Genomic DNA, 72,089 nt, shown 5'->3' on the forward strand with positions numbered 1-72,089 from the left:
GAGAGAGAGAACACATGAGAGGGGGGAAGGTCAGAGGGAGAAGCAGACTCCCCGCTGAGCAGGGAGCCCGAAAGAGGACTCGATCCCGGGACTCCAGGATCATGACCTGAGCCAAAGGCAGTCGCTTAACCAACTGAGCCACCCAGGCGCCCTACCTTTAACCTTTAAACTAAATATTAATTTGATATTTTACTCTTCTGAAATTACACAAACCTTAAGTTGTCTCTAATAGCTGTGTTCATTTCAATTATTTTAAGTTAACACATAAAGTAAGTCCAGTTATTTCACCAGTTCTACCTGCTATGCCTTATTCTTGATTTCATTTGCCAGGTCCAGAGAAGAAGGGGTGGCCTGATCCAGGGACAATGAGGATGTAATGTTGAAGAATCAGCTGGAGGAAAGAAGCAACAGGCACCATGGAAAAGACCAAAACAAAGCAAGGTTAGATTTTTTCCTATGTCTTGCTTTAGATCTCGGGATTTAAGAAATGTAGGTTTCAGTCTTCTCTTGCCGTTGTATCAAAACATGAGAATATGTCACCTTGACTATTCCCATCTCCTTATCATCATATAATGACCATGAAAAGCACAGACTTGGTGCTGGAGAAACAGGAAATGCTATATGTATAATTTGGTCTGAGTAGTTATCTTATTTTTCTTAGCAATAACTTTAGGACTTGCTTCAGAACAACCTGCTGAATAAGGCCAAGATACAGATTCAACTAATAAACATCCAACATCTTCTAGAAACATAAGTGCTCTCTCTTTTCATCTTTACCATATCGAATCAACCATATAGAAATAGTTCTGTTATCACCTCCAATTTACAGATAAGAAACATTCATAGAGGAGTCATGCTACAATCACAAAATGTCAAAGTTTGATCTGGGAGCCTGGTTTCTGTTCTCATGTTCTGGTTCTTGCCATGATACCAGGCTGTTGGGACACAGTATAAAACGGGCTAAGTAATCTTTACCTAAGCTTGTGTGAGGAGTTTTGGAGGTCAAACCACCTGGATTTTATAGGAACAGCCTTCTGTCTGTATAAGTTCTAGGCTGAGGTCATGTATTATTTATGAACTTAATACACTGAGGCCGGTTCCTCTAAGGAAGGGTTTTCTATACCAGTATGTCTTAAGAGAACAGTATACATATCCACACAACCAAATATTTGCAACTGGTGCTTTCATCTATAAACTGCTTGATTCATACGACGTGACACAATGGAAATATAACTAAGTGGATGAGCAATGAGCTGCATGTTTTAAATGGATTGTCCTGTCTTCATGGCCAACCAATGTGGTTCTGAAAAGTACTAAGCCAACCTTTTCTTCTCCCCAGTTTGTAAGTGGTTTTTATAACCTACTACTTCCTTTGTATTTGCCCTGTGTTTCACAGTCTCTAGTGTTGCCAGTATTCTTTTCTTTCTGCCTGCATCCTTCCCAGAATCTTTCCACTGACAATTCCCTTTACTGACCCTCTTGCCCAGGAACACAGTAAGATTATCTTAGCTGATCTGGGCAGTGACAGGAGGGGAGAGCTTAGAAGTTTGGCAAGGACATTTTATGCACGCTTCCTGAAAACAACAGAGTGACAACTGGACAGGTGTCTGGTGTGGCCTTCCTGAGTATAAAACTACCCCCTCAAGTAAACTCCTGTCAGCCCCAAGAACATGAGGGAAACCCTTCACGGGTATTCCCTTCTGGTTGATTAATGATCACTAATCATTCAGTTTGGTTGAGAAACTTCCCCACTGTGGTAGAACATGTTTTGTTTTGTTTTTTACTACAAGAGTTGTATCGGGTAGATATGGTTAGGTTATTAGGATGTGAATATAGAAACCACTTACACCAGCTTATGTTTTGTTCTTGTATCATTGGTTTCTTGTCATGCAGCCACAGATTCAAGGTCCTATGAGTCCCCTTATTCCCTGCATGTGTGTGAAGAGGATAGGGACAGAATGAGTCACATTCATTGAACAAAGCTCTTTCTTCCTACAGGAGAGAATGAACATATGCCGATGAATAACCCTTCCACACAGATTTACCAGGTAAAGACAATTAGATTGTTTTGAACACTCCTGTGTGTGATGGTGATGACTGTCGCTTACGTATAAAGTTTTCTAGCACTCACAAGTGCCTACACATCCGTTATTGCGTTTGTTCCCTTACCAGGACCATGAGGTAGGCAGGGCAGAGAGTGCCGCTCATGTTGCACCTTTGAGAAAGCTGTTCAGTGAAGGACAGCTTATCCAGGTTCTAAATTACAGCACGACCACTCCCACGTCCACTCCAGTTTCCTTGCCTGTCGCCATCATCACTCTGGCCATGACACAGTGCGATGCCATCTCCATGAGAGAGGAGGAGAGAGCAAGCTCTGTTTTTCTTGGTTTACTATTTCAGCAGGGAGAATTGAGAATTGAAAGCAGGTTAACATTGCAGATGTTCACATAGGGTGATCGAAAAAAATGTTAAGCTCCCTTTAAACAATGGAAATAATTTAATTTCCAAGGAAGATAAAAATTCTGCAAAACATTTTATAATATGTTTGCAACAGGGGTCACTTGGGGCTGTTTTGGCTTTCTACACAGTATTTATTTGGCGTCTGTCTTTTAAATGTAAATTTAAAGTAAAATTCTGTCCTTAAAAATCATGGATGTTTTATTCTGATGTAATTTGTAATATAAAAGAAGCTTGGGCTAGGAAACTCCATGCTCCTCTCTAGAGTTAAGGCACTGTTACCTGGAATGCAGGAGAGGGAAGAAAGAACTAGCAGGGCTTGGTGGGGGCTGGGAGAAAGGTTGATTTCAAAGTTGGCTGTAAAGTTTTAAGCGTTGGTAAGGATAAAGAGTGGTTTTCTGAAAAGAGCAATAGGAATCCAGAAGAGTGGAGAGTTTTAGGGGAAATGTTATTTAGATTTGTTGAGTTTAAGTGACAGTAAAGTTAAAATAACAACTAGTGCCCAGAAATCTCATGCAAGAGATCATTGCTGTGGGCCAATCAGGGCGAGCCAACACAGGATTATGAAAACATTTTTGTAGTCGTGCTGCTCCTAGACCAAGACCAGCAGTGGGAAGGGGTAGAAGAAACAGCTTCATTTCAATTTACTACATATTTATTGAGCAGTTACTATGTGTAAAATCAACTGCTTGGTCTAATAAGAAATAAAACAGATGCAACAGGCATTTGCTATTGATTTTTAAGTGTCCGCCACCTGGAAAACATATACAATAATTAGCTCAAACAGGCTGTTGGAAGGATTACAACAGAGGCATTGATGTGGCGGAGGGATGAATGAATATTGGCTGAAAGATTTGAACCAGGCATTTAAGGACAGATTGGTCATTTGGTAAGTGGATATGGGGAAGAGTGTTTCAAGCAGGGGGACCAGCTTGAACAAAGGCCTGGAAGCAGGAGTGAGGCTTCACTCAGTGCTGATTTGATGCCTCATTCGTCCACGACCTCCAAATGCCTTCCCTGCCCACCTCCCCTCTGTTCACATCTGACCTGTGTAGGGCATTGGAATGACTGTGAGTATGTCTTTAAACTTAGGTATGATTTAAAGTCTATTATAGATTTTATGTAGGTCACTCCCTGAATGTTGGCTAAATATAGCGGCAGTAGGGGGGGTGGCCTCATTCTCTTACTGTATCACAAATCCAAGTACATCTGTTCGCAGTGGAACAAATGAAACAGATGAAGCAGTGGAAGCGAAGTTGGTCTATATGACCTCTGTGACAATGTGGTTATAACCCCATCCTTGTTTTAAAAGAATGCTTCCTAAACCCCAGTCTGTTTACTCCAAGCAACATTTAACCAAAAGAAGATGAGGAGAAGTAAAGAAAGAAGAAGAGGAAGAGGAAGGAGGGAAGCAGGGAGAGGTTAACTATAATAGAACACAATCCATACCAAAAATGGAGAGCAAAATATGAAATTTGAAGCAAAATATGATGTTTTAGCCATTTTCTATCTACTTTATTTTCTTGATAAACCCCCATCCCTACCTGAAATTACATTAAATATTATCTTGTTTATTTACTTTTTTAAATTGTCTGTTTCCTTCTCTAGAGTGTAAGCTCCAAGGGCAGGGATTTAGTACATTTTGCTCTCTGTTGTATCCTCAGCATAAAGTACAGTGCCTGGAATATAATACATATTCAATAAATATTAGTTGAATGAATGAATGAGTATCTGCAAGATGTGTATATTGCTTTGAGCCAAGAGATCTGATGCAGTCACTTAGTCTGGTGTCAAATGATGTTTGGAAAATTGTCTGGTTCTTCTTTGGGACAAAAAAGAAGAGATTCTTACTTCATACATTAATCAAAATAAACTCAAAAATGGATTAAAGGGCTAGAAATAAAAAAATCAAACTATAAAATTTAGAATTAGTGAGTATTTATCTTGTCTCTGGATGTGAAATGTCTAAGTAAAAAAGCACTGGAAGAAATCACAAAGGAAAGGGCTAGAGATTTCACCCACATCACAACAATTAAAAAATTTCCCAATGTAAATATATTTTCAACCAATTCAAAGGCAAATAAAAACATGGGGAAAATTCTTACAAAAAAATACCACAAGGGTTTAATGATACATAAATAGTTAATACAAGTCAGTAAAAAAAGAAACTTGAGACCTCAGTAGAATATGGGCAAAGGATACAGATAATTTACCAAAGTAGAATTACAGATAGCTAATAAGTAGGAGAGAAGATGAGGCTTTTGAAGCTTATGACAATCTGATTAGCGAATAATAAAATAATTAATAATATTTAGTTCTGATGAGTGTGTGTAAATTGGAAACTTTTACAAAAATTCTTAAACTACAGTAAAAGTGTTAAAATGTTCATAACCCTAATCAGCTCCCTGCTCTTTAGATGGATTTGACCTCCTTGGTGAGTAAGGTACATTGACCCAAATCAGATCATGGCAGCCAACAGGAGAATGAGCACTACCATCTCCCAGTTCATTCCAGTATTATTATCAGAACCGGTACACTGGATACACTGATTGCTCCTTAGCTCATACTCCCTTTTATTTGAATCCAACTCTATTCCAATTTTCTCTCATCCTTTGTTCACTGTACACAGGCCTCTGAGATTTCACCCAATCTCTTCTCCAGAGTCAGATTGTGTTGCTGCGGACCACTTCCTTTTGCACATGGATTTTTAAAATAAGATTCCATTAACGTGAGAAGTGGGGGTGGGGTCCCGCAATCAAGGCCACAGATGTGGTAACTGCACCATTTGGTCCTAGCCCAACTCCCGCCTAATGATGTGAATTCCAACTGTGTTTCTGGCTCACCTGTAACATGTAAACATTGCAGCCTCCTCCATTTATATTACTTATGTTTTATAGATTTTGTCCAAGACATGTTTTTCTAAATACACTAATTTAGCCCTTTGAGTCAAATATTACCCAACGTCCTTAAACTCATAGTAATTTCATATTTAGGAATTTATCCTAAGGAAATAATCTGAAATACATACCAAGCTTTAAATAAAAAGCACTATATGCCAGCATTATTTATAATGTTGAAAAATTACAAACAACATAAATTTCCAAGAAAACTGAATGGGTGGATAAACTGGCACATCCATAGGATGGAATATTGAGTAACCATTAAAAATAGACACTTAGAAAAAAAATCGAAGGCTATAGGAAAGGGTTTATAACAGTGTTTGGCAGAAAAGGCAGGGGGTAGGATCAAAATATATCTATAGTATGATTTCAAACATATAAATGTATGCACTTATATCCATAGAACAAAACAGAAGGAAATGTGCCAAAACATTTGCGGTTGTATTAAAGTAAGGAGATGTGAAGTGTTTTTTTTTCTTTTTTCTTTTTCTCTGTAATGAAAATAATTTAAGAAAACGAGTTATGTGCCAAAAGGACCCCTAACTGAAAAACTATGGGAACCAGTCCTACAGCAATAGGTTTCATCATTAAAATTGCCATTGAAAGTTTTCTACGATTTGTAAGTCCCGTTTGGGCCTCAGTCTCTTTTTGCCCTTAAGGAATATTTTCCAACATCAGAGAAATTAATTCTACTAGGCCAGTGGTGCATCCAGGAATCGATAAGATAAATTTCTGGCACACCATGCTTCATAGCAGTTTCAGCAGTGGCCTGTAAGAATGACATTAAGGGTCAACTTTTGCAGGGAGTGTAGAGGAGTAGATTTGCGAAATTTACTCTTGACTATTCAAACAACTTGCTGCCCACTTTTTGTTTTAAATTATCATATTTCTGGGGATTAATAAAAAGGCCTAAAATGAAGACGATGAAAACTGGCAGAAAGACCATGTTTCTTCTGTACGAACCCTGGTTTGGGGGAAAACCAAAGCAATCACGTTGGCATCGTTGCCATCATGTGCTGCTTCTTACAGCCTGTAGTCAGGTGTTGTAGGAATTTGGCCTGCCTTATGGAGCTTTCTCAAATCTTGACATTTATGACTTAGCCGGGATCTCAAGGCCCAGGCCCAGTCCCCTGAGTTGACTTTGACCTTGATAATGGAACAGAATGAAGGACAAATCTGTGTGAAAAACAAGTTGGAACAACTTGCATAATTTATGAAAATTTAGTTTGAGGGAACTTTGGTGGAAAGTGATGGGAAGACATTGATTAAAATTCACCTTGAGAAGAGTTAAGAAGCCAAGAAAGTAAAGAAAATTGAGAAACAGAAATTAAGACCAGGAAATAGGAAGAATTCGGACTCCTCTCCCCTATTTCTTTGAGCCTAAGATGCCCTCTGTGGTACCCTAGGCTTCGAAGTACAAGTCTTCCCTGAACCTGCCTCCGGTGGGAGCCCGCCTTCAGCGGCAGGATGGAGGGATCATAACCTCTCTAGAGCAGCTTCATGAAAAAATCAACGAGATGAGGAACGTGTTCAACTCGCTGGAGAACAAGGTAGACACCCATTTCTAATCCTTGGGGTGGGCTGTGGGCTGTCAAATGAGAGAGTTGAAGAGAGAGCAGAGAAAAGATGTTAAGTCCATGTCCTCAGGATATTTTTTATTCACAAGGAATGGCCAGTTGGTACTAGAAAACCAGTCAGTAGCAGCTAAAGATACTGAACCCCATGCTATCTTCAAAGCAACATGTTCGAAGCGATTATGCTCACATATGGCATCCTCTCCCTGGCTGATTAGTGGATGTAAAGCTGTTTATCAGGCAGTAGTGTTACTTCGATGGTAGGTACCAGGAAATGGGCTCATAGCTTAAAATGGTTTCAAAATTCCCAAAGTCCCTATATAACCTGGCTATTAGGGAAAACTCAATTTTTTTTTTTTTTTTTTTTTTTTGAGAGCTGGGGTTCTACAGGTGAGGAAAAGTCCTTTCCCCTAGGCTCCTACTGCTGTCTTTTGGTTCCTGGGAAAAACTCCACACATCCAGTGAGCATTGATAATGAAACCTATTTCTGTTGGATAATGGTTCCCTTTTTTTTTCAAACAGGAAACCTGAGTTTACAGGTTTTCAGAGTACCTGAATGAACGTCAGGTTTCCTTCCTTCAATTTTAAAACTTGCACAGATTTTGCTTTGATATTATATTGTTGTCGATTTTGTTTATTTTGTTCACTGAAGATGAATTTATGTAATGACAACTACCAGATCAAAAGTAATTGACCTGGTGATTTAAGCCATTACGATGACTAGGTTAGGACATGTGCTAAAATCCATCACAAAGATTAATTAACATTAAAAATGATTGGAGCGAAATACAGACTGCTCATGGTGTTTCTCAGGCTTCTAGCCCTGAACACTTGGCAGGTCCTGCTTTTTTCCTCAGAATGATCTCTTTGGTTCCTCTTATTTCTCCCTATTCCCGGCCCTTGAAAGAAACCTTTGAGGCACAGTGAACCACAAAACCCCATATTTTAAAAATGTGGTGTAGGAGACCAAGTCATTTTATAGTGGGGGGTGTCGTTGTGAGTTGGAGTCATTTTGGATGACCAGATTCTGAAAATGTTTAGAAGTACACATTTGAAGGAATTTTGTTAATTTTGTCAAAAGTTCTGCTTTAAAGAGAGAACTGGGGCTAAGAGTTCCTCTCTTTAGCAGAGGGTACGATCATGAATTTCAAGAAAGTGTTATTATCTGATTGTACTATTATTGTATTATTATTTGTTCAATAAAAAAAAAACCCTGAACTTTAGAAGCGCTCTATTTTCTCCACATTTCTGTTTGTGCTCAACTTTTTGATGTGCCACTGAAAGGGGGAGAAGAATTAAAATTTCTTGAACACCTTCTATGAACCAAGCATGCACTGTGGCAGGAAACTTGCCTATCTGTATTCACTTAATTCTCCAGACAGCCCTGTGACATAGGTGTCACAGTAGTTATTTTACGTAGGAGGAGACTGCTACAAAGAGGTTAACCAGCTTGCCTGAGGTCTGACTTCTCATAGGAGAGAGCTAGGGTTCGTACCCTGTCGGACTCCAAAATTGATACTTTTTTCATGGTGTGGAAGTTGACAACAGAAGTCCAATGTGTGCACTCCTACACTACCAGGCTTGACTCTTGAAGATAATTCAACATCACTATCAACAGTGTGCTGAGCTCCTAACATTGTAGTTATTTCCTGCCACTCAAATGCAAATGCCATTTTCTCCTTTTCCATGACATCATCCAACATCCATATATATATATATGAATCCTGTTCCCTTTCAAAGAAATTCTCAGATATGCTTAGTTATTACTCTTTTTATCATTTAATTTTTAAGGGAAAAATAACTGAATTTCTTCATCTTCTATAACACCAGGGATAATATGACCCATCCTTTCTTTCATGGGATTCAAAGAGTTACTGGATCAAGATTGTCTTTCACAAGCATATGTTGGTTTTCAAGTGAATCTCATTTTAAGCGAAGGTGTTAGAATAAACATAGCTCACAGGAAGACCTGTCAACCTAATTGTTTGCTTGCTTGTCACTATCCAGCTTCGGCATGTGCTATATAAAAAAGACCCTCTTTTCCCTAAAAGAATGGGACCAAGGTTGCCTTATGTTGTCTAAACTTTAGTCTACCAGTATATGAGGTCTGTAGATTTTCAGGAGCTTGGTTTCTCAAACAAAATGAAAATTCAAGGGGCCAGTGGCAGTATTTATAGTAGTTTATAGCAAATTGAATTCATTCTTGGTGATTATCTTTAGTTGCAGGCCTTGGCCTCTGAACTCAAAACTGGTTTCACGGAAGCAATGCAAGAACTGTCAAGAATTCAACATGGAGAATATGCTTTGGAAGAGAAGGTTAAGAGCTGCCGATGTTCCATGGAAGAAAAAGTTACCGAGATGAAGAATTCGTTAAACTATTTCAAGGTAGGCTCCTTTTCTTTCTTTCTTTCTAAGATTTTATTTATTTATTTGAGAGAGAGAATGAGATAGAGAGAGAGAATGAGAGGGGGGAGGGTCAGAAGGAGAAGCAGACTCCCTGTTAAGCAGGGAGCCCAATGAGGGACTCGATGCTGGGACTCCAGGATCATGACCTGAGCCGAAGGCAGTCGCTTAACCAACTGAGCCACCCAGGTGCCCCCTAGGCTCCTTTTCTACTCCCCTGCTAAACAGAGAGGTTCTTGATCTTAGCCACAGAAGTAGAAAACACCTTTTCATGTAGCAGTCAAATAAAAGAATTTTCCCTCTGGCCCATTTGCTAATTATCACGAAAAAAAAAATCTATTTCATGTTTTTCTTTCTTGGATCTCTGTGTTAAAATTACAGACTGCAATAGAAATAAGATGTTCATTTCTCAGTCATTCATTCAACAAATGTATATTAAAAGCTTACTGTGTACTAGATATCATCTTATATCCTTTCACCCCTTTTACCAGATTCATTATGTATCAATTCCTATTTTTCAGGAAGAGCTGAGCAATGCCATGGCAATGATTCAGGCCATCACTTCCAAGCAAGAAGAAATGCAACAGAAAATTGAACAGCTTCAGCAGGAAAAGCGAAGGGAATCTCGAAAGGTTAAAGCCAAGTGAGTGTCTTACACAAAATTAGCCAACGGCAAACCCATAAGCAGAGGCTTGGATACTTACACCGAGAACACCTTCCCCCCATCGGCAGATAGATAGCTGGCTACATACTGCTGGAATCTGTGGGTCAGCATGTGATGGAAGTTATAGGATCATAAAAATCGGTTACGTTTAAAAATGGATGGTAATAATTACACGGAAAATGCACTCAGTACAATAGGAAGTGAAATGAAAATGATATAAGATGACATGTAGAATTTTATTTCAACTGTAAAAACATGTAAAATAAAAACTAGAAAGATATATTTTAAAATGGTGATTGTTGTGTTAAGATAGTGGGGTCACTCATGATTTTCTTTTTTAATTAGTTTTCTAAAATTTCTCTAATGCTACTACTAGTTTACTTCCACCATTGAAAATACATTTATGTTAATATCTCAACCAGGTTGAGCCAATTAAGTTTCACCATTAAACATATATAATCATTATTGTTATAGGTTTTTAAATTATCAAATTTAAAATAGAAATATGGCAATAATATTTGTGTGACTCCAAAGAATGGCTTGTTGTTTGTAGTTGAAGACCTGCTGCTTCCCGGTACCTTTGTGTTGCTTTGTTAAGTGAATGTAAATCACCCCAAGCAAATTGTCATCATTGCAAACTCTGTACAGATCCTGATGACAAGGAAGCCAGGAACAGAAAAACAAAAATATAGGTATTACCATTAGGATGTGATTTGTACGTATTTGAAATTTTTTCTCCAGTTTTGGCAATGAATTAAGTTGAGCCCTAAGAATTGCTAGTATCTAACTATTTTTAATTTACAAAAACAGCACTTTTTTGGTTCAACCTAATGTTTCAGAATTTTTCTGGAATCATTCTGAACTGATTCTCTTCTTAACCCATCAGGCATTAAGACCCTTTGTTTTCCTTCCCCAGGAAAACTCAAAAAGAAGAACATGGCTCACAGGCTGGGCCTGCTCAAGCACAAGGAAGTCCTTTCCGTTCAATCAATATCCCTGAGCCTGTTCTTCCAAGTGAAGACTTTACAAACCTCTTGCCTTCTCAGGCCTATGAAAAAGGTACAGTTTGCAAACCATATTGAATTAACCAAGCCTTTCCCCTTGATTCCTAGAGCTTAAGTAATAGTGAGAATGGGTTTATGTCTTCCATCCTTATAGGAAAATGATGTATTGCTCAGAATTTTTCCTCCTATAATTGGAATTTATAAGAATCCAGAGAGAGGATCCTGGGGTGCCTGGGTGGCTCAGTCAGTTAAGTATCTGCCTTCAGCTCAGGTCATGATCCCAGGGTCCTGGGATGGGGCCCCACATCGGGCTCTCTGCTCAGCAGGGAGCCTGCTTCTCCCTCTCCCTCTACCTGCAGTTCCCTCTGCTTGTACTCTCTCTCTGTGTCAAATAAATAAATAAAATCTTAAAAAAAAAAAAAAGAATCCAGGGGATCCTAAGAGATCAGGAGAATCTGCCCAATTTTAAAAGATTTTTTTGGGGGGGAAAATACTTATCTGGGTTTTCTAAATTTCAAATACTAACCCTAGGAGAAAAATGTTAAAAAAAAAAATTATTCATTCTAATAACTCGTTTTCTCTTCCACATTACTGCTCACGCCTTGTCTCTCTGCATAGACATTTTAAAGATAGGCGTATTCTTACCAGAAAATTGTGTGTTCTGCGCTTTTTTCAGTGAGGTTTCACTGATCAGAGAAAATCATATCTGCCTTAACTGGCAGGCAGTGACGTCAGTGGTGCCCCTCTTTCTCTGGGTAACCAGAGCTGGTGCTGTCTGTGGGCTCGGGTTACTAGCCACACCCCTGATCTGAGGGATGAGACAGCAGATGCTAGAAAACTGTCCCTGGGCAGTGCTGATGAAACTGGCTTTCCATCCAGTTACATCGTCTGTAACCGTGTCTGGTTACACGTTTGCTACATCTGTGCATGCTCAGCAATGTCTAGCAAAGCACCTATGCTGGAGAGTGACATTAATGTTAGTTAGAGTAATTGTCCTCTTTTTTTTTTTTTTTTTAATTTTTTTGGGTCACATATAGAAAGTCTCCAAAAGAGGCTCAAGGACTTCTCAACCAATTGTAAGCTCCTCTGGGGCAGAGCTGGTGGTTTTCTACCCTTCTGCCTTAAGGCACCATATATTCCTAAACGATAAATGTGTTTTGAATCACTAAATTTAAAAATCTAAATCAGATGGCTTTTAATCGGTATAACTTCAAAGTATGGATCTGCTTTTTTTCTTTGTAGTTTTTTTTTACCCCCTTGAGTAGTTACTTGAGAGACTGATAGATGCAGCCTGGGAGAACTCACTGATCCATCTGGGGACTGAGTGGGTTCATCACAGGTGGTTCTATTTTCTTTGCTCCATGTCATGATGAACAGAACATAAAAGGATGGTCTTACTAGGAAAGAATACAGGATGGCCTTGGAAAGTAGAGGTCAGATCAGTGCCAGGTCTGGGGAAGTTGAACATTTTCACAAGATAAAAGATTAAAAATTATATTTGCAAAGTGCTCAGACGGAGTTCAATGAGCTGTGTGGTGGCAACTCCTCCCTCCTTCCCTGTTATAATAGACGTGGCTTATATAATACAGTTTGTTCAACCGAGTTACTGCAGAATTTGGGAACAATGTGCCATAATAAGACATTTTGGATATGATTGATGGTAGGTTATGTTAAAACGCAGGATCTAAGGGCCAGACTTTAGAAAGGGTTGGCTTACCCACTGTTAATTATAAAATGGTGCAATTGTTGCTTATTACTCCCAAATTCAGTAGCTTACAATAATAAACATTCATTATGTTATAGTTTCTCTGAATCAGGAATCTGTGGGTGCCTCTGGCTCAAGGTCTTTCGGGAGATTGCAGTTAAGGTGTTGACTGTCCCACTACGCGTTCATCTTTCCTGCTATCTATCCATCACCCCAGACGCTGACTTAGATGGTGGGAGACAGTAATGAACAAAACAACAAACATTCCTGCCCTCATGGAAGCAGACAACGAACAAGATAGATAAAATATGTAGTACGTTAGTGATAGGGAGAAAAATAAGGAAACACAGGTGTAATTTTAGAGAGGGTGCCAGGTAAAACCTGAAGGAAGTGAGGATGTGAGCTTATGCATTCGGAAGGGAAGAAAGGAACAGCCCATGCCAAGGTCCTAGCGGGAACATCATTGAATGTTCATTCAAGTTGGAGCGGGAGCAGGGGGGCTAAAGCAGAGGGAACAAGAGGGACAACAGGAGACGAAGTTTTCAGAAAAGAAGGAAACAGGAGGGGCGGGAGGGGGCAGATATTTTACGGCTTTATGGTCATTATAAAGCCTTTGGCTTTTACGCTGACCTGGGAAGCCATTGGAGGGCTGAGCGGAGGAGTGACAGGGTCTGACTTACATTTGAACAGCATCATTCTGGCTCCTCTCACCCTCACCATCATAGTTAGACAATAATTTAGCTCTTATTGTGTATAGTTTACACATATTAACTGATTTAATTCTTGTGGTAGTCTAGGAGGTAAGCACCACTTATTATATATTCTTACAAATGGGAAAATAGCGCTTGCCACTATATTGAAATTTTATTTTATTTTTGGCTCTTCTGTCTCCCTCAGTAAGCTGTCAACAGTGAGTCTGTCCCCAGTGTCTGGCTCATAGAAGGTGTCAGCCCCTGTTAGTGGAGTGAATACTGACTGAAAGCTTTCCTTTCTCTAGCCCAAGAATCCAGATCCATGCATGTAGCAGACAGTAATGTGAAGGGAATGATGGGTCCTGGTAAGTAGCTCTGTGTTTAGTTCTCTTCTCTTCTAGCAACTCTACATTTTCCCTGCTTCCACCTTCCCTGCTTCTAGGCCCTCAGTCCCAAACCAGGCTTGAAAGAACTCAGGCAAGGTAAAGCACTGTGGTTACTAAGACCCCAAGATGTGTAATAGAGTAAGTCAGTGACTCAGTTAAACCAAGGAGAGAGAAGGGAAGGGGTGGAGATGTTTAAGACAAAGCCAGTATTCTTGGTTCTTTCTGGCTCACATCAATTGGTTCTTTCTGGCTCATGTCAATTACTGAAATAATATTTGCTGAGAAACTCACAGGTATACGTAGCATAAGTTTTCTATGGACACAGTTTATAGTTTATTTAATTTAAAAGTTGTTTACTTAATAGACAACCCACCAGTATTTTTTAAATTATTTCATCTTCCCTTCCCTCCATTCCTTCCTCCTTTTTGCAACTTACCATTATTGCGGCCAAGGAAAACAAATTCCAAAAGAAAACATTGTTTTGGCATCTTTCTTCCTCTGTATTTTTTCCCCTGGTGTGCTTGCCTAAAAGGAAGGAGATACAGGGAGTCAATGCATACTTACTACAAATTAATTATATTATTTTATAAATTTATTTTTTTAAAACACCTTATTTAGTAGCGACTACATACAAAGAGTAGAGGATGTATAGGCCAGAAACAGAGGTGATCCTTTGCAAGTGTAGAAACTTTTAATCTTCAGTTGATTTATTTAATCCTCGAGGGACAGTTTGTACCCAAACAGGGGCATAATATTTCAGAGTTAATAACAAATATAATTTTTTTTGAAAAAGTCAAATCTTGACGGCAGGTGTTATTTTTCAGGAATGAACCCAACAACTCCAGAAGCAGAAGAAAACCTTAAGTCTTGCCTCTCGGCTGATATCCAGCCCAAGAGCCATCTCTCATCTGGTGTGTGGAGGCAGCCTAAGGATGGTAAAGAATGGGGCGAGGAGTATGTCACGAAAGACCACCCAGATAAACTCAAGGACGCTGGCCAGGGCAGACACAGCTCCCTGGAAAATGTTTTATGTGAAACCTCTTTAGCTGGTAAGTCCCAAGGGAAAATACAGGCTGAAATTTTGAAGAACAGGAAACCTACAGGCTAGAATCCTTGCAATATAGGTTCAGGGGACATATGAGACCACCTGCTCTCTGGTTTCCTTTTCTGATGAAGGCTAAAGCCTATAGAGATGAGGGGACTCACCTGAGGTCACATGGCCAGCTTGGGACCAGCACCTCAATTCTGGGTATCCATGACATTTAGTAATGCAGTGCTTTGGGGGAAAAAAGGGATAAAGTTGGTGGGGAAGAGGGCAGCATTTTGTGAACTATGTAGTTAGTGATGCGAAATCTTCAAAAAAATGTGCGTCTTGGATCAGTAGTCTGCCACCAAGATATCAAACACTGCAACAGGGTCCATCCTCCCTCCCTCCTTCCTCCTTCCCTCCTTTTTCCCTTCCTTCCTCTCCTTGTGTCACAAATTGCTATTCCACACTTACTATATGTCGCATAACAGCATTTCCCTCCAACCACTTTGTGGAAGGCAGTTTTTAAAAATTAATTTTTACTATCAAACACATGAAAAATTAAATAGTACTAAAAGGTTTATTATGAAGAAAAGAGCAACCACTTTAAATTGTTGGCACAGTTTCTTGTGGTACTTGCTTCCATGTTTTAAAACAAGTTTATGCTGCTGTTTTGTTTTGTTTTTTTTAATCAGTACTTTACTGGGGGATAATTTACGTACAGCAAAGTTAACAAAGCTTAAGTTTAAGCTCATTGACTTTTTATGTATGTATAGTCCCTTGTGATCATTACCTGCATCAAGATATACGATATTTCTGTTACCCCAGAGAGTCCTCTCATGCACCTTACCACCTGAAGAACCACTATTCTGACTTCTGTCACTGTAAATTAGTTTCCTCTGTTCCCGAACTTCATACAGACGGAATAATACAATGTGTACTCTTTTGAGTCAGGCTTCTTTCTCTCAATATAATGTGCTGTGTGTAATTCATTCAGTAGTTCATTCCTTTTTTCAGTCATTGAATAAATTTACCACAATTTGCTTATCTGTTCTCCTGTTGATGGACATTTGGCTTGTTACCAGTTTAGGGCTATTACAAGCAAAACTGATATGAATATTCTTGAATGAGTCTTTTTTGGATGTCTGCCCTCATTACTCTTGGATGTACACGTAGGAGTAATATCTCTAGTTTAGGGGAGAGGATTATGCTAAACTTTGAAAGAAAACATCAAACAGTTTTCCAAAGTGATTGGGATGTTTTATATTCCATCCAGTAATGTCCGTGAGTTCTGGTTGCTTCACATCCTTCCCAATATTTAGTATGGTTAGTCTTTTTAATTTTAGCCATTCTCATGGCGGGGGGGGGGTGTACTGGTATTGTAGTTTTAATTTGCACTTGCCTGATGACTAATGATGTTGAGCATCTTTTCATGTGCTTATTAGTTATTTGTACATCTTCTTTTATGAAGTGCCTGTTTAAGTCCTTTGTCCAACTTTTAAAGTGCATTATCTTCTTATTATCAATTAGTAGAATTTAATATATTTTGGATATGAGTTATTAGATATATGTGTGGAGAATATTTTATTCCAGTATGTGGCTTGCCTTTTCATATTCTTAATAGTCTTTTGATGAATAGATGTTCTTAATTTTGGTGAAGTTAATCAATTTTAAACTTTTTATATAGATTGTGACTTATGAGTCCTTCCAAGAGATCTTTGCCTATCCCAAAGTTGTGGAGATACTCTAGTATGTTTTCTTCTAAAATCTTTATAGCTTTAGCTTTCACATTTAGATCTATTACTTATCTTTTTTTAAAGATTTTTTTAAGTAAACTCTATGCCCAATGTGGGGCTCCAACTCATGACCCCAAGATCTAGAGTTGCATGCTCTACAGACTGAGTCAGCCAGGAGCTCCAATCTATTACTTACCTTGAATAGATTTTGATGTATGGTGTGAGGAAGGAGTCTAGGTTCATTTTTTTCCCATACGGCTGTCCAGTTGCTTCAGCACCATTTATCGAAAATATCTTTCTTTCCATATTGAATTGTGCAAAGAACGTCAGGTGATTCACATATGGGTGGTTCTAATTCTAGACTCTGTATTCTTTTTATTCTTTTTATTCCAATTAGCATAGAATTTACAACTTGGCAGTATTTAGTGTTCCAATCAAAGAACATGGTTTATGTCTCCCTTTATATAGGTCTTCTTCAATTTTTCTTAGCAATGTAATGGAAAATCTCTCATTTACATGCTTCTTCTTCTCCCCTCTCCACCTGCCAAAGCCTTTGCCCTAGAGTCCTCTGTCATCCTACTCCATTCTGGCCCATTGCACCGCTGCTATCCTGGGACTTCCCACTCTTCTTAGGAATTCCTTTCATAGTTCCCCTACATTAGATTCCCTTTTGTTTGTTTTTATCTTGTGTGCCTGTTGGTTTCTTGGTTTACTCCTTGTTTGATGGAACCCATCGTCCAGTAGCTTCCACGTGCTTTGGTGATAATTTAGGTGAATATAAAATAATTTTCCCTCATCATTTTGAAGCAATTGTTTCATTGTCCTCTAGTTTCTAATGTTACTTTTGGAAAGTCCAATACCATTCTGATCCCCAGTCCTTTGTATGTTACCTGATTGTTCTATCTGGTAACTTTTAGGATCTTCTCTTTACCTTTGGTGTGCTAATGTGTCACAGTGTTGTGAGAGTCTTCTTCATTAATTATGCTGAGCACAGTGGGCCCTTTCCTCTAGAAATGTGTCTCCTGGTATTTTTTTTTCTATTATTAATTTGATAATATCCTCTCATCCATTTTCTTTCTTTTCTCTGAAATTTCTACTAATTTGATATTGGGTCTCCTGGATTGATCTCCACTACCATCATTTCCTAGTCTCTTTTTCTTCAAAATGTCTCTTTCTTATTTTGTGGGGGGAGTGGGGAAGAAGGCAGGAGATCTCCTTGACTTTATCTGCCACCCTTTTATCTTTGAAAAAATTCCAAAAATTCCTCCTCCTCCTCCTTCTTTTTCTTCTTCTTTTTTTTCTTTTTGAAATGTTCTCTTTTCTTTAAAAAAAAAAAATAGCATCCTGTAACTATTAAATGGGCGGAATGTTTTTCTCATATATCTTTGAGGATATTAATCATAGGATTTTTAAAAAAGATTTACTTATTTATTTTTTATATATAGAGAGAATGTGTGAGCAACTGGACAGCCTGTGGAAAGACCTGGAGAGAGAAAGAGTCCTTTTTTTTTAAAACATTTTATTTCTTTATTTGACAGAGAGAGACACAGCAAGAGTGGGAACACAAGCAGGGGGAACGGAAGAGGGAGAAGCGGGCTTCCCGCTGAGCAGAGAGCCCGATGCGGGGCTCGATCCCAGGACCCTGAGATCATGACCTGAGCCGAAGGCAGACGCTTAACGACTGAGCCACCCAGGTGCCCCGAGAGAAAGAGTCCTTAAGCAGACTCCCCACTGAGCAGGGAGACCAATGCAGGGCTCTATCCTAGGACCAGATCACGACCTGACCTGAAATCCAGAATCAGTGCTTCACCGGGGTGCCTGGGTGGCTCAGTCGGTTAAGCGTCTGCCTTCAGCTCAGGTCATGATCCCTGGGATGGAGGCCCACATTGGGCTCCCTGCTCAATGGGGAGCCTGCTTCTCCCTCTCCTTCTGCCTGCCACTCTCCCTGCTTGTGCTCTCTCTCTCTGTGTCAAATAAATACATAAAGTATTAAAAAAAAAAAGTCAGTGCTTCGCCAATTGAGCCACCCAGGAGCCCCTTAATTATAGGATTTTTAAAAAAGTTTTGTTTCTGCATTGTCTTTTTTTTATTAATGTAAAATTGACACATAATGTTATATTAGTTTCAGATGTACAACATAATGATTTGATATTTGTATATATTGTGAAATGATCACCACAATAAGTCTAGTTAACTTCATCACCATACATAGCTACAATTTTTTTTCTTTGAGAACTTTTATGTCTACTCTTTCAGCAAATGTCAATTATGCAAAATAATATTATTAACCATGTTGTACATTACATCCCCTGCATTGTCTCTATTTTTTCAAAATGTGTATATACCTTTTTCTTCTCTTTATTTTATGATGTCAGGTTGATTCAAATGTCTGAGGATCCTTAGCTGATATATATATATATATATATATATAAGAGAGAGGCCCTAAATAAAAAGAAACCATGATTCTATGTTGGCCAAGCTTATCAGTAAATGGACTTCACTATAGGCTAATCAGGTGGCAAATTAACTTTTTAGTAGCTGACCTCTTTATGTCAGTGTCTGTAGGTCTTTTTCCCTTGGGTAGCTCAGTTTCTTCAGTGGAAGATCCTCCAGTCTCCTGCCTGGAGAGTATAAGTCTGGCTACTGGCACTGTGGAAAGACCTGCAGGGGGAGGGGCTGAGGGGAGTCTCCCCATTCAGTATGCAAGCCTTCTCTGAGTCCCCTTGTTTTCATGTTGGAATCTCAATCCTTCCCTCTGTCTTTAGTCCAGACCCCAGAGATATGGGCCCCTCTAGTTTAATTTTTCCCATTTTCCCATGGGTGGGGGTGGGGAATGAGGAAGCCATCTGGCATGGGGGGAGGAGCCTGGAAGTTCAAAAGCACTATATATAGACTAAGGCTCCTGTTTTCAGCATTGCTCCTTATTTGTACTTTCTGTGGTGCCCGGTGCCTCCACTCCTTGAGCCTTTCTGCTTCTCAGCAGATTTTCCATGTGCGGATGAGAACACCAAGGTTTTGTGTCCTTACTCTGCTGAATTAATTACCATGCTTCCATTCTGTTTTCCATCCTCCGAAAACTTGCCAATGTCCCTTTTTATTGCTTTCAATGTCTTTTTATTGCTTTCTATCATTTAATCGAGTTTTGGGAAGGAATGGTTGACGAAAATTCCCTCTTTGATTTGTTTTTTAAAGCTAAAAGACAGACCGTGGCTCTAGAACTGCTTGAGTCAGAGAGAAAATATGTCATTAACATCTCTCTGATCCTGAAGATCAAGGCAACATTCCAAGGGTCAGATGGAAAGAGGAATTCCAAAGAGAGAAGGTATCCATGTGTTCATTGCCTTTGCTTTTCAGATTGATTAAAATTTAAGGTAAGTCGTTTATTGTTTCCAGTTGGGGAATTCTGCGACCTCTGACGAGTTCCAGAAATAGTCTTTGGAGAGAGTGTAGGCCGTGACAGCGGGTAACGCCTGGCAAGTCTCAGATTTAGACTTACCACAGATAACAAAATGAAGATAGTCCCTGAGAACTTCAGTGTCCCTGGCATGTCTGTAAAGAACATAAAGGGGGAGTTAATGCTACGGTGAGGGAGACATTGCTCTCTGTTGCCATCTGCACGTCCTCCTGGGATCACAGGTCTCATGGACATAGGAGGGAATGGATGCAATGGAGGTCTGAAGCATTAAGCGGCCATTAGATAAATGGTATGGGGCTGATTAACTCTGGACTTGGACCTTTCTTATTTGTCCTGGTGATCCCATAGTACTAGACAGTGTGCAAGTGGTGTGTGTGTGTGTGTGTTGGTGCTTCCACAGGGTCTGCAGTATATTATAACAGCATGCTAGCTCCAAGATTACAACACTCCTGGATTGCTTCTGTTCATCATCTTTATATCTTCTCTGCTTCTTCTCCATTAAGAAAAGCAGGAAGGAGGAAACTCTGATTTAGTGGAAAGGACTAACCTCATGAAGACGTAATAATCCAGATTAGTTGAGGAAAAGGCCAATCGAGAAGAATGGAAAGTCTGGATTATGACTATTACAGATAAATGTAGCATTGATAGTTTAAATAGTCTATCAGGTAATAGACACTGGTGGTCCATAAATCTATCATGAATCTATCTCAGGAAGCCCCTGATTGTATTTTCCTGCTCTCTACCTCCCCCCCCCCCCCCCGCCCTGCCCCATTTTACTTGGCTTTGTGGCTGCTGGCAAAATACCTAGTCACCAGAACACGGTGCTCCCCCTATCTCATGGCTGAGGTGAGGGAATATTCCCTGACAGACTCGGAAGTGGCTTGACTATTTTCAAGAATCATTTTACTGCAAAGTTGAGGTAAGCAAAGTATAGAAAACAACAAGGAACAGAAAGGGTGAAGTGACAGGGCTAAAGCTCTCACCCCTAGAGGCCTCTCTCAGGGGCCACCCAGATTCTCGCTGGTCATTCCTTCCCCATCTGGAATCCGACTCGTCCCACCCTCCCCCATTGCCCCTTCAGCCTCTGAGATGCCTCTCCGGCCTCCAGCTATCTTGCCAGAGACCTGCTCCATTTGCATTAATCAAATCTAAAGGCAAGTCTACCTTTTGGTGTAGTATTGCTTCCACATGCGAGATTCTAAGCCAGCAGCATCTCCTCGTCGTCTCTGAAAATTTGGGGATGGGGCAAGGAGAGAGAGAGAGAGAACTGTTTACTCTGGAACACGGTAACCAGGCACTTCATTGGTAAATTCATGAAATCTTCACAAGAACCCTATGAAGCTTACCGTATAGCTGAAGAAACTAAGGCCCAGAGGGCTTTAAAACCACACAGTCAGTTAGTGCCAGGATCCGGATCCAGGCTTGTCTGCCCCTGTCCTTGTGACCTTTCCACATCACACCACTTCTCTGAGGACCTTGTCGTTTCAAAGACATCATCTGACTAACAGCAATATGTCGGGTTTCTCAGCCAGAAGCAGACCTTCTGTCTGTTCCTATTTTACAGCGTAGGCTTCCCTCTTAACAGCCCTTACGTTCTTACTTCAGATCTCAACTGATGTGTCAGGCAGGGATGCTGGAAATGTCCTCGGCTTACTGAAGCTCTCTTCTACTTGCCGTCACTTCCTGCTTGTCCAGGATGTTCTCCCATGACTCATGACTGAGGAAGGACCGATCATCCCCAAATCCCAAGATTTAAAAAAATTTAAAACTATCACACAATCCCCCATGAAAGTTAGAAACCAGTTATTTCTCATATCCGCGATAATGCTATTCATGTTAGTTATTTACTAAGCTAACCTTCTTTTTTCTTTTCATGGATGGAGATGAGAAAAGCTTTAAGTCAGTACTCTTAGGACTAATATAAAGACTTGAGTTCTGAGCTTTGCAGTGTTGCCATTTTTCCACCCTAGGCTTAGATTTCCATTATCCTCCTTCACTCACTACATTTCTTCTTTTTTCCCAAACTTTTCTTTTTTAAGGATTTTATTTATTTATATGACACAGAGAGAGAGAGAGCACACAAGCAGGGAGAACAGCAGAGGGAGAGGGAGAAGCAGGTTTCCTGCTGAGCAGGGAGCCCCATGCGGGGCTCGATCCCGGGACCCTGGGATCATGACCTGAGCCGAAGGCAAACGCTTAACTGACTGAGCCACCCAGGTGCCCCTTTTCTAAGCTTTTCTGAAGCCTCCGTGGGTTTTAAATAGGCCCACTGAACAAAATACACAACAGAACGAGATTATTCCTTTTCTCTACTGGCATTTTCCCCATGCAAAGATGAAAATAAGTTAGTAACATGTCCCATCTTTCCCATCATACATTGCAAGCCTCCAGCACTTTCCACCCCTGCTGCAAAGTAACCTGGGGGTGAAAATAAAACCCACCGGAACTACAACTGGACACTCAAAACTGAGGTTGCCACATCTTCTCAAACCTCTACAATAAAACTTTAGTTTTTCCCTGGAGAAAAGTAAAGCCCTCAAGAGCCTCCTTAGCATGTTTCAAGCCAGCCCTGCGCCTGGCTGAACGAAAGGGCTGGAAACTGCAGAGGCACGAACGGCCCGCTGAGGTCTGAGAGGAGCTTGTGGGCGGCTGTTCATCTGTTGGAGGATCACAGGAGTTGCAGTTCTTGGCTTTCTCTGGTCTGATTCACCTAGATAGAGTTCCAAGCTCAGGATCAAACAGTCCTGTCTGTCGGGATACTTGCGGGGAGGGACAACGTCAGCCCCACAGGATTGCCAGTCAGCCTACTCCGCATCCACCAAAAATGCTGTGTGCTACGGATCACCACCAGGTGGCATATGCTTCGTCATCGGCACCCCTGAAATTTGGTTGCGTCCTGCTGCTGAAGCTCAGGAGATAGTCTGGCCTAAAATTAGACCGGCAAGAGCTAAGTTATTAATTTGAAACTCTAACTGGGTTTTCCTTGATGGCTTTTAGTTTAGTGCCCTTGTTGTTTAAGTACTGTATTGTGGGAGTTGAAATAACTTTGAAGATTTTAAAAAGAATAAACTACTCATGTAGTTGCTATAATTTCACCCCTAGTAAGGAATAGATAGGAAGATGAATACTTAATACTTTCATCTTCATGAAAAAGTTGCTTCTGGGAGTCGGGTGTGGCTCTAGGCAAAAAGGGAAACAGGTTACGTGTGTGTCTGTCCTGCTTGCTTCTTTCTCCCTCTCCTCTCCATCTCCTGGCTTACCTCCTCCACATTCCTCTCTGATTTCAAATAATATCTTTTTTAAATAAAATTTTCTTCAATATTTGGTACAGAACCCACTGGCAGGCCATTGCTCTTTGTGGAACTTTTATGTTTCCATGATACTTGATGGGAGCATTAACCTTTTGTGACCCTCACCCTGAAATCTCAAACTATTACCCCAGTGGACAGTCCAGGGGGTACCTGGACTCCAACCAAGTTACCAGCTCTCCAATTCTGCAAGGACACTGGTCACCATGTAGCAGAAGGCAGCTTTCTCTAAAGAAAGAGAAAGAAGGTCAGGCCAGGTGAGACCAGGCAAGGCCAGGAGAAGGGTAAAGAAAGAGAAAAAGAAAAGAGATCATCCAAGAGATATTACATAACCTATATGGACAACCATCTCAAAGTCAGAACTCACCATGGCATGACATCTTTCAGTGTCACACCAGGAATATTACCCAAAGTCATGATAGCCTTGGGTGGGGAGAAATCTTTCACATCTAGACCTTTCACGGGCATAGTGTTTTACTCTTTCAGTTCAATCAGTTGTGCTTTTCTCCATCAGCTTGATGGTCTCCTCCACAGTCAGCCTGTCTCCTAGCCACCCCTCCAAATTCCCTCTGATCTGGACAGGGATTACTTAGATCTTCTGAGCCCACTGTGCCAGCCATAAGGGCTTAGATCGGGAAGTCCCTCCACTTGTGCTTATGGACCAGCTGGCTTCACAAATTCGGAGACTAGTGGCACAGGAAGGGGAGGGGCAGAAGTCCGGAGTGAAGGAATCCTTGTGTCTTCTCACAGGGGCTGGATACTCGCTCTGTTATCTGCGTCTTCTCTGAGCTATAGCCTCAGGGGAGTCTGCTTTACTTGCAGATGGGTTGAAGAAGCTTTTTTTTTTTTTTTTTTTTAATTTATTTTTTTGGAGGGGAGGTTGAAAAAACTTCTTACCAAACTGGGGTTCTTCCTACTGAACTCAACAAAGGTCTGCTTGTTCAGGGTTGGCAAAGCACCCCAATTGTCCACTGATTCATTCTTGTTGGACCCTGGGGGAATGAATATCCAAGTAATTCAGCTCTCAGTGACACTTCCATCTTCATTAAACTTGTGGTCTTGAAAGCCCAAGGGAACCTAGTATCAATTCCCATAAGTCACCAAGTTAGAGCTCGAGTCCTTGCTGTAGCCCAGCAAAACTCTACTTCATTCTGGCTTCCATCCTCATTCCTATAGGCCCCTGGTTGCCCCACCCTTCTCCATGCACCCCCTTCCTCTGCCCGTGATTCTCTCTCTCTCTCTCCTCTCCACCACATCCTTCTCTGACACCTCTCTTCCTCCCTTCATTTCCTCTAGGAAAAAACAAACAAACAAACCGAGGCACACTGAGGAATGAGGGAGACGGGTGTGAAAGGAGGAAGGGGCTCTGTGACGCTCCAGGGAGTTAGCAGGCCAGGCCTGGTCCGCAGCCTCCCCAGGCAAGACTGTGTCCTTGCCCAGTAGTCCTCTTGGAAAATGAAGGGAAAGGAGCACTTTCATATGCCCATCTCCTGAGCATTTAGGTGCCAGCTTTAAACAAGTTTTCCTTTTTACCTCAATCGGAGTCTCTTACTCAGTAACTAAGAATGATCAAGTGCCACCTTCGTGCTGTCATCTACAGCACTAATTAGAGTAGTCTCTTTTGCATATCAAGTGGGAATAACTTTAAAATTTTGGAAAAGAGTTCCCTTAGAACACATAAATGAGACAGTAACAGTTTGGCTTTAAAAAGGCCATTCTGGCTGGCTCAGTTGGAAGAGTGTGTGATTCTTGATCTCAGGTTTGTGAGTTTGAGCCCCACGTTGGGTGTAGAGATTACTAAGAAAAATAAATAAACTTAAAAAAAAAAAGAAGCCATTCAAGTGATGTGCTCTTTGTTAGTGTAATACACATTTGTGTAGGAGTCATTGGTAAAGGGGTCTTTTTATTTTATTTAATTTTTTAAAAGATTTATTTATTTGAGAGAGAGAAAGAGAGTGTGAAAGAGAGAGAGAGAAAGAGTGCATGAGTCGGAGGAGGGGCAGAGGGAGAGAATCTTCAAGCAGACTCCCCTGCTGAGCGCGGAGCCCAACATGGGGCTCCATCCCAGAAACCTGAGATCATGACCTGAGCCAAAATCAAGAGTCTGACGCTTAACCGACTGAGCCACCCAGGCACCCCTAAAGGGGTCTTTTTACATCTTGAGGATATTTGCTATTAGGTCTACAATATCAAACTCAAAAAAAAAAAATTCCTGAATGCAGAGCTGTGACTCAGAATATTTTGAATGACTGGGAAAATGGAACCTCCTTCATATGTTCTTATAGGGTCTTTCCTCTGTACACCTGGTTTGTGTGATCCTATCTCTATTCTGTTTCAAGCCTCTTCCCTGGCTCTTTACGGTACCTTGTCCAGCAGCACCTCGATTTGCTTCATGCTCTGCAGGAAAGGGTCCTGAAGTGGCCACGCCAAGGAGTTCTTGGAGATTTATTCCTTAAGTTAACAAATGATGAGGTAAGTTTTTAAAAAATCCTTTATAAACTAGAATTACATGCATCTGTGTCTCTCTTGTCTACTTCTCTGAATGGAGAACTTCAAATCGGTGAGTTTCAGAGTTAGGAAAACTGCTGAGATCTAGCCTAACCTCCTCACTCTACAGATAATGAAATAAAGTTCAGAGACATTAAAAGACTTTGCTGAAATCACTCGGCTAGCTAGGTAGTTGTGGATCTGTGACCCAAGTCTCCTAACGTCCAGCCCATCGCTTCCCACTGTACTATGTTTAACTGCCTCATTGAATATGCATGTAAATGTGTGTGTGCACTTGTGTATAAATATCTGTATCTCTGTAATGTTCTGCAAAGAAAATATGACCCAGGCCAGAGGTTGTAAACCCAAATGCCTACAGGGCCAGACGGTGATATAAATGAGTGGAAGTAAGCGGAATGTCATACAATATTGGCTGTTGGGAGGTGAACTTAAGGGGAGCACATATGCTTGTCTACAGGAAATATTGTCCAATTATTATTCAGGAAGAAGGGACTAGAGTTGCCAGATCTTCTGGTATTTTACGAGACACTGGCAATCCAGAATTTTATGTGAAAATTTATTTTAAAAATATTGTTTGGGCTAATTAAAATTGGTCTGCAAGCCAGAGTCAGCCTGCAGTCAAACTCTGTATATCAATGATGTAGTAAACAAAGTTTACAGATTATTTACTTATATGGGTGTAATGCAATCCCTCTAATACCATTTTTACTCATTTGTATTCAGTATGCTTTCTTGGGCTGAGAATTGTTGTATCCATGGGAATATAACTTTGGAAGCTGAGAATTGTTTTCCTAAAAGCATATTGCATAGATGAATAAGCAATGGGTGGAAATACACAATTAGTGGAAAAAGCTGAGAATCACTGGTCTAGACACTAGAAGATGGGTTGGACGAAGTTCCTTATTGGATGGAGATGACAAATGAAAAGTAACTTAAAAACAAAATAGGCATTTTAATCATTTAACAGTTTAAAAATACTTTTTCAACATACGTGACCCCTCTCTGCTGTGTTGGTTTTTCACTTTCTCTCATTGAAACAGGACTATTGAGTTTTGGTTCCCAAGTCCATAGGGATATTTACCTTAAAACCAAAAAGATTTAAAAAATGAATTAAAAAACAAAAAAACATAGTAATGAACACATTACATAAATGATTAAGATAATCTCTGCAAAGTACTCCTTTTTGATATACATGACTCTATAAAAATATTAGCTGTTATTCCTGTTTCCAGGTACTTACCATGCATTTTTGTGTTTGTTTTCAAGAATAATTTCTTGGATTATTACGTTGCCTACCTAAGGGACCTGCCTGAATGTATCTCCTTGGTTCATGTTGTTGTTCTGAAGGAGGTAAGGTAACTCTATGTGTGTGCACTGCCCTTTGGTTACATGTGTATCTATAGGTCCTTGCTCATCCACCTCGGGGAATACAATGCACTCAGCTTGTCTTCCAGGCTGGGGAATGGCTCGAGGAGAGCCACTGACACTCCTACTTGGGGTTAAAGGAGCCCACCTGAGGATGAGTGCCTGTGCTTTGGTCCTTGCCCTACTTTACTGACTCTCTTTTCTATTCCATTGGAAGTCTGCACAAAGTAAACAGGTGTTCTAAGCAGAGATCCTCAGGCTACAGCTTGTGTGCTGTATGAGGGTTTTTTCCCCCCAGGCTCAGACAATTTGAATCTGAATATTAAACTCATCCTGTGTCTGTCAGTTTATAAGATCATAAAGTGGTTCTAATCATGTAGCTTTAAGTATTGCTACTGCAATGTTATATTAGGTGCTCAATAAGCCCATATAAATATCTAACAATTCTAGTTATTTTAGGTCAGTAGGAAGAAACCCTATCAGAAGCCTAGAGTTAAGAATTAATCAAGTTTCACAGGAGGTGAGGGTCTCTTTCTTATTAATGTCTTACTTCAACCCCCACCCACTACTCCCAACCCTACAAGTATAATGCCTACCATATGTTAGCACTCAGCAAATATTTAAGAAAGGGAAGGGAAGGGAAAGGAAAGGAAGAGGAAGGGAGGGGAGGAATGGAGTGGGAGTGGAGAGGATGGAATGGAATGGAAAAGAAGGGAAGGAAAGGGACATGGAGAAAATCCAACATGTTTCCTCTGCCAGCCCAGCTGACCAGTTCCTAGTTACACACTTTCTCCACCCTCATGAGGCTCCAATCCACCCTTAGTGCCTACCAGTAAGCCACAGTAATGAGTACTTCCAAGAGAATCTTAATGAATTCATTCAACTCAAATATAATTTATTGAGTACCCACTTCTGTCCAGCACTGTGCTAAAAAGGGGGGGGGGGGGGGAGTAGGGGGTAGTCTGGAAAGTTGGGTGGATTCTAAAGAAGTGTATGATATGCTTCCCGCTACAGAAGAATTGTCTCCTTGAGCATGTCACCCCAATGAAGGATCCAGTGAAGGATCCAATGAAGGATCATGACACTCTAGAGAAAGAAAATGCCTTGGGAATAAAAAAAACCCTCCCTGCTCTGGTAGGACTGACTTTGGGGTTCTGCAGCCAGAGTTGGAGGGACACTGAAGAGTGACTCTACCTTTCTTTCATTCAGGGTGATGAAGAGATTAAATCTGACATCTACACACTGTTTTTTCACATAGTCCAGCGCATCCCTGAATATCTGATACATCTGCAGGTAGGCGTGGCTGGGAAGCCACCAAACTGATTTTCAAGCTAAACTGCTATTTGTGGCTTGTGACTGAGAAACACGGTAAAGGGTCAAGGAAGAACCAGTGGTATTTCTAAGGAGTAATGAAATGATTTAGATTGCTGATTACGCCATTCCTACTTTGTGGTATGAAATCTCAATCTCTAAAAATTTTTGGCTCATGACGTCTGCCTTTGAAGTTCTATCTTCATTTACCAGCAATCCCCACCTCTGCTGACCCAGGATCTTTCTATAGCAGCTTCTGGTAGATTCTGAGTACTTATTCAGTCCCTTCAACCTTGTTCTACAGCCATCTAAATGTACCCCCAAACCCTTACCCCACCCACTGGCATCTAAGAAGTATCTATGTAACCTGTGCACTTAACTGCTCTCCTGACTACTTTCTTTTGGCTTGAGTTCAAGGGCCTACCATATATTGCTCATGTTGTATGTCATAGAGAAAGCATGAGGAAGTTGATGAGCTGACTTCTGCACACCATTTTTCCCACAGTGCCCAACATGGGGCTCGATCCCAGGACCCTGAGATCATAACCTGAGCCGAAATCAAGAGTCAGATGCTTAACTGACTGAACCACCCAGGCGCCCCAATAATTATCTTATTTAATGCTTTCAATAATCCCATGAAATAGGTATCATTACCATTGCTTAGATAAGGAAATGGAGAGCCAAAGAAATTAAATAACTTGCCCAAGTTCACACACCTCATAGGTGAAAAAAATCTAGGACTGAAACCCAGGTCTTGCAAGCAGTATGATTCTACTGTCTGACTTGAGTTCAAATTCTGACTCTGCTACTTGTTAGATGTGTTACCTAATGAAGATTACTTAACTTCTCTGTGCCTTGATTTCCTTACTTGTTAAATGGAGGTAATAATTGCACCTATCTAACCTAGCTGTGGTAAACATTAAATAAGAAGAAAACAAATCTGTAAAGGCATTAGTACTTGGCAATAGGGAGATTCAATAAATGTTAGCTTTCCCATATCCAACTAACATGCATGTTCCTCTACTGTACATTAGGCAATATAATAGGAAGGACTACGAGGCCAGGCTTGATCATAAACATCATCCCCTTCCAGCCTGCCTTGATCCCTGACATTCTCACCATTGGCCTGACTCGTTTAGGTCATGAGGCATTGCTTATGGATAGTAATTGTTACAATGATTTCATTACCTCAGAGATCTAATGAGTAGATCCTTCTAATTTTCAGAAGGAATTATCCAACATTCACATCCAACTCAAACAGGAGCAATGGTGACTATTATTCTCCCCTGGTGTGATGGACAAAGAGAACAGCAGGTTTAACCATTCAGCTTACAATTAGTATTGTTGTTCTGATTAAATGGCTACCAAACTCTCACAACAGATGGAGGCAAGGGGCACAAGAGACAAAAGTTTCATTCTAATTATGCAATGCTGCCTCCTTTTTATCTCCATCCAGAATGTCCTGAAGTTCACAGAGCAGGAACACCCTGACTATTACCTACTTCTGGTGTGTGTTCAGCGCCTTCGAGTATTTATCTCACATTACACCCTGCTGTTTCAATGCAATGAGGATTTGCTTATTCAGAAACGGAAAAAGCTCAAGAAGTAAGCTTCTAATGGTGCCGTCTAGAGGGTTGACCAAAGGTTTCTGAGAACAGGGATATAGACAGTCAATGTGGATACCTGTCAAAAGTGACCTCATTGTATGTTAAGTGGCTGAAATGCATTGACGGGGGTAGAAGAGAACAGAGAAGAGGAGGGAAATGAGGTGGTCAGGTTGGCTACAGGAGGGAGGGACCTATTACCTGGTGGTAAAGTAATTTCCATCAGGTAGTAGGTACAATTACTTTAGAGAAATAAAAACAGTTTTACTCTAATCCCTATGCAGGCCCCCTTCCTTGTGTTATTAACCACCTTGAAAATAGTTGTTTCCCTAAGCTTGCCAGGTCAAAAAAGTGCAGTTTAAAGGCCAGAATGTGGTTTCTTTCATGAACTCAACAGTATTTATTGAGCACTTACTATGTATCTATGTACTGAGTATACTGCAATGAACAAAACAACCAAAAATCTTTGCCACGTGGAGCTTACTTTCTAGAGCTGGACAGCCAGTTAATAAATAGATGGTGTAAGTGCTATGGATAAAAACAAAACAAATAAGGGTGGTGGTTGAACAAATTTCACACTAAAAAGAAACAATAAGAGCTGACTAGGGAGAATCTGGGCTTGAGAAGGAACAGAAACAACCCATAACAGAGTTTCCTAATGACCTGGATTTCCTTCAACCTCATCCCAGCCCAATGAAGAAAACAATCATTTCTGTGGATGTTTGAGACCAGAAAAAGATGCCATCTCCCAAGCTAGTGCTCCTCTAATGGAGGACATCTTCCTATACCACCCTTTTCCCTCAAACTTAACTCAGGAAATTAATCAGCATCCCTATTCTTGCCCAGCATCTAGCCTGCACTGTTATGTAAACAACCTGGTTTATAGAGGACCACGGAGGGAGAGAGGGAGAGAGAACTTCGCAGCTGAGCTTCAGCTGAGAAATATTGTCTCCTTATCTTTCTTGGCATAATCTGTGTGTTCAGAGCCAATTTCCCACTATACACCCTGAAAATTATTACTTCCATTCTCATAGGTCATCCATGGCAAAGCTGTACAAAGGGCTGGCTTCCCAGTGTGCAAATACTGGACAAGATGCTTCCCCTACTGCAGGCCCCGAGGCTGTCCGTGACAGTGGGATCCACTCAGAAGAGATACTGCAACCCTACCCTTCTGCTCCCAGTTCTGGCCCTGCTGTCACGTAAGCACTTGTTGCTATGGAAAGGTTATATGGCAACGCCCTTGGGTGCCAAGTCATCTGCATGGGGTAGCAGGACAGCCTGGAATAGGAGTATGACCTACAGGACTCTTCCCTCCCTCTTGCTCCATCAGGCCTATATACGGCAGGCGAGCAGCTGACCCAATGGTTAGATCCCAGAGGAAGGCTAATGTAAAGGGGCAGGCCCAGAGGCTGAAGGCTACTCCTAACAATTTTATCACACATAACTACCCTCTACCTACAGCATAAGTTTCTTTGGGTTTAGACAATGATTGAGTAGAAGAAAGGGCCACAAGAAGACAGGAAGGCATCTTATAGCTCCTCAGAAGGGTGGGAACACACTTAAGTTCTCCAAAAGGTGTAGTAGAGGGAAAGAGAATCCCAGTCAGGGGTGAATGGAAGTTAAGACTCTGAGCAGAGAAATAGGCCTGAGGTGATGCAAAAAGAATGCTGTTTAGCCCTTCCCAATTCCCCTTGAAGCTTCTTCAGAAAGGGATTTTGTAAGTTCTTTTCTTCACTTATGACAGCTTCTCTTAAAGCTGTTCTGTGCAGTGGATGTATTTGACAGCCTTTTAAAGTCTCTGCACACAACCCTCTAGCACATTAAGCTGGATTCTTATTCATCAAACTTCTTGATGATTTTTACATTAAGGATTAGGCCATTTATATATATTTGGAACTCTTTACCTCTGAAGGATAAGGATAAAGTCAAATTAGCTACTTTTGCAATCAGGATTTCTGGAAAGATAAGGGAAACTAAAACTCAAAATTCCAAACCCAGCACTCTGTCAAATACAATTCTCACAAAAGTAATTCCTTAGACTATAATCTCTACTTTGGGTTTTATTATTTTAAGGAAAATTAGAAGTTTTAGCTACTTTTCTAAAATTACAATGAAGTAACGGGTAGGCAACTGAGATTATTTCAATTTTTAATCACTACAATTTTTAAAATGCCAATTACAATCATTGTAAGGAGTATCTGATCAGTAAAGCAAAATAAACTGTTTCCTCTTTCTGCCTTCATCTCTTAAAACTGAACATGTATCATTGAAAGACAGAAGTACAAATATGGAAAGAGAGAGAGATTCCATAATCATTTTGGACCTATGAGACATTAACCTTTCTATAAATAGAGCCCAGGAAGATTTTCTTCCTATAGAGAAAATCCCACAAATCCTGTAGGGGAGAACTCCATACAGAAAAAATACCTTTCCTGGGTGGAGAGTGGGAGATAGGCAGGAAGAGAGTGTTTACTTTGTGGGTCACTTCAGGTTTTATAACAACAATAAAGCTATCTTCTTTGAAGTGCAACAAATAGAGCCCCAAAAAACAAAATCCCTAGAGATTATAGCCAGACCAGAAAGATGGCTGCCATTGCACTCTATGTTGGGAAAATGGCCAGTAAAAAATTTGTTTTCCAAGTGAAAAGATGATTCAAGTTAGGTCAATATTTCATTTTATCATTTCTTTTCACCTTTGAGTGTGAGACCTCATTTTCATCTTAAGATCACCAGAGAAAGATACTCAGTATTTGCATCTGTTTTTTCTTTTTAATACATCTGCACTTTTAATGCATTTTTGTGGTAGAATTAATAAACTATAAATAAAAGGTCGGGTCAGTGTGTAGTCATGCACGCACATCTGCCTGGCAATTACCTTCCACCAGAACTGGCAAATCCCATCCAATCTGATATGTATGCTACCCTAATATCCTATGTAAATTATTCATTACTCATGATTAAACATGAAATTGGGCTTATTTAAAGTGAGAGCCTTTTCATTTTGGTGGTTGTTTTTGTCGGTGAAAGTTTGAGACGACCTTATAGAGCATGCGCTATAGCCACAAAATTTTTTAGTTTTTTATTATGAAAACTTCAAATATATACAAAAGTAAAGTGTACAGTGTACAGTGAACCCCATATACCATCATCCAGGTTCAGCAGTTTAATTGTTCTTAAGCGTGAAGATCCATAAGTCAGACAAGAGTTCTTTCCATTATTTTGTATCATACTGCTAGGGCAAAAAAAGGAGAGCAGAGAAAATGCGGTACCTTGGGGCTCTGGACACGTGGTGGGCGGGTCAGAGCTTCCACGTGCCGAGTGATGACCCTCCTTGGCTGACCAGCCATCTCTGGGCGCAGCCTCCTTGCTCGGACGGATACTCCGGTCATCTGCTTTACAGATGGCATTTTCACCCTCCCACGTGGGCGACCAGGGCTCATGGGGACTCCCTTAGCTGGAGAAGCCTGTGGAGCTTGGTAGGTGACACACGTAGGCGCCTGGGGGGCGGAGAGGAGAGGAACTGGCAGTTCTGTGTCTAAGCGGTAGCTGGCAGACGCGTGTCGCTCCCGGCCTCGAGCTGCGGGGAGAGGCCTGCATTAACCAGCCATAAGCACACCTCTTTTGTTTTCTGTTTCCCCTTTAAAGACATTTGATGCCCCCAGTGAAGAAAAGCCAACAACAGCAAAGCCTGATGGAGAGCATGCAGCCTGGGAAGCCCAGTGAGTGGGAGATGGAGGGCAGAAAGCACGAGAGGCCCGAGAGCCTCCTGGCGCCGGCGCAGTTCTGTGCGGCCGAGCAGGACGTGAAGGCGCTCGCCGGGCCCTTGCAGGCCATCCCCGAGATGGACTTCGAGCCCTCGCCCGCCGAACCGCTGGGCAACGTGGAGCGCTCCCTGCGCACCCCAGCCGAGCTTCTGCCCGACGCCCGCGGCTTCGTGCCCGCGGGCTACGAGGAGTTCGAGTACGGCGGCGAGATCTTCGCGCTGCCCGCGCCCTACGACGAGGAGCCGTACCAGGCCCCGGCCCTCTTCGAGAACTGCTCGCCCGCCTCTTCCGAGTCCAGCCTGGACATCTGCTTCCTGCGGCCCGTCAGCTTCGCCATGGAGGCCGAGCGGCCCGAGCACCCGCTGCAGCCGCTGCCCAAGAGCGCCACGTCGCCGGCGGGCAGCAGCGGCGCCTACAAGCTGGAGGCGGCGGCGCAGGCACACGGCAAGGCCAAGCCGCTGAGCCGCTCGCTCAAGGAGTTCCCGCGCGCGCCGCCCGCCGAGGGCGTGGCCCCGCGCCTCTACAGCACGCGCAGCAGCAGCGGCGGCCGCGCGCCGCTCAAGGCCGAGCGCGCCGCGCAGCCGCACGGCCCGGCTGCCGCCGCAGCGGCTGCAGCCGCCCGCGGCGCGCCCAGGACCTACTTCCCCCAACAGAGGTCCCAAAGCGAAAAGCAGACCTATTTGGAAGTAAGGAGGGTAAAGTAAAACCGAACCCAAACCCACAGCGCCGGCAGCCCCGGGCCTAGATCTCCAGGGAGCAGCCTGGGCTCCCCTAGCGTGGAGGGGAAAGCGGGCTGGCCAGAGGGGGAGCGGAGGCCAACGAGGGAGAGCCCCGGTCGGAGGCTTGTCGGGCAGGTGCCCCCGGAGGCGAGCAGGAGCGCCCGTTCTGCAGTGCCAGGGCACGAGGGCGTGTCCTGCATGCGTATGTATGACGGCAAAGAGCCAGCAGAGAAGACGGACTCTCAGACCTGTCTACACCGTCACCACCCTGCCCCCCACCTCCCCCGTACAGAGAGTTAGGGGTGTTCTCCGCCTTGCTGCTTAAGCCGTGGCACCTCACAGTTGCACTTCACATTCAGAACCCTGCACGCTAGTCCCAGACCTGTTTCGTCCTCTGCCTGGCCAGGCGCACCTTCTCGTGGAGTGTTCAAAATACAGAACCCCATTTGCCGGCCTGCCCCTCTCCCTGACCCGCGCTAGCCTTGCTTGTAGCTAGGGAGGACGCAGGTTGCCCCGACCCACTGTGGACTCCCTGCAAAGTCTGCGGCAAATGTGACTGGAAAAGGGTGTCACGTTGCTTTGCAGATTCCACTGGGACAGAGACAACACAATATAGTCAAGGAGGCGTGGACTCGCAAATACCTTCTTTGGCGTCCATATCAGTGTTTAGTATTTTGATGTCCAACCTTGCTCTCTGCAAGCCTTGGGACTTTTAAAGGGGTGTTTAAGTACATATCCATGAAAGGGCTAGTAGTTCCTGAGCAAACAATTTCTCTGCATGTGATTGGAACAACGCAATTTCTGATTAAGCAGAGAGTAACAGGATAGCTCTGACCTCTGCCACCATCCTTTCTGTTTAACCTCGTTTTAAGAGTAGTGGTTACGGTTTACAGGGCAGCTCTGCTTTGGTACATCTTGAAAATGATATAGTCTAGGACTAACTTGTATCAAGCTCTGGAGACCTTTTGCCTAGACTAAAGGAGGTTTTTCCAGGAATAAGGGCCCTATAATCCACCTATTCCCATTTCCAAGCAAGTGGGGACAGACTGAGGATCACTGACTCCTTTCATTCATTCATTTTTCAGCAGATACTGAGCTAAGGACTGAGGGTTCAGAAATGAATGGCACCTAAGTCTCTGCCCTCCAGGACCACTGGCTTGTCGCAGGAGGGAAACACAGAAACACAGAATTATAATAAATTGTGGGAACACATGGGAGGGGTATTTAAACCCTGCTGGGGGTGATGGTGGACAGGGCCTCCTGGATAAATTGAATGTCTGAATTCAATTTTAAAAGCTGCCTAGGTGAAGAGTGAGGCAGGGAAATATGAAAAAGGCTCATGAGTCTTTTTAAAAAACAGCAGGGTGATGCTTTTCCTCTTGAATACTGTGCCAGGTAGGACTGGTGGACATCAGGCCAGAGGAACAGGAAGGGGCTGGGTCATGAAGAGCCCTGGAGCTGGTAGCTAGCCATCTAGACTCCAGGAATCAAAGTCTGACTGGTTCCTGAAGAGGGACCTTCATATGCTCCGCTAAAGTTGCTGAGATTCCCCAGAGTTCTGAGATTTTTTTTTCTGGCTTTGATTTTCAACTCTGAACTTCACAAAATTCTGTTAGGCAAAATTTCTTAGGCAAATCAATCTTAGGCATGTGTCAAAGTTTAAAAGTTCACTAAAAAGGGAAGTAGGTAGGAAATAATAATGCCAATTCAAATTGACTTGAAGTAGGCAGAGATTAACATATAAAACCTTCTAACTAGTATAGTCTACGCTGCAAAGAATGCTTTTATTTCACATGTTCATAAAAGTCTTCCCCTCCCCCAGTTAATATGTGAAAAAATGGGAGTTCAACAATTGACAGGAAAAAAAAATCAGAAATAACAATATATCTGAGAAGCAAACGATGAGGAAAATATTTGTGGCTATTTATCAGACATACCAGATAACAATAAACAGTATATTAGGTACTGTTAATCAGACATCCTGGACAGCAAGTTTCATCCCCTACAGTGTCAGACATGAGTCAAGTTGGTTCAGAAAGTGACACTAAGGAGATGTCAAATAGAGGTCAGTTAAAAGAGGCCTTTTCTCTTTCGGTTATCAGTAAATTTTTCAAGCATGTGAATTTTTCACACAAAGTTCACCTTGCTTATTATTTCTGTTTTTGGACAAAAACTTTTTCTTTCTAAAAATTCAGAAGGTGTGGATTGTTGGGAATCCTAGAGAGAAGGTGGAATGCAAAGTCCAGGTGGGCAGAGGCTGTGTGTGGGTATGTGTGTGCATGTGTGTATGTGGGCAGGCATCTGTACGTGTATATATGTGTAATGTGTGCGTGTTTGTATGTGAGTGTGAGTGGTTGAGGTGGGAGTGAGATGGGGTTTTAGTTGCGAAAGATGAACCCTTCAAAAGCCCTATCTTTAAAGGTGTCAGCTCTTTCCTGTTGAGATGTATAAAGCTCCTACTATTTCATCTCCTTAAATATACTCTGTGTATCTTCCACCCCTGCCCCTCAGAGCCAGCTAAACCCTGTCTCTAAGAGTCAGGAAAGAAGGCAGCATGCTTTAGTGCAAAGAGTACCTACCCGGGTGTCAGGAGATCTGGGTTCTAGTCCTGGCTTTGCTGCCAAATAGCTGCGTGCTTTTGGACAATTCACTTGGCATCTCTGTACCTCCAGTTTTCTCCTCTGTAAAATTAAGACAATATATACCTTACCTAACTCACAGTGTTGTTGTGGGCCTCAGGCCAAATAAGATAAAGTATGTGCATATGCTTTGTAAAGTATGGAATGCTATACAAATGCAAGATATTATCAAGATCATGATTGCACAGAGAGATTTTCCTTAAACTTAATATATTTAGTTCCTAAACAGTCCCTAAAAGCCCAGTTTTCAAAATGTGGTCCTTAGACTAGTGGTAAATGCATTCATTAACCTGGGAGCTTATTGTAATTGCAGAATTTGGGCCCCACCCCAGACCTACTGAATCAGAGTCTGCATTTTAGCAAGATTCCCAGGCGATGCATATAAACATTAAGTGCAGGTGGGCAGGTCCATACCTTAAACCACTGGTTTTTAAAATCAAAGTGTGCATAAGGATTACCTAGACTTAACTCCAGAGTTTCTGATTCTGAAAGTCTGGGTTGGGGCTCAGGGCTGTACATTTTAAATAAAAGCCCCAGTTGATCCTGTTGCCCCAGGACCACACTTTGAGAAACCCCACACTAAGCCATCAAGATGTTGCTCTCCATAGTTTAATAATGAATCTTAGTAGCGTCTTAGAGGACCTCTAGATCTGCTACTGTAACCCCAAGTTAAATTCTCAAAGTCAAACCCATGTTTCCTGAAAAAAAAAAAATCTTCCCCACGCCTCACTTCACTGTCAGCAAGCAGTCACCCGTCCAATTCATGAAAGTTTCAGGGTGGTTTTTGCTTTGACTCCTTGGGTTCTCTTCTTAGGTTCAAAATGAAGCAACTAAATTATTTTAGGTTGCTTTTAAGTCTCAGTCACCTCACAGTAAATATTTCATTTATATGGACATAAATATAAGTGCATGTCTATTTTATTTAGCACATCTCACACGTAGAAACTAGAAAGTTCACAGAAGATAGAGCCTTATTTTTTTTTAATTTTTACCTTACACTGCACATACCACAAATTAAGAATGCCAAAAACTATATTAAAGTTGTATTTGCAGGTTGGAAGTGTGTGGCAGGTACACATAGACACATGCACGTACGTGCCCATATAGACATGGTTGGCATCTACTTCTAAACAGATCTGACCCCGCAAAACCTCCTTCCCTTGTTTATGTCTAAAATGGAGAGTTAGGAACATGAGTTTAAAACTAGCATTGCAATGAAGGAACTGCCTTATTTTGTAGAAAGAGAAACATTCCCAGAGACAAGAGGGGCCCCCTACTTGTTTTCCAGCAAGACAGGATTGGTGCCAGAATAAGAAGTTAGTCTCCATGGCCTTTAGATACTCGCTAACTCCCCTTATGTCCTGATCTTTAATTATTTTTATACCATAAACCTACTCTAAGACTGTTTGCCTTGATACATACAAAATACTTCTGCGCTCAGCAGATTATCCACTTTTCAACTTCTCATTTCTTAATTAGCCTAGGTTTGCTTTAGTTGGAATAGGGTGCTCACCGTTAGTCTGTGGGGTGGGAGAGGAAAGTGACAAAGTTAAAAAAAAATTGTCCCAGTCAGGATAAGGTTAACTTTGGAAAGAGTAAATAAACATCCCTCTTTTGTATTTTCAGGAGATGCATTTAGAAGACACCACCAGATTCTGTCCAAAGGAAGAAAGAGAAAGCGAACAAACATCTTTCAGCGATCAAAACCCCAGGCAAGACCAGAAAGGGGGCTTTCGCAGCTCCTTCCGCAAGCTCTTTAAAAAGAAGTGAGTAGCCCTTAGACAAGACAGCATTGTAACTCATTTCCCTTTGGGCTAAGTCTGGAGGTTTTAACAGTAATAAGGTTTAAGTAGCCTGGTTTCACACAACAGCTTCAAGCTCAGTGCCTGCAGCCAGTAGCCGCGAATCCCGAATCCCATCAGGTGAAGAGTTCTCACTGTAATCTCCTAGCGTAAAAGCAAACTCAGCCCTGTCTCTGCCTCTTTTAGCTCCACTTCCTTGTTCCCAAAGTCATGTGTCTGAGAAGAGTAAGCCAAGGAGGTCCCCAGGGTAATGAGCTGGTGACAATCAAATCCTTTTAGACGGGGAGGCCTGGGGTCCACTGTTGGAGTTGGGTGTAATGGATGCTCCATCCAAATCTCCCCACCTGTGGAAAGTTTTCCAAGGCATCTCAGCGTTTCTGCTTGTAGGAGTCTTATAGTTACCCTGGATAACTATATGTTTATAGTACATGTTTATTGGGACTTTTGCTAGTGTTTTCCTTAGCAGAAATGATGGAATGGATTTGACTTGGGCCCTAGTTAAAAAAATCACTTTAATGGAGTTTCTGTACTCCATAGGAGGCCAAAACAAGACATTTCCCTTCTGTGGTCCTTCTAAGACTCTAAGTCCTTGTTGTAGGAAATCACCTACTAGGCATTTTGGCCAGCACTTATCAGCACTGTCTTATAGACTGGGAGATGGTGGCCAGACCCCAGCATGAAATGTAGGGAAGAGAGATTTAAGCATTTAGCATTTGACCTGACAGGGCTTCTCCAGTCCAGCCATTGCCTGCCTGGGAGACTACTGTCTCTTATCTCCACTGGTCCTCACGCCCCACCTCCCCCTCCCTTAGAGAGATTTTCCCTGCTACTTAGTTTCTCTTGGGAGAGGAGGTTCTTGCAGTCAGTTTTAAACAGTTAGTGGATGGAAAAGTTAAAGACACTATAACTGCCTTTGGAGAGTTGCTGATAAGTGAGGAAATTGAGGGACATCACTTTCTCCTTGAGGGTAGAAGTTACTGGCTGATTTAGATAATGGTCTCGATGGAAGGGGGCAGGCCTGGAGTGAGGACTTTTTTGGAAGGTTTGTCTAATTTTTCTCCCATGGGGAGGGTGGTACTGAGATTAGAGGATCTGTGAGTGTGGGTCCCTGCCTGTTGTTACTGGAAGAATGAGGAAGAGGAAGAGAGCAAGAGTATTGCAGTTAGACACAGTACTACTCCACAGAGTCCTCTTTCAGTTTTGCTAAGGGACACATGTCTGTTGCTAGATCCCTTTATGCAGGGGGTGAGGATTTAAGACTCCTATCCCTCTCTTTATGTTCATAGATTAGATTTTTCTTGGCCCAGTACCTACCTCTGTCATGTTTGCCCAGGGTGGAGAGACCTGGAAGCAGACAACCCTCCAGCCTAACCTTAGGATTTAGGCTCCTGAATCCTTCTAAAGGATTCCTAAGATAGGCACTGCTTCAGCCTATCTTTTTTTTAGACCACAGTATTCCCAGACAAAGAGCCACTTTTTGCCCACTGCCATTTATAGTGAGTGGGTCTGTCAGGAAACAGTGAGCCATGGATTCACCGCTGGTTCCTTTACAAATTCCCATTTTTCAGAGCGATGTAAGAAAATGCTCTGCCAGTTACTTGAGGCGGAGGGAGTAGACTTGGCCTCCCCGTATCAAGGGGGCGGAACTAGGAGTGGTGGGTAAGAGGAAGAACTTTCTAAAAATGCAGGTACTGGAACTGGAGCTGGCTGCCTCGTGAGGGAGTGGGTTCTCCTGAGTAGAAGCTAGATGACCCTGGTCAGGGATGCTAATGGAAGGGATTCCTGCACTGAGTGGGAAATTGCCCAAGATAAGCACCTGAGTCCTTCCTAGTGCTGAGATTTGCTTTATCTGTACTTTGGCTTTGTTTTAGATCAATCTGAGTAATCACATCTTTTTAACACCTGGAACAAGAAATTAATATGGCGTTGGGACCTATAATTTTAAAGACTCACCATGTGGAAGACCTGATTTTATCTTTCTGTAGCCCTCCCACCACCACCACCCCCCGCCCCCAGCCCTTGGCACAATGCTGAGGACTAGCTGTGGACTCTCTAAATTCATGTTGGTTAATTGCTTTCAGTCTTCTTGCACCTTTTGGAGATCCTTCTTAGAGGGTTAAATGGGTCTCCTTAGTCCTCTTATCCTTTCTCATAGATCAGTCTCTCCTGCATCAGTCACAATGCTGCCACCAACCCTGCTGCTGCCTTTGTATCAAATCTGAAGTGGTATATGAATGGAAGTAAAGGGGGTACCACAGAGCTGCTCCCTCTGGCAGGCTTTCCTGGCTTTGAACATCTGGGGTAGGATCGTGAGCACCACCAGGTGATACTTGCGTATCGCCTTGGGTCAGGGAGCTGCAGTGGGCGCTTTGGGACTCTGCACAGGATAAAGAAGCAGCCTGAGTAGCTTCTCCTGAGTGTTCTCATGCAAGAACCATGGGACATTTGCTCCATTATGCTAAGATAGAGAGGAAGGGCAAGAAGGTCCCAGAGAAGCACAGAAAGGTCAGCGGCTCTTAACTCAGTTGAGAACGCACCATTCTTCTCAGTAGTTAAGCCTTCTTTCTTCTTTGCATGTGCTGTGTGGGACACTTGTATAGGAATCGTGAATGACATAGTCCCAGCTGTTACATAGGAACTTGCACTCTGAAGTCAGGCATGTGGACAGATCCAGGGAGGAACCAGAAAGAGACATTTAGCTCATTCTCCTCCCATGTGTCGAGAGTCAGGCTGGCAGCAAGCCCTGTGACTTTAAGAAGTGGTTAATCCTGGGTACTAGAACCATGCCACAACCTGGCCTCAGAGGTCCAAGATGGACTCGTGCCAGAAAAACCACCTGTGTCACATTTGGGGCTCACTGCCTGCCTCCCCCACAGCCCTCTGGAGGCTCATTCCTGTCTACACTGACACCCTTTTTGTATCCATAGGGGCTTGTTTGGCTGGTGGCCCCACACACCCAGAGTGCTGCTTCGGGATGAAGCTAGGCATGGAGCCAGATGCAACAGAAAACCTGGGAAAGGGTTCTCTTCCCTCTGAGGCTGGGAGGGCCGAATGCTCAGACCCACAAGGATTCAAAAGGGAGATCAAGTTGACATCATTAAAAAAAAAAAAATCCCCCAAAATGCCCAAGATATTTGGGGAAAAGGATGATGCTCTGATTATTTCTGTCTCAGGCACATTTGTCCTGGGTAGATACCAGGTCACATGTCCCTGAAAGCTGCCCAGATTTGATCAGAATAAAGACTACATATCTAAAGCTTGAAAATGTTAAGTGACTTTAAAAATTCTAAATGAAGATCCTTAGAAGCCAGGAACAGATCTAATGTGATAGGCTGATGCTGGACTGAATCCTTATCTCTCTGCCTCTGAGTAGGGAGTAAGGCAAACTGTCCCATTCTGGAAGGCTGAATATGGAGGCTGTTCAAGACTTACATCTAGACTACTCTGAAGTGTGAGGCAAATGCTACTTTATCTTTATATATAAATCTTGCACTTAGTTTAATAAGTATTCTTGGTTGGGGTGTGGCATGGAGGAAGAGGATTATGTAAGACAGTTTAGGGGTAGCGAGTATAGAGGCTCTTTTTATCCTCAAATTTGGGGGAGTGGAATAAAAAAAATATGGCTTCCAACTGATTAATTCTGCTTCCTCACCCATTCTCTTTCTCTTTAACATTTTATAACTTATATACCTTAGACTGTCTCCTTCCTACATCATCACCCTCCCTGCACCAATCACATCAAAATCTCTCTATTTTCTTAATCTCACACACACACACACACAGCATACTTCTACAGGACCCCATGTAACCAAACATCCATGAGTCCTCTTCTTTGGTGTCTTATCAGCTGTTTCTGTATATGCCCAGCCTTGGCTATGGAACAGAGCATGTAATAGAAAACAGGACTACTAAAGAACTAATTGATAATTTACCCCACCTTCTTCTTTACCTCCTCACAACCTATCTCAAGTCCTTCTCCCGTTTCTTACCCACTCCGGGCTCCTCTCTCATCTCATTTCCCTACATTACTTCAAAATTAAAGGAGATGATTGAAGGCATAACATTTTAGATGACTTAAACCTCATTACAAATGTGTCTTAATAGGTCATTTGAAATCCATCACTAAGTTAAGGGTCTTTAGGGTACTAGGTTCTGTCTAGCACAAAAGAAGTAAGACATAGTTGTAGCCCATTAGAAGCTTACAGTTCAAAGGTAAGGGTAACCTAGCTGAAGGTTTAGTACCTAGAACATAGTAAGCACTCAACAGACATACAGTATATGAATGCTCATTTGTCACCCTGTTGATTACCAGGACTGACTGATTTGGGCGACAGGATGGGTGTTCCCCTGCTCCCTTACTTTTCCATGTGCAGGTCTCCTAAAGCTTTCATAGCAGACAGTCTTTCCAATCAGAAAACCAGCCCTTCTTAGGTGAGAGGGTTCCACAGCACTGGATTCTTCCCCTTCCTCCTTTCCCCAGCTCCAAATAAACTTGCAAGGCTTATTTGTAGCAGATCTATACTTGTATGATCTACCCAGCTTGTTATTTTCTTTGTCTCTGTGGACTAAGTGGAAGGAAACGTAGCAACAGGTTATTCTCTTTCCATCAAACACTTGGATTGCTATGTGTCAGAATGTACTGGCAGCCACTGTATGCTTATCCAGCAAGCATTAGCCTGCCTGTCCCTCTAGTGTCTGCTCAGATCTGCCCTGCAGTTGACCAAAATGGCCCCAGGAGCTCAAAAGCCATTTCTGTTTTATAGATGAAGGGAATAAAAGCAAATACACTGGCCCCTTCTCCTAGATTCTGCAGGTTATTTCCCAGTAATTTAGGTACATATTACTTCCAAGCCTAATAGCCACACATTTGGAAGAGTCCAAGTGGCCACATACTGTGTAAGCATTGCAAAGAGGTCGGTTAAAATTATCTTTAAAAGGATAAAAATAAGCTTATAGTCATGGCTACAGTAGAATGCTGGATTTTGAAAAGGATTAGCAAGTTAGTCATTAGTTAATTAATAGTTAATATCAAGAAATGCAGAGAAATTCACATACCTGGAGACACCGAGAAAGTGGTTTGTGAGAAGAGCGGTTAAAAAAAGAAAATACTAAGCTGAGTTTGTGGACTTTGAAAACTAGACAGGGCGATTTTGGCATTTGTTTCAGAAATGGGAACGCAACTGGTGAAGATTTCTGTGGTCCTTGGGGCTGGTGGTGACATCAAAGCTTTCCCATTTCCAGGTAAACACTAAACAGTTGCATGTTGGAACCATCAAAGTATGACATATTGGGTTTTGGAGAGATCAGATGCAGCTAAGAGGGGAAATGTGAGGTAAAGATTTTAAGTTTTGACTAATGATTTTCTGATGAGAAACCGCCATATGGGGGAACCATTCAGAAGAAACACCAGCCAGATTCGAATCTTGCTTCTTATTTCCCACCCCCAAAACTATAGGCATTCCTAGCCTTCTGGATAGAAGAAGATATGGGGAAAGAATAAAAGTGTCAAAAATATATCTTCCTAACATTTTGGGCATAACTGTACTAATCAGGGATGATTTGAACTGTAGGTAGGTGGGAACTCTGAGTTGAGAAGAGGCGTGGAGTTTTAGGGTGGGGCATGTGGAGGCTGTTTCAAGGGAGAGTTCCAAAGGGGCTTCTGAAAAGGAATAGGACTTTCACCCTACCAGATAAGCTATAATCTTATCTGATGAGTACGCAGATGGACTGGTGTTGAGAGAAAGAATAGTTTTCCTTCTGTGCACCGGGGTGTAGTGGAAGAGTGCTTCTTCCTGACCGGAAGTAGAAAACGTGGTGGGCAGCTCTGGCTTCATCTATGGTACCAAGTATCAGGGTGAATAATAAAAAAATCCAGTCAGTCATTAGGTGTCCAGACATCAAGATTTTAGTCTTTGTGTGGATCCAACTTCTTTCCTTGAATAATGTAAAGGGATGTTTGAATTCTGCCCAATTAATTCAGTAAATTATAGAGTCACAATTAACTTATCTAACAACAACTGTGAGGACTCGTAGCATACCAAAGACAGTAAAAGAACTTATCCTTCTTTTGTGGATAGTGGAAGGATGCCTGATTCTGCCTCAGCATATGGAGAACTTGTTCAGTTGTATAGGAGCTTTGGATAAAGAACTTCATGTCTAATATCACTTCCATACATCCTGCATGAGGTCTTTTGATATTGGTTCTTAGTCAGTGGGCTAGTTCTACCCATTCTAGCTCGGAGTTTAAGTTAGCCAAAGGGCCCCAGCCTAGCTTATCAGAGGTTATTTCCAGAAAGCCTCCTCCCTCCAGGGACTTCTGACATGAACAAACTGGAGAAGGTGCAGAGCTGGAATGGATTACCCAACTGGCTTAACCAAGATAAAGGAAGAATGCACCCTCGACTGGGGACTCAATTGGACTGATTTGAGTTGTTGACTATTGATTGGGCTTGGTCTCCTTTGTGGTGGTTGAGATTATAGAATCTCCTCAATCTGACTACTGTACTAATTTCTGCATTCTATCAAATGTAGCATATATGTGTGGTTGGCTTCAATAAATCTTTCATTTAAAAATGAAAACAAGCAAAAGCAAGAGTTTGTAATGTAATGCCCAAATTCAGTAATGGCCCTTGATAGATAACCTTGGTTGAGAACAATGAATTCCATCCATTTTAATTTAAGGGCCTTGGTAATTTGTGGAGTAGTTACTTGGTTGAATCAAAAATAGGATTTCCTAAATTTTCTGAGCTTTTATTTCCCTTTTACAACGTTATACACAGTATCTTACACTAACATACACAGTTGTCACAATTGTCTCCATAAAGCATTAGAAAGATATTCTCTTTATGTTCGTTGCAAATTTTAGTTACACGTGTCCTGAGTCATGAAATTGAAGGGAAGTAAAAATTATTCCAGATCTAAGAGGCAACTGTTTTACAAATGCAAAACAATTTGGATAAAATATCTGAAAACAATTAAAACCAAATCAACCTGTACTTTATCTGTGTGCTGAGATTTTAGGTCCAGTGGATCAGAATACAGGGAAAAAACTAATGAGAATCCCTCAATGGATCCTTCACCCACCAAACAAGATTTCTTCAGAAACCGACTTGCTCTTGCAAATGACCTTGACCAAGGAACAGCTGTGTAAAACATACTTAAAGTTGTATTGTCAAGTGGTAAGATGAGGATAAAAAGCTTGTATATATCTGTGTAGGAGTATATATATATATATATATATTGATGTATAAATCCCTGAGGAAAACTAATATAAATACTTACATATGAAACTAAGTCAACATACAAGACATTGAAGAGATGAAGATTAGTCTATAGTTGAGAGCTGGCTTTTTGAACCTCAACACTTGGGAAAAGGGAAGTGAAGACTTTTCACAGCATTACAGAAACACAGTAAATTTGGAAGAAAATAAATGTTTGTAAGAACAAAAACTTCCAACTTGAAGTCATTCCCCCTAATATAATATTGAGCATGTAACATGGATGTGAGTTTTATGCTTCCTAGGCACTTACCTTATGAATTCATCCCAGTGTTCTTAGGCTAATACACACGATGTTAGGGGCCAGTTCTGTCTTGCTATATGTCTTCCAAAAACCCTAAGGCAATACCTAATATCCCTTAAGGCAAAGGATCAATTAACAGAGTTGTATTTTACATGTTGCCCATCTGAGTTGTGGAGAATTTGTGCTTTAACCGTGATATGGAAGGTTCAAAGCTTATAGATACATTGATCTCCAAACAGGAAGAGAACCCTGAGAGTAGTATTTCTCTTGTTCTGTGGTTATGAAAATCAGTACAGGGGACAATGATTTATCTTGAAACTGGGAGGCCAAAGAAACATTTTCCCTCATGTGGGTTGTGCTGCGGATGAGAACAGTCCAGAGTCTATGTGTCATTGAGTATTTAGGATTCAAAGATCCACTAGTGATCCTGAATGTCACATACACTCATAAACAGATGGATTGAGGGGAAAAGGCACTTACTTAGCTACATCCTCTTTTTAAAAAGATTTTCTTCAGTCTGGAAAGAAGGTGCAATAACATCAGTGCTTTAGTAGCTCACACACAGGGGTTGCTACAAAACACCAGGTCAGAATAAACACTTAGGGCCGGCAATCCTTACTGTGTTTTCAAGAAGTAAGCTATAAAAAACACAGAGTTCTTCCAGCTCAGACAGAGGAATCGCTGCAATGAGGCTTGCCTGGCTATGGGGTGATAGAATGTGCTGTTTCCACATGGACGTGTCCAAGATGGTCCACATCCTTGACATGCCCCAAATGCAAGAATAATAGAAAAAAATTGTGTTTAAGCAATTTGTCTCTCTTCCCAGGCAGTCATCTGTAATAAATTAGAGGCATTTGGTTACTGCTCGTTCAAAATCTTGGTACTCAGACCAACTTCTTTAGAGGCTGTTCCTCTAGGAATGTGCTATTTGATAGAATCCGGGAAGTTCTACTTCTGAGTGTTAAACAGGTTTTCTTCTACTTGTCTGATGATTAATTAGGAACTCATCCATTAGCATTTTGAACAATAGGTGATCTGGAACACTTAAAAGATCACTGCCAAGTTTGGGGAGTTTCCAGTATTTAAGTGTAAGCCAAGCTTTTCATTTTCCTGACATTCCTGAACACTTTTGAAGTCAGATTTCTCTCTGTCCGTAGGCTGAAGACGGTTTGGGGGCAGGGCCTGAAAGCACAAGGCAGAGCTGACTGGACATGGAAAGTGAAGTACAAGTCACAGTCTTTTAAGTAAAATGTAAAAACAATAACGTTTCTTTCCCTTTCATAATGTTGATCATAAAAATGATCGATTACTGGGAAGGTTTCACAACAATCACACACCTCCCAAATTTTCATTTCGATACCATCCTTTAAAAAATCTTGATGTCGCATCTGTAGCACAAGTCAGTTTTGTTAGATTTTATGAAACTAGCCTATAAAACTAGTAATAATTAGTGCTGCTGCTCTCTGGGTCTCCACCACCCGGGATCTGGGTTTTTCTGGTAGCTTTCTGACTGCCCCCAAGTACCGTCTGTTCCCATCAATCCTACACATCTCCATCTCTAACAGATTAACATCCCCAAAGACTGCACTGTGTGAAACTCTTTGAATGTTCTTACTTGTCAAATTCTGAGCTCCTTGACTTGACGTCCAGGGCTGTCCGTCTCCCCAGGATGGCTCCCAGGCTTCTGGCTGGCTGCCTGCCGTCTCCCACTGGGCAGGCCTGCTGGACTAGGCGCCTCAGCGAGGCTGGGCTTGTATTGCTTGCTTGCAAGCCATGCACCTTGCCTCACGCCTTTCCCCAGCCTTCTTCCTCTCTGCCAGTCTTCGAGGTCCAGTTTAAGTCCCTCATCTTAAGTGATCTCTGGTTCTGTAACTTGTCTATCTTTTGATACATTTTGTGAATGTAAGTCCCTTCAAGGGCAGGCACGATGACGAACTAGGACGTGTTTTTTAAATTCCTTTCCACCTCTCGAATAGGACACAGTGGGTCACAGAGAATAATTTCTGCTCATAATTTGACAAAGAGCTTCAGGGTTGTCACTTTACCTTCCTGCCTTTCATTTTTTTTTTTTTGTAAATAAAAGTACCAAAGGAAATAAAACATAGTTGTTCTCGAAAGCAGTTTTTGCTCAAAGGCAAAAGGCCCCGCTGCCACTTTCCACAGCATCTAGAGTTAGAAAACAGCTCTCCACAAAAAAAAAAAAAAAAAAAAAAGTTTGCTACTTTTTTCTGTGTTGTCCTGGCTCATTTCATCATCTTTGTAGGTAATATTGTAAATTGACAGCAGAGATAGGATCTTTAATTATATTTCTTAATGACACTTAATATAATGTTGCATTAAGGATGAAGTCAGGAAGTCAGGGTGAGAAAGAGGCTTGCAGTCCCTGCTGCTCTGAGCTCCAGTCTCCTGGAGAAGTGCGGTTTACGTGGGAGACCACAGCCGTCTTCTGGAAGTGTCTGGGTTCATAAGCAGAAAGAAGCACTCCACCAAAAGACGAGGGGGATGTTTCTGCACAGGTTGGGAGTGGCAGCCGGTCCCTTCTGCAGCCTGGTGCGGTCTGCGTACAAGCCCGAGCAAGGATCACCCTGTTTTTCTGACTCCAAAACTGGAACCTCGGAGAACCAGGGATTTGTGGACCAGCGCTGCGGGGTTCTCTGCAGTGGGTGGTTTCATCATGGGACAAATAGTTTAAACCAGTCGGGGGCTTGACAGTAGAATGGTTCGTGCTTGCCCAGGGAAAACCCTTTGAGTAGTGCTTTCTATAGCATCTTGTGTCTCGTTCACTTACCTTCTTCAAGTCTTTACTAATACATTTCTTTCTCCATGAGGGCACTTGTAAAAACTCAGATTCCTGGGTACTAGCTCAGTCCCACTTTATTGGAATATTTGTGAGCGGGGCCCAGGCAACTGCATTTTGAATGCACTCAGGTGATTCTTTGGCCCACTGACATTTCAGAGCCATTACCTCTTAGACCAATAAGTTGAGTGATTTAGTATGTAAACTTCAGCACTCAGATTCTAGCCATAGATGGAAATTTAGGACAGAATAGAGAATTGATTACACTTACCTTGAGATACTGAAAGCTGGTAGTTCATCAAAACCCAAATGAATCTTTCTGAATTCTTAACATTTATCATCTGTAACCTTTACTATCACATACAGTAAGATTTTGGTTAAAATATACATATGATTAGTGCTCTTTATAATAAATTGGTAGAATTGATTGTATATTCCAGATAATCACATGCACTTAGGAAAACAATAAAATGAATGTCTTACGTTAAGTTGTATAATAAAATTAATCTAGTTTTCAGACTAAGCTTTCTCTTGAAACATCACCATTAATAATTTTCTTCCTGAGCCTAAAACCAGTAATGTTTTTGGGACACTTGGGATTCTCATAGCCTGAAAGTTGATTTAACTTAAAGATGTGAGTGTAGCGTTCTCAGCATCTGAGCATTCTGGTATTTATGGAATACGGGCCAGTGAGTCTCACGTGGTGGGGAGGGGAGAGGGAAAAGGAACATGAGATATAAAAGAGGTTGAGAAAATTGATGAGGACCTATATATTTTAAGGGAAAAAATAGAAATTGTTATGTAACGCTAGACCGAAGTTTTAAACATGTGTATAAGAAGATACAATACCAAATGTTGTGAGGTTGTCAGACACGCAAAATAGTCAAGATTTTTCTACCCAAATAGCTTGTTCTCCAAAACTTGTTTTCAAAGAGCTTATGCGTGCATGATCTTGGTAAGTCATCTAAACTTGTTTCTTATCTATAAAGTAGATTTTTTTTCTCCCCTCTTGCATCATTCCCTTCAGAGGTAGTAGCATTAAATGCTCATACTTCTTAGCAGGAAAACAGAATGTGTTGGGTTTCTTCCTCATGTATACAGTGCTGTCCATCTGGAGGCGGCGGGCTCTGCTATGAAGGCCGGCAGCTGGGGACCATCTGGGTCTCTGTCCCAGGGCGCTGTTTCCATCCAGCACTAGGTCACATCCCCTCTCCTCATTATCACATTTTCCAACTGGGACAAACCCTTCAGCGTACAAGCATGCCCTTATTTCTCCCATTTTTAAAGAAAAGATACCTTGACTGTTCTAGCTGTGCCTTCTGTCTCTGCTTACCTTTCTAGTGAAACTTGAGAGAGGGAACTGCTCCAGTTCTCTCCCCCCATTCCTTATTAGACTCACTGGGCGCGCACCACTCTCCCAAACTGGTCGTGTCCAGATCATCACTGACTTTCCCCTTGCTCAATGAATAGTCCACTCTCCCTATCAAAGAGAATTTGACATGCTTATCCCCTCTTCCTTTGGAAATAATTTACTAGGCTCCAAGGGCACAACCTACTCTTGGCTTACATCTTCACTGGCAGCTCCTTCTTGGTCCATTTGCTGGTTCTCCCTCCTTCCCGCTCTCTGATTGTCAGAGTGCCCCAGGGCTCTCCTTTACTTGGATCTCTTCTTTTTCCATTCTGTACTTAGCTTCTTTGGTGATCTTATCCAGTCTGCTAGCTTTCAAATATGATCTTCATGAAAGTGACTCCCAATTTTATATCCTTAGCCCAGACTCCTTCCCAGATTTCAGACTCCTATCTCCTACTGCTGCCTGGCACCCCCCAGATGTCTGACATATTTATTGAACTGAATGTGTCCTAGCCTGCTTCAATTCTACCTTCCCACCTCAGTTAATGGTAGCTTTGTTCTTCTAGTTGCCAAAAACCTTGAAGTCATCCTTGACAATTGTTTCTTTTATTAATTCTTTTTTTTAAAAAAAGAGATTTATTTGAGAGCGAGGGAGAGAGAGAGAGAGCACAAGGGGTGGGGAGGGGCAGAGGGACAAGCAGACTCCCCGCTGAGCACGGAGCCCATCTCGAGGCTTGCTCCAAGGACCACGAGATCATGACCTGAGCCAAAGTCAGACCCTTAACCAACGGAGCCACCCAGGCACCCCGACAATTCTGTTTCTTAAGCCCCATGTTCAGTCTCTCAGCAAATTCGCTCTCTCTGATCACTCCTCACCATCTGCACTGCTATCACCTTGACCAAGCTGCCCTCTATTGGGCTAGCCTCCTCACTCCCACTCTTAACCCCTAATTATTCTCAACATGGCAGCCAGAGTGAACCTCTACTCAAACGCTCTATGGGCTCTATTTCTAACGGAAGCCAAAGTCATTTCAAGTGATCTGGATCCCATTAAACCTCTGATGGCCTCTCCTATTCTGCCCACGTTCATTCCTCTCCAGGCGCAAATAGCCTCACTGTTCCTCAGATGTACCAAGTGTGCTCCTGCCTCTAGGCTTCTGAGCTGGCCTTTCCCTATGACTTGGCATATTCCTTCCTCAGACACTTGCATGTCTCCTTCCTTCACCTCCTTCAACTCTTTACTTATACGCCACCTTCTCTGCGAGCTGATGCTGATCATCCCATTTATATATCATCACCCCATCCCCTACTTTCCCAGTCACCTCGTCCTTTCTTCGTTTATAGCAGTTACCAACATTCTAACGTATATGCTCTTTCTTATTGTCTACATCTCATTAGATTACTAATCTTATTATGATACAGATTTTTGTTTTGTTCATTGCTATATTCCTAACATCAGAAGTGCACCTGGAACAGTAAATATTTGTTGAATAGTCAGATGGAATGCTTATAATATGGTCACTCAAAACCAATTTAAGTGATAGTAAACATCAAAGGAAGCTGGATAGTAAAGAATCAAGAAGTTATGGGGACTTCAGGATGAAATATCAACCTCTTCAAAGATACCTAAAAGCAGGCAAACTTTGAAAACATATTCCTCATAACTTTGGTTACCTTTATTAAGCATCTATTCTGTGAAAGGCATTGGGCTTCACACATATTGTCTTTAAACCTCACAGGAGTCCCCCAGTAGATTATTAGCCTCATGTATTGAGGAGAAACAGAAACTCAGATTATTTAAGTAACTTCTCTAAAGTCACACATCTAGTAAATAATGGAACCAGAATGTGTACACAGATACATGATTCCAAGGCATCTGCTTATTGTACTCCCCCACAGCGATTCTTTCTTTTCTTGATGAGTCATGAAAGTAGAGAAACTAGCTTCTAAAAAAGGACTGTATTTTTTTTTCTTGCCTCTAATGAGAATCCAGAGTCTTGAAACAATAGAATGTGCATAAGCTTTTTTGGAATTCTCTGGAATCCATGGGCATCTCTCTGCAAAGAGGTAGGCCCCCCGCCCCCCGTCATAGGCTATACCCTAGAGACTTAAGAGCCCTGAATCTGTGATGAGCTAACGTGATTAAAATAAGTAAAAAAGCAAACCACCCGGTTAAAATTCAAAAGTGACATTTCAAGAGCAAATTCAGAACCAGGTTGACTAATATCAGTATTAATGTTATTTACCTATAGCTCTTAAATTGATTACCTAGAATGTACTCAATAATACATAATTGGATTTCAGTGGCCTACAAATGGAATTTGTACAAATTAATGATTTTGTGTTTTTAAAGTGGGGGCTGGGGGGCGGGGAACCACACATAAATTTTACCTAGTCCTGAGAGCAGTCCTCCATACACCAGGAATCCGAGTCCCTTGTCTCAGGCACGAACTAGCACAGGACGCTGGCTAAGTCATCTCACTGCTCCAGGCCTCGCTTGCTCCAATTTTTAAATAAGGGTATTGGATTGCTAAGTTTTTCATCAATTTTTACATTCTGTAGTTCATCATGAATGACCTCACATTAAAAAAATTCTTTACAGTATATAACTGCAAACTGTATCTTTTTATGCCAAGCCTAGAAAGAATTGCTAAACGTCAGGCTGCCATATTCTAACAGGTCTCGATAAAACTTGTCTGTCAAGGCATTGTGGTATCTTAACTTTATAGACTGCAAATGCCTCCTTGGCCCTTTGAAACTTCATCCGGGTGACACCCAAGGTCGCTAAAGTACTAATTTTCATCCTAAGGACCTCCCACTCACTACAGTCCTAGGGCTTGAGACAGAAGGAAATACTGAACTTTCCATATATATAATATGATCCAGGAAACAGTGCCTCCAAAGCAAGACCATGATAAAGAACAAACTATTTCTATACGGAAAGCACAAGCTAAGAGGAGAACGGCGACTGATATTGAAAGGGGTGCTTTCTAAAATAAACACGTACAAAAATGATACATTTGTGGACTATGTAAGGCATTTTTCTTTATTATTTTTCGGTTTATCTTAGTAATGCCAGAAAAATAACAGCCATTATATTCACTTTAAATGCAAACCAAATACTGCTGCACACAGAGTACAAAGATTACCTACGAACATGGTTAGGTACAAAGGCCATATTAGATGTATAGACTGCACTTTGTTTTTACATCAGAGTAAGACTGACAGCGCAATTTTTTGGACAATTATTTTAGCAAATACCGTGCTACTAAACAAAGGCAAATACACACACACACACACACACACACACACACACACACAAATACGTTTCAACTGAAGTTATACATGTCACTTTGACAAAGGCTTCTTCTCTGGTGAATTTCACCAGATATTTGCACCCCAAGGTCCCCTGCCCTGATCCCGCCCCCAAATGCTGACTTGATCTGAAGAAAAAAATTAGAGATGTTCTTAATTAAAGGCACATTTGGCAGCTACTGAAAGTGGCATGCATCTGGCATAGGTGCACTGTCCCTAAAGCCACACCACATGTGACTTCCATCCTCTGCATCTTGTGTCTTTGAGTGGTAGTCCAAGGTGACCCACCTTTAGCTAACTTGCTTTATAATTTTGCAGCAATTGGCTATTTAATGCACTATTTTCATTAAAGGCAAAGGGAAATTTGCTCACAGTCGACAGAAAATGCACTTTACGGTGTCAAAAATGGAAAATAAGGCATGAAACTTACAAAACAAGTTACAAGTGCTTTTGTTTAGATTTACCATCTAGACTTCATGCTTCTTAACTAGAGCTCAAAATATTTCATTGGCTCATGTATAAGGGATTATGAAATGATTTTAAGTTAGTAAGGAGATGTTTCAAAAGAAAAACACTGAATAAATAAACGAAGTCATCACTTTCCCTTATAAATAATTCTACTGCATAATTCTTTCAGCCAAACCGGTATTAACCTGGAGATGTTTCTTTTACTGGTAAAGATTAACATGCAACAGGACCTACACTTGCACAACAGCCATACAGTATAGGTTAGGAGAATAAGTGAACCTACCCATAGCAGCAGAATACCAAGAAATAAATGGCTAGATTTCTTTCTTTCTAAACCAGGAGGAAATAAAAGGTCTTCCCCAATACATATACAACACTAACAAACTGGGAACCTCTCCCTCCATTTCCATGATTTGTTTTGCCGAGCCACTTAAAACTGAATTTAAGCTATCATTAAAAGGATGAAATACATGACTAAAGTAAGCTAAACTTGAGAATTAAGATCATGGTCATAGATAACCAGCTAAGTTTTGGTTTGTGTAACTTTCAATTTGTGGAAAAACCCATAAAGGAAGAATTTAGAACTATAATATAGCTTCCGAGTGAAATAGTACTTTTTCACTAGACTGTTGTGTTGATGGTAGTTTTTAGTGTGGCGTGCTCTTTCCTAAATTCATATCCATTAGAACATTCTTGAGCTGTTAGAGCATAGTATCCCACTAAACACGTAACTTGATACCCAACAACCTTTAATTAAGCAAACTTTTAATGCTTGTATACTTCCTGATAAGTTTGTACTCTTAAAATACATCAGGACGGCTGGGAACAGTCAATTATCTGTCTTTCAATAAACTTAGAAACACACTTATCTGTTCCTGTTTTAAAAAGTGCTTAGATGTGAAAAGCCTCCCTTTCTATTGTTATTATTTATCAGCCCACTTAAGTATATTCAACCTTGAAATGTTTTTATTTTGTGATCCGAGGATAATGAATCTTCTAAGAACATTTCCATTTCTAAAAGAAATGTCCCATATTTTGGAATGTGGTTTAGAAATAGTCATGCCGCACTGACTGTCTTGTAATGTCCCGGATTCAAAAGCAGAATTTTGTGGTGATGCAGTTCTCGTCTCAGCCACTTCTTGTCCCTGAATAAGTATATTTTAGTTACTACAAAGAATAAATTTGTCAGCTAGTTAATGTTTCACGTATGAAGAAGGCAAGGATACGGTTTTCTCACCTCCGTTTAAGGGCATCCAATTGGGATTTTTTCTAATCAGTTACCACTGCAGAAAATATTTTTACCCAAAATGTCAACTTCAGAATAAAAATATCCTCTATCCACAATGCTGATGCACAGTGAAGTGGTCTCCTAGAACCACTGGGGTAGGAGAATGGTTCCCTTTGGGATAAGTAGGATTAGAACTCCAATTCTGAGCTTTTCCTCTTTAAAAGATCAGGCGGGTTGAAAAGCATTATTGAAGGCTAACACACTGGCCAGAGAGATATTGAATGGGCTCCAATGTGACGTCTCAGGTTCTCATTTGGAGTGGGGTACGGGGTAATTAAAAAGAGAAGTGATCAATAAGACATATAAACGGAAATCCTAGGGAAAATGAGGCCGATCTAATAAAAAGTCATGGGGGATTCTGGAATGTGTATTATGATTAATTGCAGCAGCACTAGTAAGTAGGCTTAGATAAACACTTGTTGAATGAATGGTCTTATGGACACTTTGTATACAAGAGTGGATTTGAAATTAATTTTTTGGGAGGCTTTTAAAAGGGGACATTTTACAAAGAGAAAAATGGCAACCATAATAGGAATGGTACAGGTATTAAACAAAAAAGGGTTCAACTCTAACAAATAAATAACAAAGGATATGATAGGATGGATTGCTTAATGATGATGCAATCAACATTCTGGTCTCAAAGGACTATATACTGTACTACTGGGATGTACATTTAATGCTCTAATAAATATCACAGGAAATTATTAAAGTACTAGTTTCCACCATGATGCAGCACTTCTACAAATGTCTCTAATGGCATGGTTAACAGAACTGCTGAGATGTCGCTTCATTATTGTGAGGACACATGCAGATACTGATGGACTGATGACTCTCTAATGATGGAATACTGCACATTGCACAGACATTGTAGTGGAGATTAATAAAACTTTTTCTCTTTGACAAGTTGCATGCATTTCAGTCACAGTATTGGTTAGACTCAGAAGATCAGTACATAGGTTTAATGAATAATCTGTATTATGATACTAATGATGTAGGCAGATGTTCTATTATGAATAGTTTTGATAGAGCAAAGACCTCAAGCAAGGTAGAATGTTTAATATAAACTAACAAACTGTATACACGTTGCCTAGGAAATTAAAAAACTTCCAAAGTTCTGCTTAAAAGATACCCATCCTATTCTAACCCAATTTTTTCCTACATGCCAAACTGTAACTTTAGATCATTCTTTAAGATGAATACATACATCCAGAACTAGAAACCAAGGCGTACCACAATACGTGCTTTTATGCTTAGTGTTTGCATGTGTGTGTGTGTGTGTGTGTGTGTGCTTCAACTGAAAGAAATAAGAATCAACCATTTTCTCCATATAATAATTTAATATATGCCAGCCAAACAAAGTATTTGTATCTTTATTCAATTAAATTAAAACAGACCATAACATTCACTATATACACATGATTTCGGCAATGCAAGGTAATTCTAGATACGCTGATTACTCAACTATCAGTAAAACATGACCGGTGTCAGCGACGCCCAGCAAGCGCTCCTGTTCACACCGGGTGACTGCGTTTCCGGAGTCCGGGCAGAGGGACAGCTATGAGCCATGACACGGATTATCAGTAAACTTTTGTGGGAGAAGGGGGGAAAGTAACAATCTAGCATAGATTAACAGTCTCCTACGTGTAAATCGTATACTTGACAGTTACATCTTTAAAAAAGTTCTTCTGTCACCTTAATGACACAAAACTTCTCTCGTTTGAAGGCAATGCCGCCACGTTCTGTTTGTGGGGGGGGTGGGGGAATGCTCTTAAAATTAGTATAATTACTCCTAAAAAAAAAAAAAGAAAGAAAGAAAGAAAGAAAACGAGAACGAAAAGAACAAAAAGACAACAAGTACCTCTTTGGTGCAGCCTCGGTACCCATCCCTTCACTGGGACAGTCTGGGAACAGGACGGCCGCAGTGCTGGGCCGGGCTCCAGAGCGCAGGCGCCACAGCCGCTCCTCACAGGCCTCGGAACGACTTCTAGGAAAATATCTTAAAGTAGGACGAGTAAAAGCAAAGGAAAACAAAGGAGATATGAAGATCCCTGTTTAAGATTTCTTTTTAAAAAGTGCATAGTTTGAATTACAAAAGCTGTCATCATGTGGGCCTGCTGGACACTGGACTGTGTTTTCCATCCCTTTAATGATCAAGATCACTTCACAAAAAGGGGACTCCTGCCTATTGGCTGGAAGAAGTCCCTCTCCTCGATCTTCAGGTGCAATCAGTTGTCCAATTCCTCTAGATCGGTCTTCCCAGATTCGAAACGAATACCATTTTCACGTATAATTACGTCTTGGGTAAGGTTCGTTGTCTTACGCTGCATCCTGAAGTAGAGTCGGTAGTGTTGGGAGCTGTCGTTTCAACCCCCCCAGCGCCGGCTCGCTCCGTGCGCCCATCGCCAGCACTGGGTCTGCGGCCAGCAAAACGTCCGTCCTGCAACAGAGCGACTCAGGAGGAGTGGGCGTTCTCCAACAGCGGTGGTCCATCTCTGTGCATGGAGGGGTGCGTGTGCTCCCTTTTGTAAGTTTTTGGAGGGAGTTTAGGGATATGTTGAGAAGTGCTTTGTCGTGGAGGAACAGGTGGCCCAGTGATGGAAGGAAGGTCCACTTCTTGTGTCAATGGTGGCGACGGCAGATGCCTTCTCGTGCCATGGGGAGACGGTGTTTGAGGAGGAGGTGGTGTAAAAGGGGAAGGGCTGTTTGGGAAGAAGGCATTGCCATGATCGCTTTTTTTGCCCAAAGGGGGAGGCTGGAGATGTAGCGGGGAGCTGGAGAAAACATCAGGTGTCCTCACAGGTTCTCGCGGTGGTAATAAGGGAGGGCTCTCAGGAGGGTCTGATATAGAGGTCCGGTCTGATATTGAGTATCGTGGTGAATAGGCTTTGGATGTGGGCTGCCTAGGAGGAATCGCTGGGGGGCTGTCCAAATGCTTAGACATAATCTAACACAAATGAGAAAAAGAATAAAACACAAATTTATTAGCAATTTATGTAGTACCATGAATACGTTAAGAATTAAGTTGGGGTTTTCAAACACACTATTGGTAGAGCCCTAGGTGTGGATCAGGGAGTTTTGCCGTATGTTTTAAATGGGGGATTGTGCCCATTTATTAGATTTTTTTTCCTAAGTTTTTATTTTTCTCAAAATTTTGTTGTTTGCTACTGCTTACCTATCAGTCAATCTAATATAAAATCATTTGTGACTTAACGTAAGTTCATCTTATAATTTTAAACTTACTATATTAACATTTTATGATGTTCTGCAAAGTGTCTTGACTTGTCTAGGTGCTCTGCTCTCTGCACACTCAGAACCACTAAATCAAGTTAACGGTTAACAAAGAAAGAAGCTTAAACAAGTGGAAAAAATGGCTATTATAAGCCTTTAAGGTCTCTTCCAACCCAGAACTGTCGTGCAAATCCCATTTAAAAGCATGTCAGATTTACTATTAAGGGCTCAGATAGGTAATGTTTAAGTTTTACTTAAAATGTGCTTTCGTATAAAGCTTCACACTTCGCTTCTTTCTCTTTCTCTGTATAGTCTCTGCTTGAGACATTATTCTTTACAGATTAAACTTGTTTATTCCTTGACAGGACCCATAATTTAGATTTATAAGGGTTTTGAAAATATACCAAAAAAACTACGTTCAGAAGAAAGGAAATAAACCTTACTTCCGGGTAAATCCGTATCTAGTCCTCGTCTGTACTCTGTTAAACTCAGCTACCCTGAAGTGTTAGCCTAATCCTGTGGGAACTAAACTAGACACGGGGGCATGATTATGATGGAACCGTAACGACCCCACTGTCCGGATGACAGGACTCCCTACTTACCTTAGACGGCGAAGATTCGGCGGGGGCAGATTCCGGCCGTCTTCGTGGAGGAACAGGAGGGGGGAGGGGCACTTCATCAGCGCCCTTGGTTAAACTTATAGACGATACTGAAGCAGATCCTGTAGGATGTTACATTTTTTTTAAAAGTTCACAGGAATTTTATTTCATCTATTAATCCTGAAAAGGCTTAGCTGGAAAGTGCTTATATTTATTAAAAGAAACGTACAGAATTATCAAAAGCAGTTCAATAAACCAATACACAATAGTATTTCCTTGATTAAAGCAAACTGCTATAAAAGCATGCAGAAATTTCTTAGCAGAATTTTCAGGAAAAAAAAAAAACTGCCTAAGATATTCGTTATTTTGCTTCTTGAACAAAATAACATTCCCACTGTTAATCTATTACTGGAATTTTTTATTTGGATATGATTCTCAGGTATCTGGGAGAAACAGCAAACTACTAAAAACTTTTGGAATGGTAATTTTGTTAAGCTTTCGTGATGGGCTCATTTTCTTTCTCTGACTTTATTAGTATAGAATTTCCCTGCCCTTACTGGATAGTCCTTGGGATTAGTTTCTGATCTTAACTGCTCTCCCCAGGTAGTCTCTCGAAGGATGCCAGGGAGAGAATCTCATGTCCAGGGGAGGGGTCTCTCCTCACTTTGCTTAGGTATAGACTGGCTCTCCTTGGCGGGTGAGCAAAATCAGGTTCATCATACTCTAACCCAAAAATTTTAATTGTGATGTAGCTATTTAAGATGACGGAGGCAGCCCTGATAAAAACAGAAATTACACTAGAATCTAGTGAACCCGATTTAAGAATAAGTTGATGAACTGGCACAAAAAAGGTAAGTAAAGTTTCTAATCAGAACTTATCCTATAGACATTTATGATGACAAGGGCATAATATAGGCATAAAGTAATTACATTATTTAAAGACAACATTTATGTAAGTTGTTAGTTTATGCGCAGTATAAAAAAGATCTGAAAAAATACATAGATGATCATTCAGAATTATACTTGGCAGGTTCTTGTTTTCCTTTAAGTATCAACAGCTTTTATTTTGTCAATTAAAAGTTATAACAATATAGAACTTAAAGAGTACTTTGTGTACTGATACTCAAATGAGCAGCATTTTGATCACCTACCTTTTTTCTTAAGAGACTACGTGGTAAATTAATTTAGCTTATAACTCATGTTTTCCATCATATACATTTTGAAATCATTTGTATGAAGGACAGCAAAACCACTAATCTATTAGCTTAAAACTTATGGAATCATTTGGTGAATTGTTAGTTGACTTTAAAAATAAAAGCAAATGTCTACAGTGGAACTTTATTTTGCTCAACAGTGATGAATATTTAGGCCATATAAGTTAAGTGATTACAGTGATAAGACAGGTCTTCTAAAGTCAAATAACGGTCATTTGCCTAGAGTCTGTGCCGTCGCCAGGCTAAGTGTATCTGGTGATCTGGATACCGCGGTAGCCGCTAGCATTCCCACAGGCGCATGCATGCTCTTGCTGGTTTCTTTTTAAAGTTGAGCATTAAAATATATTTAGAACTCTATAGTTGGAAAAGAGAAATGGTTAAATGTGGAAGTCACCCATATAATGTTCTTTTGAAAGAGAAAACAGGTTTTACAAAAAGCATGAAAAGTGTCTAAGTTGAAGCAAATCATGTCTGATCAGAAGACAGCCCAAGTGAAGCCCTGACGTCTACGACGTTGCAAGCAAGGGACCAAGGCTGCCAGGCCCAAGAAGAGTTTTAGCAGGGAAGAGGACACTTGGTTTAATTTTTAAAGCCAAAGCAAGAATTAGGAGTCTTAAACCAAATATACTAACTTGGGCCATGGGGCAGTGAAACTTGGATAAAGATGGTATCGCTGCCTGTGAAAGGAAACAAGAAAGAGTAGATTGTTTTTCTTTCATTGATAAATTCAACTCATCTGTAAAAATGCATTTATGATAAAAATGTCATTTTTGTCATTCTAATTGTAAAGAATGGTACAACAGTCTTTAGTAAAAGCACATGACTTCTTACTTTTGAGAAAAATAAAGAACTAAATTGAGCTAATATACTGGGAATTTTGAAGATTTTCTTTTAGATTCACTACCTGATGTCATAATAAGTAAATGAAAAGCATTCATGAGAAAACTAAAATATCCTCTATTAGTGGAAGACTTTAAATAAAAAAATGTCTAAACCCAATTCAAGCCAAGAATTCAGCGGGACATAGAGAAATATGTCATTTAGTAAAGGTTATTTTGAAAACTCAAATGTGTGAAATAAGTAGTAAATGATGAATTTATGTTATGTCAATTGAAAAATAAAAGGGAATTTCTTACTAAATTATTATTATATACTTTTCAAAATATTCTTACAGCGTATATTCTTGGCGCAAAATAGTTACAGCTTTGGCTACTACAAAACAAGCCTGAGAGTGATAGAGCCTTTTCCTTCTATATTCTTGAACACTTAAATCAATAAATATCTAGCGCTTAGACACATTTTATACCAGAAACTCCCTGACAAATCTAGAATGTTTAATTTCAACAGTATTAATTCTTCTAAGAAAAAGAACTGAAAACCCTATAGGCCAAAGCCACAAGAGCATTAAAGGAGAAAACTGAGACAAGAGGCTAAGTGATCTGTACTGGTTCTAAGTCAACAGATTTGCTGATGTGACCCTGCTTCCTATTATACAGACTGAAGCGGTAATATCCAAGAGACAAAAATAATTCCTGTAGCACTAGTCTGAGCTGATTTTTCAAAAAAATTCAGGTTCCTCTCTCTCTCTTTTTGCACAACAGACCATCACTCAAACAGTTTGGACCACTGTTTTTTTCTAGCTGCTTGGTCAGAACAAGGATAATTTTATGTTCCAGGTGCAGTTGGCAAGACTATTAATGTGATTGCTATTTATACAGATACGGTGGGTTTATTTCCCACATAGCCCCAATTTCCAGCAATCTATCCCATTAATCTCCTTTCCTTATGCACTGATACTTATTTGGAGGCCATGGTCACCAAGGGTAGCAATCCAGCTAATTCTACTAAGTCATCTCTCAGAAGATTAAAATTGATTTTTATACTCCTTGATAGTAAATGAAGCTGTTACTCTGTCAATGATTCACTCCACTATTTATTAGGCATCTATGATGGAACAAGGGTTAAAGGGGTATTTACCTCTAGCGCTTACCTACTTACGTTTTTTTTCCACTTTTCTTGGAAAGGAAATAAATATGCCTCCTGGAGATAAGCCTCAAGAACATGGTAGTACACTTAGTATAATATGGGAATAAAATAAAAACACAAAGCTTATGACAGCTACAAGCTGCAGGCTTTTAGAAAGACTTGTTATCCCTCGCATACACACCTGGACATACACAGACTTGGCTTTGATCATGTTTATACGTATGGCACAGGCTTAGATTTGTGTGTTTGGTAAGTTAAGGGCACTTTTCTGATTTGTCATTTTAAATGAATTTCTTGGTCTCTAATTAAGAACTATATACTAGAAATTCTATACTAGCTAGGTACTGAACAAATTTACTGATAATGACTTAGGAGTGAAGCCCAATTAATTAAAAAAGTAGTACTAATTTGTTAGGTATAAATCCCGGACAAAGGATCAGTGGTTCTCAATCTTGGCTACACATTTCAATCCCTCTGGAAAGCTTTAAAAAAAAAAAAAATACTGATTCTTAGTGCCCGTACCAGTCTAATTCAAGTGCGGGCGGGGCACATGGGTAGGTTGGTTGTTTTTTTAAGCTTCCCAGGGGGTCATACTGTATGGTCAGGATTGAAACCCTGTTGAAGATACTTTCCAATTTATAACAGTCATTCTTGAAAATAGGAACAATAAGCCTTTTCCTATAGAAAAAAATTCTATAAATCACGAATAACTTCTTAAACTCACAAAAGCCTGTTAAATGCAACTGTATCTGAGATTAGAAACTAAGCATCTACAACAATCTTCTATGAAGAAAAGCCTTGCATTCTAGCTTGAAATGCTTGGAATACATCTTTTCTGGTCAAAGCTTCCTCTTTGGGCTAGAGCCGAAGCTCATGGGCAGCACAAGACCAGGTGGGACCTCTGGCTCCCTTTTGTGACCTGGCAATCTTCAAACAGGAAGGCATGTAGAGCACTCCTTCCTCCTCTCCACCTTGTGATGGCAGCAGAAACAAAACAGCAAGCTGGGTGGTCTCTCCCCTCGTCATGGTGACTGTCTTCACCACCTCAAAGGTGGAGCTGGCCAGGGCAAGGTGTGGAGCAGGGCTGAGTGGGAGGGTCTATGTAGCAACACTAAGGGGTTGGCCAATTTCCTTACCTCTCTGTCCTCACCACAAAGCTTCCCGTGACCACTCTTGCCCATTCTGTGGTCATCTTTGTGTAAACTTCCACACCACTGTGTCTTCACCACTCATTTAGCATTTTGCTGAGCCCTTATGTATCTTCTCTGGTAAAGCTTGCAATCTTACTGAGAGTGAAAAATAAGCATAGTACAAAGAGAATCATGGCATTTAACAATGGTTAAAGCACCGAACTATGATTTTCTTTGTACTACGATTATTTTTCATCTCTCAGTAAGATTATGAGCTTTACCAGAGAAGATGTGATGTGTAAGTGCTTGGCAAGGAATGAGATATGCAACAGATACTGGCTGATTAATTAATTATGGTTTTAAAGTAAACTGTTTTGAAAGACAAAACTATAAGAAGCAAAACACTATTGTAAGTGATCAAAAGTCGAACTTTGCCTTTTGAAAAACTTAGGCAATGGATTTTTCTGCTGTTTTGTATTGAGTGGAGTATGTTCAGATGACGTAAGAATGTAGGCCCAGCAGCGCTTTCCTGACAGGCTCTGAGGACGTAGGAACTCTCAGTGGGCAACACAGTGGGCAAGCTGGGAGCTCCGGTGACCCCCACAGTCCTAGCAGGTCTGTTAAGCAGAGGTGGGGTCATCAGCAACTGAGGACCTTGATGACACAAAGGCCACGGGTACGTTTTAAGTAAGGGACTGAGCATACAGATGGTTTTATATTATGCTGGCTTCTCTGATTTCAAAATCAGTTATTTTCAGTATTTACTAAGAGCAAAGGGAATAGTAACAGGAATTTTCTTTATCACAAAGAAAGCGAAATTGAGAAAACCCTCCAAGCTAAGCTTGCAAAGCCTAACTTCTGGAACGGTGGTTTCTCCACCTTCCAGCTGTTAAATACTGTTCCCCTGCCACGTAGGGACAGGGCACTGCATCCAGAATGATTCCTTTTTCCCTCTGTGACTAACTGCTTTAAAGATTCAGCACTAGTAGGCAATGTTAATGTGCTTATCTCCCGTTTTTCCCACCTCTTCCATTTTTAGCTACTTTTAAACTGAGAGAAGTACAATTTGCAATTGATAGCTTTCATGTGATTTCAATAATTTATTTATGCGGGAATCTTTATAATATAGACCATAGCTATCTGCACTAAGGAAAAAAAACCCTGCAAACAGTTAAATAGGTCAGAATTAATAATGATTTTAGGTTGGGTATACTGCAAAAAGTGCTGGTTTTATTACTTAATTTTAGAGGGTTTATGAATTGGGGAAAATAAGTGGAATTTTTTTTTTTTACCTGGTGTTTATTTGAACTTACCAAAAATATCTGGTAGCTTAATATGTATATAACGTGACCCCATAATCCCCAGTAGCCAAATAAAGCCAAGATGTAGTAATTCTCAAAACAAACACACTTTAGGTGGTAAAAAGACAAGACAAATTGCTGGGTAACTATGAATGTATGTACAACACAGGAATAAATAAATAGGATTCTGGACCAAATCTCAAAATAATACACCTCCAAAAATAATTTTAAGTCAATTTTTGTTAAAAAGTTAGATTGTCTAAGTTGGAAGAAACCTTAAAAATCTAGCTGGATCCCCAGAAGGCACAGAAAGTCTTTTATCTAAAATCAGAAAGTTCACTAGCAGACTGAGATCCCAAACCGGATTCCTAACTCCTAGGTCACCCGCTTCTCGACCTCCTTCCCCACAGTAACGACATGCTGTCTCTCAGGATTGGATTCTGTTCTGTCAGATAGCAGCATAGGACTTGATCTGCACACTGAGCTTAGACAGCCCATGGGAAGAGCACGTGGAAGTGGCTGAGAGGGGTAAAGGTGATGGGATTCAAGTTTTGATTTAATACTGAACAAACGGAAAGAGGTCGTGTGTTCTTAGAGCTCTAAAGCTCCACGTGGAATTGACTAGAAAATGAGTGGAAGCAGGGTGACCTACATATCAAAGCAGCCTCTTCAAAGGGCTGGAGCTGAGCTGTAGTGTTTGGAAGTCACTAGCCATATGTGGATTAATAAGCACGTGAATGTGGCTAGTCTGAGTTGAGGTGTGCTGTAAGTGTGAAATGCATACTGGATTTTGATGATTTAGAACAAAAAAGAGAATGCCAAATAGCTCAATAAATTTTTATCTTGAGTTCATGTTGCAATGATAATATTGCAATTTAACACACTAAGTTAAATAAAATATATTATTAAAATTAATTTCACCTAACTCTTTTTGCTTTTCTAAATGTGGCTATAGAACACTTAAAGTACACATGTGGCTCACATTATATTTCTACCAGACAGCACTGATCTAGAAATAAGAAAGGAAGGAGGAACAGTATGCAGTCTGTGAGATCTGTATGGCTGGGATTGAAAGCACAGGCGGTGTATTAGCGGGCGCTACGCAGCAATCCCCCAGGTGGTATAGACTGAGAAAGGGTTAAGTAGGAGTTTAAACTGGATACTTGCTGCAAAATTTGAAACCTACAGAGTTTGGTGGAAAGGCAATGATGTACTGAGTAGTATTCAAATATAATAATTTTGGAGGCAGCATTTAAAGCACTGGACTGACAATCCTTGCAGATTTTAGGAGTTCTCTTTGTTTCCTCTAGGTAAGAGGAACGCATGTTAAATTCACCCGTTGAAAACAAATGCGCAAATCAAGTTTAAATTACCAATTTCGTCACCAGGCCTTGTGGTAAAGTATAATAAATTTAAAGAGGGCTATTCCAACAGGTTTTTAAAAATCGTAAGTTGCTGGAGTTTAGAATTTGCTTTATATTTTCACAATAATATCTTTTGAAACGGTATTTGTCTACAAATTTACAAAAAATAAAAAAGTTATACAGATTCTTTTTCACCTCTAGCACATATAATACTAACAATTACTTTAAAGCACTTAAAATGTTAGCACCTACTTGAGTGAAAAGGGCTCGAATGATCGGAATCAAAAACGCTGCAAACATCTGTGGTACTAGAAGCACCAGAAGCAGGAGGAGGTGTTAACGGTGTTCTTGGAGAGTTTGGTGCAGATGCTGTACTTTCTGTTTCACTTTCAGGGATCCTACTATAACTAATTTTCCTTGGCTCCTGCTGCAGAGGTGTGGGATGTCTCATGGTACCTGGTCTTGGGTTTGATGGACGAACACCAGGAGATTTTAGGGGATAGCTATATTTTTTTGGCTGTAGACATATCAAAAGAAACACAATATTTACAACACCATAACAGAAAGGAAGGTTTTTCTTTATATGCCTGGTAAAACTCAACTAATACCTAGGAAAACCATAAAAACCATAAACCATTACTAAAGAAGTTATATAATGATTAAGATCAAAGTGCCCAAGTTAAAATATTAACATCCCATTTCCATAAAGCCTTGGCTATCTAAAATATTAGGCAATGAATTTCTTTAAATAGCTGAGTCTTAGTCCTAAAAATACCAGGGTATTTGTTATCTTAATATTTTTGAATTAAATCTTTCTAAGATATGCTGTAAATTTCTCTGTTTTTTTAAACAGACCTTGTTGAACTAATTTAACCTTGCTGGAAAAGCCAGGATCATTATTATGAACGATGATACCTTACAATGCTGTAATACTGTGATGTTGGAATCGTTTGAGCTATTTACAAATGCATTAAATTGCTTCAGTTTTCATCTGTGTGTGTGTATGTTAGTTTTATGAAATTTTCTTTGGAGCAAGACTACATAGCTATGTCTAATTCGCTGTTTTTAGTCCATCTTTTAAAAAACCATTTTATGCCTTGAGAAATTTTCTTGGGAGGTAACTGCATAACCTTTAGTTCACAGATACTCTGAAATTTATCTTGGTTAGTTACTAAGGAAGCCATTTATATTTACTTCTTGATTTTTTACTTACTTTGTGAACAAGACCAATTATATTCAGACCAGTGAGGTGATGATACTGTACGTAAAACTGGCCAGGCACGAAAAAACAAAGGAAACTTTACTTTCCCACCAGAAGTATCTTTAACCAAACTTGTTATTTTTATGACTAATGATTCATGGTTAAAAGTTTTCATAAGTCATTACCTTAGAAAAAAGTCATAAATGCATATGTTTATTACAAGTGAATTAGTATAAATTAATCAAATTCCCTGCCCTTAAAATAAATCTCAAATAACATTTCTGTTGAAAAAAAAAAAACTTACATATTTGCCCAATTTCTTCATTTATCAGGATTTATTCAGATTAATAATAATGCTCACTTATTTGCAATCAAGTGGGATATTCCTGAGCATACTTATTAAGCATTTATTCATTACTTTTATCCATCACATGTACACTTCATCCCTGAATGCCCTCATGGAAAACTAATCTGTATAATACATATGGTAGTGAGGACATCACCAGACATAGATAACTGCAAAAAATATATAAATATGAAAGAAAGAGAAATATGTGAATGCTTACAAATCTTGGGAGAGGCTTAGGATTTCGTGGTTCTATTTCTAGGGATTTGTTGAAAAGATAATCTGTAAATTCTTTTTCCATGCTATTTCCCATTGGATTCAAATTTTCAAAGAACCTCTAAAATAAATGCAAAGAAATAAACAATTATTAATATTAAATATTTTAAATGCAGTTTGAAATTCACAAAAGTAACTTAAGAAAACATTTAACAACATAAGAAAATCTGAGTTATTTTTAGCTTTATTTTCCTTTAGCTCCTCCATGAAATAAACCTGCCTTTCTTTTTTTTTTTTTTTTTAAAGATTTTATTTATTTGACAGAGAGAGACACAGTGAGAGAGGGAACACAAGTAGGGGGAGTAGGAGAGGGAGAAACAGGCTTCCCGCTGAGCAGGGAGCCCGATGCGGGGCTCGATCCCAGGACCCTGGGATCATGACCTGAGCCGAAGGCAGACACCTAACGACTGAGCCACCCAGGCGCCCCAATAAACCTGCCTTTCATCAGCCGGTTTATAAACTTAATTAGAAAGATGTATCCTCAAATAATTCAACTTACTTTGATATCTGATTCTACTCGTAAACAATAAGGCTGATTTTGGTACTGCTGGATCTCTCCTGTTATTTCTGCTACTTTCCTCCTTTTGCTAAAGTTTATAAGCTCTTTTCCATGCCTTTTTAGGACCTCAGGGTTGCCTTCTTCTGTTTTCAAGATATTAGTTAGATAAATTCCTAGAAGACATAATGAAATTATTTCAAGGATAAAAAAGGAACCAGCCAGTTCTTTTTGTCAGTAATTGTACGCATATTACACTGTACTATCTCAATCACCATCACCAAAGATTTAAGGCACAGATTTCCATTTGATGAAAAAGTAGCTAACTAAATATCAAGAGAGATATTTTTATAAGTATCAAGTTCTTCTGTGACACTTGTTTTATAAATACATGAGAAAAAGGGAGATCAAGTTTAACAAAATTTAAGAGCTTTATCAGGAGGAATAACCAATTTCCCATACCTCCAAACCCATATGGTATTTGATGTAAGTCACTGATCTATTAAAGGAACTTGAACATAACCCCTCACTTTAATAACACACATTTCTGGCCAAAGGGGAAAATGTTAAATTCATAGGATCATATTTTCTGCTTACTCAAAGGTTGTTAGGCTTTGTAAGTCAGAGGTAGAACTGTTTGGATAGGCTTACTCGTGGGAATGGGGAAGGATCTGCAAGCCTATCAAACACCGTATTGCATAAAATTTATGTCTGTTCTGGTCTTCAGTACTTCTAGAATTAGCGGCAGTCTCCTAACTGAGCTCCTGTTTCCACATCACCGCAGGCTGTACACTGGAGGAGGAGGAGAAGGACCCAAGTAACAGGCACTTTGGTTCTTTACACGGCCCTCTGGTGCCAGGAGCACCTTAGTTCCTTTCTGTTCTAGCATAAAGGTTCTGGAGCCAGCTCTGCTGCTTTCTACTTGTGTGGTCTTGTGCAAGTTGCTTAGCTTCTCTGTGCCTTGGTTTTCTCATCTGTAAAATGAGGATAGCAAGGTTGCTTTGAGAAATAAGTGAGTAAATTTATGTATATGCTTAGAATAGGGCCTGACGAAAGTAAACGTTTAGTTAGCTACGGCTCTGATTGTGGATGCTATCGTTGCTAGTCTTGGCCTATTCTCTTAAGCTTCTGCCTTTTCCCCTAAAGTACTGACTGATGCTTTGGGGAAAGAAAAGGGTGTGTGTGTGTATCTGAGTTCATCCACCCAGCACACAAATACTGAGTGTCCGCTGTATGCCCAGCACTGCATTAGTACTGCAGGTACCAGGTGAACAAGACACACAGTCCCTGACCTCAAGGACTTCAGAGCTTTGAATGTGGGCTCCGGTCCAATTTGGTAAGTACTATATTAGTGGTCGTGCATAAGACGCTAGGGGAGCACGAAGGCGTGCCTAACTCTGCCTTGGGCCGGTGGGAACAGAAAAGCATCACAGGTGAAGTGATGTTTACAGTAAATCTCAAGTAAGGAGTACGATGGAAGGGCATTCTAGGCAAAGCAGCAGTGCGTCCGAAGGCACCGGTTCATGACGAAGCCTGGCAGGCATCCTCGGAGGCGGACTGTTGCACGGTACGGCCGGAGCGGCTGGGTCTGGGGTGGGGGGAGGCAGGGGGCAGGGCATGAGGACAGACACGGGCAAGGGGCGTGGTAGTCCTGCTCCCCCATGGCTATAGGCCGTGCACTGGACAAGGGGGCAGGGCATGAGGACAGACACGGGCAAGGGGCGTGGTAGTCCTGCTCCCCCATGGCTATAGGCTGTGCACTGGAGAAGGAGCAGAAGGAGCAAAACACCACTTTCATTCTGATCACAGTTCAGTGGCTCCCAAGGCTTTTGTGATAGAGGCATATTTTCAAATACTACAATATTTGGCCACGTTCCTGAAAAGATTAAATGACTCAAACTCAGCGAACAAGTCAGCAATAATGAAACATGACAGACATCAATGCCTGTTTGCTTCTGAAAAGTATCCAGTTTTTAAGTATATTTGTTGGCTCTTTCTTAGCACCGAGGCTACTCTCGATTAGACACCCGTAAGACAAATGTCCCACGTGTTCTCATATGCACAGGCTTCTCATCTGCCTGTCCCTTGGCTCTTTTACTTGCAGCCAGTTATATTCTCCACTACACTCTATCACGTGATGCACTGAGCTCAGTGTTCAGTCTGACAGACATACCCGTACAGTACACATATCTCAGGGCAGTGGGACTCAACTTTCCAGCTTGGCCACATACTGGTGGCCCAACTGTGAAGGGTTTGTGGGTAGCAGCACCTGGATTGGATCATGAAGAGCCCTTTTTCAAAGAGCTTAATTTTTATTCATAGTTAGGAGATTATTAGCCAATCTGCATTCTAGAAGGGTTACTCTGGCTGTACTATGAAGCCAGATGGGTTAGAAGGAGTTCAGATTAGAAGCCAGATGAGCAGTTAGCAGGATGAATGTAGTCCTGGTGAGCTGATGAGGGCTGTCCGAGGGTCTACAGGGATAGAGAGAAGTGTGCACGTACTTAAGGGACAGACTCCGCAACTGCTTAACTGGTCTGGGCAGAGGGCAGGGACGGGCTGGGTGGGAAGGAAGACTCAGCTCTGTGCCTGGCTGACTGACTGGGTGGTGGTGTAATGACTGCCACTGGGAACAAGGAAGATAATCAATTATGGGATGTTGTAGCTGTTGAAAGTATACTTGAATGAAGTTGTAAAAATGCTTACAAGTAGCATTTTGGGAGAGCTCAGGATAGAATCTGGAAATTATTTTATGACATACTAATGGCTTGTTAAAAGGAGAACAAATGATCAAAGAGGTAGTATCCAAATTTTGTTGATCACACACAATCATCAGTAAAAAAACGTTTAAGCATGGATCCTATATATATAGTTTCTGAGTTAAAAAAGTAGTACAAACGTATACACAGACCTGAGTATTATGTACTGTTGAACAGTAGATCCATTTTACCTAGCCTGCTCTGATGACAGCTGTCTGGGGAAAGGGAGAGCAGAGCAGCACCACACAAATAATGAAGCAAGGCAAGGTTTCACGTTGTTGCTGATGCCTTTTCCAGCCTTTCTAGGAAAAAGTGGCTGCTCAGGGTTCTGGGTTCATACTTCAACTGATACATTTCTGTGATGCAACATTACATTTACTACACGGTAATATAATTTACTTTTCTGCTCTTTCAAGAGAGCTTATTGAGGGTAAGACTGTGTTTTATTTGTCTCTTGATTCTTGAC

At 41.0% G+C, this 72,089-nt stretch overlaps 2 protein-coding genes across 5 annotated transcripts in view; one reads left to right on the top strand and one right to left on the bottom strand.

The window, feature by feature from the left end:
* Positions 1 to 330: 330 nt before the first annotated feature.
* ARHGEF33 (Rho guanine nucleotide exchange factor 33) lies at positions 331 to 46,165 on the top strand. The gene is made up of 16 exons (XM_032410347.1): positions 331 to 441; positions 1,999 to 2,048; positions 9,152 to 9,316; positions 9,856 to 9,977; positions 10,915 to 11,057; positions 13,705 to 13,764; positions 14,610 to 14,834; positions 19,741 to 19,870; positions 25,611 to 25,743; positions 27,046 to 27,129; positions 28,354 to 28,437; positions 29,912 to 30,060; positions 31,094 to 31,258; positions 33,705 to 34,518; positions 38,808 to 38,947; positions 46,004 to 46,165. The coding sequence occupies exons 1-16, from the start codon at positions 417 to 419 to the stop codon at positions 46,131 to 46,133; spliced, it is 2,619 nt and encodes an 872-aa protein (XP_032266238.1). The 5' UTR covers positions 331 to 416; the 3' UTR covers positions 46,134 to 46,165.
* A 6,837-nt stretch (positions 46,166 to 53,002) lies between these two features.
* SOS1 (SOS Ras/Rac guanine nucleotide exchange factor 1) overlaps positions 53,003 to 72,089 on the bottom strand; it is a 144,586-nt gene continuing 125,499 nt past the window's right edge. Inside the window, exons 18-23 of one of the 4 annotated variants that reach the window (XR_004300272.1) lie at positions 68,868 to 69,040; positions 68,313 to 68,429; positions 66,798 to 67,062; positions 59,554 to 59,672; positions 57,582 to 58,667; positions 53,003 to 57,278 (exon numbers count right to left, since the gene is read on the bottom strand). Coding sequence is in view for 2 of the 4 variants with exons in the window: in XM_032410350.1 (XP_032266241.1) it covers positions 58,176 to 58,667; positions 59,554 to 59,672; positions 61,397 to 61,441; positions 66,798 to 67,062; positions 68,313 to 68,429; positions 68,868 to 69,040 (1,211 nt within the window). In the remaining 2 variants the exon portion in view is untranslated. Of the gene's footprint in view, positions 58,668 to 59,553; positions 59,673 to 61,396; positions 61,442 to 66,797; positions 67,063 to 68,312; positions 68,430 to 68,867; positions 69,041 to 72,089 lie in introns of all 4 variants that reach the window. The other 3 variants (XR_004300271.1, XM_032410350.1, XM_032410349.1) reach the window with 3 other exon arrangements.

This window comes from Phoca vitulina, unplaced genomic scaffold (assembly GCF_004348235.1).
Source record: "Phoca vitulina isolate PV1807 unplaced genomic scaffold, GSC_HSeal_1.0 scaffold12, whole genome shotgun sequence".
Taxonomy (NCBI): domain Eukaryota; kingdom Metazoa; phylum Chordata; class Mammalia; order Carnivora; family Phocidae; genus Phoca; species Phoca vitulina.

Excerpts from the sequence above, each read along its gene's own strand:
- ARHGEF33 (XM_032410347.1), top strand. The coding sequence starts at position 417 with ATGGAAAAGACCAAAACAAAGCAAG. Across the intron at positions 9,978-10,914 it reads TCTCGAAAGGTTAAAGCCAA|GAAAACTCAAAAAGAAGAAC; the intron begins GTGAGTGTCTTA and ends TTCCTTCCCCAG. Across the intron at positions 25,744-27,045 it reads TTAAGTTAACAAATGATGAG|AATAATTTCTTGGATTATTA; the intron begins GTAAGTTTTTAA and ends TTTGTTTTCAAG.